Genomic DNA, 72,089 nt, shown 5'->3' with positions numbered 1-72,089 from the left:
AGTATTGCTCATTGTTAGCTCCTTATACCCAGTGATATTTACTAATGTTAACAAATTCAATCTTACTGCCATTGTATTTGTGAGAGTTTGTTATTTAAACACTGTTTTGTTGAAAGAATCTGATTTTGCAAAAATTATGGCTTACATTTTAGGGCCGTCAATATGTTGAAATAATCAGTCAGGAATAATGATTTTTGTCAGTTTCTTTTTAAGGAAATAAAACGAGTATAATATAATGAGTAAGCTTAGTCAGTTTGTGTGGATCTGAGTCGTATATGAACTGTGGGTGATATTTCATACTTGTTTAGCTTTGATGATAATTAAATTCCACCAGACCAAGACTGCAAATGACTCTTGTTAAACGTCCCATCTGGATTTAATTTATAAATAAATTAGCCGTTGGGCTAGAGAATGTTTCAGTAATATTGTCCCCTGAACTGTCAAAACTTTTCATTAGAGAAGCTCATGACGCTACTCGGTAAGCCAGTTTTTCACCCACAGTACTGACTGTTTTAATCAAAAGTGAATAATTGTAATACTTATGCCTTTAATAAAATTAATGATAACGCTAAGTGATACTATTATATGAGTCAAAATGGAAATCATCTCTGGTTGGCATCGATAAAGCAAATAATACAAAAAGTTGAGGGACTAAACTCACTGATAAAACCACAACAAGAAGTACAATGTAAATCACAGTTGCTTTGCCCATCCAAAAAAAAAAAAGGTGTTGAGATGAAGAAGTGCAGGTAGCATGATAAGTTATGTACTGAAAAACAAAGCCAAATATATTTTGAAATGAATTTTGGGCCAAATCTCGTCATTCTCTGTGTAGTAATTTTCCACCGCATTGTTAATCTAAATGGTCATTGTTTATATCATTCCATAACATGGAACAGATTTCATAACAGGTGATTGATTTCATCTAAGAACTATGCTAAAGCTGATTTTCTACTGGCTTGACGGGAATGTTATTGAGGTATATTTGCTTTATCCGCTTGGGGAAAAATATTTGAATCGAGAATGTAACTTTGCTCGACTCTTCGTCCTTTGGTGACTTCGGAGGCCGTAACCTCTCCTTGTCCTCCAGTATTTCCCTCGATTCAAGAAAATCACTGATGGCATCGCTACTCGCAGATGAGGTTAAAACAGTTAGCCAGCTATCTGCCTGGCTCATTGAAGAAAGCATACTAACCTTGTACGCTGAATTAGCAAAGGGTTTCTGCATCGATAATCATCAATCTTCCATGGCAGCGGGTGCCTTCGGTGCAGGTCAGAGGCTGCCATGTGCAATCAAGAATGAGCTGGAAGTCTTCAGGGTGCTTGGAGAGACTCTTACCAATCCCAGATGAGAGCTTTACTTTGCCTCGAATTAGCTCATGAGTGCGTTTCCAGCGCACGGCACGCACCTGCAGGCACAAAGGATAAACCAAGAGTGCGTTTCAAAGCTTTAGTATGAAACAGAGCAGAACTCGTTGGTCTGAAAGCAACTATTTTTTCACAAAGCCTTTTTTAAACACATTTTCTCAACACCTTGAAGGTGACACAATGCTTAATCACCATCGCTGACATGCTCTTGTCTAAACTCTGTGGTAAAGATAAAATACAAGCCATTTAGCTTCAAAAAGCTGCACAGGGAGGTAATTATATATAATGTAACTAATGAGGTGGTAACATTTTCAAAACAATATTGTACCTCACCTTTAAAAAAAAATGAAGCTACTTATTTTAGCAAAGAAAGATACTAGCAAAAAATAAAAAAATGGATCTTGACCTTAACTGGTCTAAAAATGCTATGGAAAGGTTGTAGAAACTTCAGTCACGGTAAATTAAGCATTCTGACAATCACAAAAGGCTTCATGTCTTAACTTTAAACATCTGCATGCTCCTCAGCTCAAGTTTTCTCACGTGTTTGAAAAGATAAATAAGTCAGAACATGTTAGATGTTAAGAGAAAATGAACAAAAAAAATAAACTAATTATGTTGTTGTCATACCTTCAGCACAGCAGATAATATGTCGTTGTCTAGCCCTAATTGGTTATTTTCTTTTGATGTCATGTTATCAATGTAGTGTGGCAGTAAGGCTTGATTTGATTTTGTTTTGGCAGCTAAACGCGTTCCAGACCACAGCATGTTGACCTGATGGAACGGTTGCATTTTCCACTTAATTTTTCAATTATTATTTATTAATAATAAAAAGATTTAAATTGTTTAATATTTGTTTCAAATAGTTCTACTACACTTAAAAAAGTATATGATCAATAAGACAACATAATGTTTTTACATTGTTTTAACTCATTAAAATAAAGTTATACAAGATTCAACTCATTTTTTAAAGTCGGTTTAATGTAATTTAAGTTGAAATGACTTAAACATCAAGTTGATTGCACTTAAAAATGTGAGGCAGCAACTTTTTTTTTAGTTCATAGTTTAAGAAAAATTCCAAATACGAATATATATTTAAACAGTGCTGTCCATGAAATAAAATAGGATAAAAAATTGTGTATGTTCTCCTTTGTGTTTTATCGCCCTCTTTTTGAGCATCACTGAAGTGACCTGCAGAAATGAATAGTTTAAAAAACACCTCTTTTGGGTTCTGTTTCTACACGTCAAGACCAACAGAAATGGATCTGTGACCCCCTAAACTCAATAACATTGTACAATAAAGTCATTTTGGTAGGAAATATGTAGCAGAAATGCAATTAGATCCTTATACATCATCTCCAGAGTAGGTTTATCTAAGGGGAGGACAAGGCTTTTGAAACTGCACTCTTGCTGTGGAAATGTCTTCCAAAGGCTGACACCGTGCAGTCAAATGAAGAAAGATGGTGCTTGTGTGGAGCAAATGGCCCATGACCAAGCTTAAACACCAACTGTGGCATAAAACGAGTTGATAAATGTATCATAAATCTCTCCGACAGAAAACCCAGCGACGTTTCGTTCATATTTCACACTACTTCTTTTTTTTTAACCTCTAACACCAAATAGCCGGTTATTAGCAGACATGCGCGCCAATTAAAGTAGTTATTGGACGTGTTTACAAAAGTTTTTGTGTGCAGCGGTTCCTTCGGAAAGAGTAATTACTCCAGTTCAAGTGTGATCTGGAAAGCATTTGATTAACAAGCATGATCCCATCCGCTGGAATGAGAGTTACCTTCTGATGCCATGTTCTTCTTGTCGTTCAAAAGCTTTTCTATGGTGTGGAGCATGGGGTAACCCAAAGGGAATGAAACGCAAACATGCAATTAGAGGGAGAGCGAAGGAATGAACAACACAGAATAAAACAACCCACATTAAAAAAATTATTGTATGTAGCAATGCCAGAGGTTATGGTTTTCCCAGGCAATACATCTTGCTATTTTGATAAATCGACAAACGTTGACATTGATTTTCAGTGGAAAAGGTTTTTGTTGTGGTTGCTTACACGGTTTTATCAGAGCTACTATGGATTGTACTGAATTAATCAGCAAGATCAGAGCACTTATGATGCCAACGAAAAGGAAAACGCTTCATTATCATGTGAGGTTGAGCTAAAAGTCCAATCACATTCACAGAAACTTAAAGTGAGTCACAGCATACAGACATGCCAAGTTGGACTTTCTTAGTGGGTGGTCTTTCCTTTGCTTGATGTGGAAACTGAATTAGCACAGAGCCAATTTCGCCCTCGATCTGGAAACATTTTCTACCTTCCAGAACACGCTTAATATAGAGACGTAATAAAACACCTTCGGCCTCTGGCGTGTTGTTTTACCAAATAACATCTAACTGGCCATTACTCCCCATTAAGGCTAATGGTTAGACTAATTATGATAATTCCATAAAAGGTGCTGTGTTTAGCCCAAACTGTGGACGAACATTAACTTAATGACTACGGCTGACCTCTCTCGAATGCTGCTGGGGTGCATGTCTCTGATAGGCTATTAGTCACTAGCATTTTGCATTATCCTGTTTATGTAAAAGCCCCCAAAGAGCTATACAGTCATACTCGTCTAGAGGGTTATCAGATCGTTGCCAATATCGGTTTCAAAATACAAATGAGGTGGATTTGCTCTTTAAGCCGCAGATCTAGCAATTTCAAGAAGAAAAAAAAGAAAGGAATATTTACCATGTGTCAACTTGTGTCATTGTAAACGGCAGACTAAATAGGTGTTAGATAAGACTTTCCAAAGACTTACCTCTTTCACTGGATTATGGCGGAAATCCCCTCCACACCCTCTGAGTGGAATCAATACTGGAATGTCAAACACTAAGAAAGCCTAGTCGTGGATACCTTCATGTGAAATAACTTGCTTTTCAAAGAGACAACCGGTAGATTCTGCAGGGTATATGTTTTGTCTTATTGCCGAGGTAATGGACACACCGCAGCTCATGAAAGAATGCATTAGGGCCGCTTAAATATTTTTCTTTGCCACTTTCCCTGCGAATTCTTTGAGATCCTTTCAGCAATCAGGAAGATTTCCGTAAAAATGTTGTCATTCTGCCTCGGCTAAACGCTGGAGTCGTGGCACTCTGCGGTATTCTGTTTTCATAAGAGCAGCGGTATCGGCTGTTAAAAGTCAGGGCACAGTATTAATTGTATATACGAGCCGCTGGCAGGCATGCATTGCTGCTGATTAACACTGGGTCTGGAACCAAAGCTGTTGTCCCAGGTGCGCTGTGTTTAGAAAGGGACTGTATCCAAAATGAAATACTTTGCAGAGGAAGTCCATCACAGCCCGTGCGCTGGCGAGCCAGACCACATTTAACCACTTTTGGTGCGCCTCCGCTTCCTCAATTGCATTGTTAAAAGAAGATTTTTGAGAGAATGATCAAGGCCAAGAAAAGATTAAGCCAGATATTCAACGAGGGGTTTTCCTGCCCTGATACAGTCCTATTCTACAGGCCAACACATTCAGAATGGTTTTAAGAATTTATAAGGATTATTAGTTAGTTTCAGTCCTCTAATCTTATATGTTTAGTACAACCGGAGACGCTTTACTGTTTGTAGCACTTTGCTTTACTCTGTTTGCAGCAGGCCAGAGACCAGAATATGTGAAAGCTGTGTGATTTCAATGGTTACATCCGAAAGCTGAAAAATACTGCCTTTGGAGGATGAATTCCAAGGCAGGAAGGTATCAAGGCATGTCCGAATCCAATGTTAGCTTCACTTCCTGTCTCCTGAGACTTCATTTGATTGATTTTTGAAGGCACCATAGATGTATCCTTTTCTGCCTTTGATATCCCACAATCCTGTGCTTTCCATTCCATGGAAGTTACTAATAAATAAAGATGGCGTCTGAAAGTTGCAGTTGGGGGTCAGTTTCTGTGTAAATGTACATCTTTGACCAACATTTTCCACTTTTGACATCAAAGTATAGAGCGTTTCGAAAGCATGCGTAGCCGTCTGCTCTCGCGGTACTTTGAGGACACACACCGATCGCTCTGCACAGCGCAGCTTCAAGTCGAACACACCCTTTCTCTCGTTTCTCTCACCAGCGAGCAATGAATGGGAAATGGAAAACCATTTTAAGAATTTTATTATTACTTTAAATAGAAAAAAAAAAACTTGTAAAGCTTGATGCTTTGGCTTAACTTATTTAAATATTGTTTAAATGCAATCTCTCACTCTTAACCATAATCAGTTCCACAGCACAATTGCTTGTGTGAAATTGCTTTAATATACATCTCAGCATGGCTCTTTGGTTAATTAAAGGATACATAAAACTTTTAACGTAGCTGGCGACCAACCAGGAACACTAACATAAGCATTATTGCTAATGACTGTCTAAGAATTGGGGGCCACGCCACCGTTCGGTTGCACCATGTGCTGTCTCTGCCTTCAACAGAGCTGCCAGGATCATGGTAAACGGTGTTGATTAGAGCAACACTGGTACTCTGAGCCAAAGCAGCTGCTTTGATTCTGACTGATTGCTGGACGTAGGGAATTAAATAAAATTTTCACTTGTCAGGGAGTGTTTGGCTGACTACATGTGTACTACATTATTACTTTTTTAAAGCTTTACATCATATCCTTACGGATGTCTAAAGTAATTCTGGCTGTCCAACGTGTGGGAGTCCTGATGTCGCTCGCTTTCTTGATAAGGCATTATACTTTGCTGGAAACCACAAAGCCAGATTATCTGGCAGTCTGGTGGGTTTTGGAAAAGTTTCTATGTGGGAAAATAATTGAATATAATAACAATAATAATAATAGTAGTAAAAAATGCAGACTATTATATATAGGCTATATGTGCGTTCACCCCACGTCATAATTACCATAATTATGAGATTTCAACGTGCAAAAAGCATTCACGTCCTTGTAGAGCTCGTAAATTGAAAGCTGGGAATATTCTGAGAGCTCCTACTTGTACATGACCGCTGTATCTCCTGACCATTGCAGATTAATTTAGAACGTCATGTGTTGTCATCTCGAAATTACAGCAATTACAAAATGGCGTGAATGCAACATTTATACTACAGGGCTGTTGAATGCTTGAATCTGATTGGTTGACGAACGTTCTAAGGTTGTGCAGTTTGTTTCACGGCTTTCCAAAGCACGGCTAAAGTAGTTCCAGGCAGGTCTTGACCGCATTACTTCGCCAAACGTTTTCAGTTATTTCAAAGGTCCCTTAAAGCCTTCAGCAGCAAAAGAACCAAAACCCACAATGACACTGACCAAGAAAATAAATATAGTAAACAATAGGATAAAAATTACATTATTTCCGTGATTTTGCCACAAAAGAACCTATTAGGATTCAAGCACATGCTCTCTTTCTCTCTCCCCCTCAAACACATACACACACAGTCGCACAGAAACGTGTTATCAGCGCTGATCTGATGATTTTATCAGTAAAATAGTTTAACAACTTAAAAGCTACATGACATTTCTCACTAGCAATGTAATAACGGCGCTGTTCTTGAAGCAGAGAAACTTAGTTTGGCTATTAGTAGACGCTGCTGTCGAACACTTAAGAAACGCACAGACCGAGGTAATTCATACACGCTAAACCTCACTCTCTCTCTAATAACTGCATTAATAACTGCATTAGTCTGCTATCAATGGATCAAGCCCGTTACTAGCTCTAAAATGACGTTTTGGAATTAGCAATTGGGTTAGATGCCTAAGAAATTAGTCCCACACCCAAGAGCGTTTTAAGGACAAAAACATGACAAATGTCTTGAAATACAAGATATTGCTTAAACTGAAATTATGAGTTTGTTTGAGAGCATATGACCGTGACAACCACAACCTGCAGTCAATGAATTTACATGCCTATATCTGACTTCATTAGTCCATAAAGGAGGGCATCTGCAGCTCTTTACAATCAAATGGACTGTATACTCAGTGTCAGGTTGCTTGATGAAGTGGCAGGGAGTTCTGGCTGTCAGTCTAGGAACTGCAGCACATTATTACTTCAGCAGTACCGCACATAGAGTAATTAATGTCCATACATGCTCCTGTTTCCTCCCGTCTCCTGGCCCCACGCTCCACTGTTGAAACATGAATGACTCTCTAAGGGGTCACAGAGCGTGTTTTTACAAACTACCCTTCCTCTCTTGGCACAGTTTAATTTACATGTCATCTGCAGAGATGAACACCACCGACACTATGAATGTCCATTTAGGTCCAAGAGTCCACTGATGAGCCAGTGACTAATACATTTGGAACAAAAGGATAAGAGAAAATCGGGCATAGAGCAGGGCATATATGCATATATGTATGTGCATATATGTTCATACACAAGAGTATAATAATCAGGTTCTGTAAACAGGAATATTAGTTGTATTGGGTTTTGTTTCTTTATAATGATACACCAAGGAATGTGTAAAGTTGACAAATATCTTTGACATAATAGCAGTCATTGCATGTAAATTGAATGTATAACTTAAGTCAGATACAATTAAGCTGGACGTACACAAAGGTCAATATTACACCTGGGCTGTACAATTGTCATTGAAACTGCTCTGAAAAAACTGAAAACTGCCTATAATATGAATTCATATTTTGTATTCATATTATTGTTAATAAAAAAAAAACATCCTCAAATGGAAGTCATGTCATATCAGATTTTAAAGCTAAGATTAATAGTGACATCAGACCATTTAAATACATATTTTAATAAACCTGAAAAAGATGATTAAAGTGAAATGCAATTAAATTTTTTATAAATGTAATAATAATAGTTATGGCAAAGCAGAGTTGCCCTCTGTGCATTTCTGAATGTCATTTTCAGCAGATAATACACTGAAGAAACATTTCTGATGACCTAAAGGAAGCAATAACATTCATAAAAACAGGGCAATGGGTGAAATTATGCAATATTGCTAATAAATCAAGCCCAAAAACAATATAAAACCATGTGTAATTTCTGAAGGAGAGAAGACTGCTTAAAATTATGCATGATTTAGTAAATAAAATTGATAACACAAACTGAAAAATGAAATTTTTCCTGCTGTGCTCACAACAGATTTTTAAAAATAAATATCCACATTTAAATATTCACAAATCGTCACTGAAACTGTAATTTTGGAGGTACATGACTGAGTTCGGCTATACATTCATTTGACAAATGTGTAACAATATGTTATGCATGATAAATCTGTACAATAAACTGCATATCCAGCAAACAAAAATATTTTCTAAGAACATTTCGCTAACATTCTTATTAAGTTATAAAAACTTTACTTCTGAATGTTCTCTGAACATTCAAAATGTCAAGTTTTAAAAATGTTATTTCTTGGTTATGCGGACGTTAAGGGAACATTCCACTTGGGAATAGTAGTAACATTTAAAAAATGTTTCAGAACATTCCATGAACGATGTATAAAAAACGTTTTTGTGATAACATTTAAGAACATTATTAAAGACCAAATAACTTTGAACAGACATTCTATTAATGTTACTGGAAGAAAGTTTGTTCATAACTTTAAGAGAACCTTGGGTAACACTTTACAATAAGGTTTCATTAGTTAACATGAACTAATAATGAACTGCACTTCTACAGCATTTATTAATCTTTGTTAATGATAATTTCAACATTACTAATACATTATTAAATTCAAAAGTTGTATTTGTTACCATTTGTTAATGCACTGTGAAGAAACATGAACAAACAATGCATTTTTATTAACTAACGTTAACAAAGATGAACAAAGACACTAACAAATGTATTGCTCATGGTTAGTTCATGTTTGTTAATACAGTACATTACCTAATATTAACAAATGAAACCATATTGTAAAGTGTTACCGAAACTTGCAGGAACGTTCTGAAAATGTTCCCTTTTAGCTGGCAAGTTACTGCGCTAAAGATTTCTGTCATGGCTTACAATTGTAAGGAAAGATCTTCTGAACATGTTCTCTATTAGTGAAAACATAAAGGATGAGGTTTTAAACTATGTGTGTGTTGGGAGAAAAAGGGTGCCATGTGCAGTAACCTGAGCATAGATGTGTATTGCGTGTGTGTGTGTGTGTGTGTGTGTGTATGTGTGTGTACGCTTGGGGGAAGGAGCACATCTGAGAGCAATCCCCTCATGTGACAAAATGCAGACATAACAGTCTGCATCGACACTTGTTACCAGCACATAAACACTTGCCTTAGAGAGAGTGGGTCGAGAGAGGGCCTGCAGCAGCTGAATGGGGCTAGAGCAGATCTGCTATTTATCAAACCCTAATTAACTGTTAATTTGCCAACCTTTAGGTTCAAGCATGTGACCAATTTATCACACCCAACAAACAGGCTATACAGCTCTCCCAAGGGGTGGTCGACAAGACAGTCAGCGCTAACGCCCTGAGATCCAAGCCCATTAAGTCTTCCTATACAAAAGAAGAGTTTAAAAGCTACCACAAAATAAATAAATAAATATAAATAAAGGATACTGGTTGGATTCTAGATTTGACACAAATCTAAAGCACAAAATATGGCTTGGCAGATCCAGTAAAAATACTTCTATGTACTATATCAATGAAAATTCACCGCCAACATGCAAATTGTCTCTCAAATCTGTACTTGTCTGTTATTTTCTACAGTGGAACACAAAAGTAGAATTTTTTTCTAAATGTCATGTAGCTGTAAAAAAATAAAAAAAATAAAATAAAAAAAACACCAAGAAAGAAGTTTATATTGTAGTAGTGTATGCAATAAACATAAATAGTTATGTCTTAGGAACCAAGAGAACTTTAAGTCGTTATTCATGATAATTAATGATATTCAATATAATATTTACTTCCACCAAAGCTTGCATCTAGAATAAAATAAAAAAAGGCAAACGGCACAATTATTTTTGATATGTGATAAGCAAACAAGACAAATCCAAGATGTGGATTAGACATGAGGATGAGTAAATAATGACAGCAGTTTCTTTTGTGGGTGAATGATTCCTTTAAGTATTTATTTGTCTTGTTTCCAGACGCTGTGAATTATCGAACATTAAAACAGTCTCATACAAATCTGATTGTTTACGACAAAGACAACTGACAGCAAAATATTTACGCCAGTACTCAGCTATAAAACACATTAACCAATGTGCCTGGGACATTATTGGCATAAATAAACATTAAAACATTATTGTTAGGGCAATTATCATATTGACGGTAATCCGAGGATTTTCACGCCATTAAATAGATGTGACTTTGCAGTAGTGTTGCCAACATTTAGGTTCAGTTTATCACACCCAACAAATGCACTCTCCACCTTTCCCTAAGGACAGTCGAGGTGAACGCTCATGTGTTCAAATGTGTTAAAGAAGACATCACAGGCTGTACACAAGCATATGGAGTTCTTTATAACACACTGGTGACAGCAGCTGTCAATGGAAAGGTGGAAGTGCACGCAAAAAAACATCTTTGTTGAGAGATGTGTTATTCTATCCTTGTGTTTGAGTGGGTCGTGTCTATTAAGGAGGACATCACTAACACCTCACAGACAAATCACGCTATTAGCATGTCACATCGAGCGGAATTACAGATGAAAAGCACTGATGGGAATTCATTTGTCAAGCCTTGAATGAAATCACCGAGTTTTCATCAAGCAGTGTTTGTGCACATAAACCATTCTGGCAAGGCTAATGAGGGAGAACTCATACTGTGGATTTCTCTAAATGTAATGTGAAGACAAAAGTTTTTTTGTTTCAGCACATTTACAGATCTAATCAAATAGTAGGGGTAATATGTTCCCCCCAACTTAAATTTTCCAGTTGATGTTACTTAGCACATTTATTGAAACACAATTTTGACATTTCATCAGAACATCAGCAGTTGAACATCGAAACGGCATAACTGATCTTTTTTTTTTTATAACAGATAATCTGTATCTATATCTGTATGTATTATCCAGATGTATATTAATACATTTTTAAAGTGGAAAACGCAAAAATGGTGCAAATATTATTAATAATAATAAACAATGGAAGCATTATTTAATACTCTCATTAATACATTTAAATTTCAACCATGTTTATTATTAATCCTTGTTGAATAGAATAGAATCTGAATTATAGTCATTGTTGCTTTTTCATGTCATCCCTTGTTTAAAAATACATAATTATTTAAAGGAATATTTCCGATGTATTATTTTAGGTTATTATAGATTATTGAGCTCATAGTTTATTCAGCCTGAGTGAACCAAACTGATGCAAAGTTTTGAACAGAATATGTGATTTTGGAGATTATTCAAGAATATAAATGATTGAAAACAATATCTGATGTAGCCTATTTTGTCTGGAAGTTAACAAAATGGAAATAATTTTTTTTTGCACAATTACATTATCTTTTAGTTTTTTACTACAAACACACCTAAACAACACCTTGCAACATGTTTCTACCAGTAAGTTTACAGCTTAAAAAAAAAACCCCCATATAATGTGATTTAGATTTGCCTGAAGTTGTTGGCCGTATTGGGGGAGCGTGTGACTACAGATAAAGAAATAATAAATGCACAGTCCCACAACAATTAGGATCACTCAAACACACAGCTAGAAGCTAAATGCCGAATTGGGTATAATTCTGCTGCAATTGCACTTCCTAGACCAAGAGCAATTATCATAGGCACTTTTGAGAAATGACAGACTGTTTACAAACACTCAAGGCTTAGTATGTGGGGTACACCAGCATTCCGTTTACACACACACACACACACTCTTACCAGTGGATGTAAGATTGGGCTTGGCAATTTAAGTAAAGTATAACAAGTTAGAAGCCAAAATGATGTGACTCATTTTTCTTTCTTGCATGTTTCCAGTAGGCTACATAAAAATGGGACTCATTTTATTAAGCCAGCGAAAACTGCCTTGTGTAAGTGAACTTGACTGCAGTCGTCCTAGACAGCAATTAACAGAAAACCTGTAAACACAAATATGCTACTGACCGCTCGTTCTCGGTGTGGCCTGCATACGTTGGGATTAAAGGCGAGTATTTAATGTTGATGAAATACTGCTGCAGTGTGTTCTCCGGGCAGCTGCGTTTCCCCCAGGCTGCTCTCGGTCAGTCTAATGCGCTCTGAAGGTCCCACTAGAGTATTTCCTTACACACTCGCCCGGCTGGCCAGCTCTTGATCAGAAGCAGAGCTCGTTGTGGGCCATTCATCCACCCCCCCCAGCCCGGCGCACGTGCGTCCGTGTGTGGGGCTCAGCGTGTGAGAGCTTTAGCGTAATGACATCCCGCTGAGAAGAAACCTGCGGCCGAAGCGGATCACCGCTTGCAATCAAGCGCTCGAGACCGTGACATTGCTCTGCACAGACTGTTGGGAAACAACTTTTATACAATTCTCCCCAACTTTCGATGAGACCGCGTTGTTCGCTTAAAACAGTGCAGTTCCATTTGGTGCCAGTAGTGGCGCTGATTCGCTAAAAGTTTTTTGGCTTTTGGTATGAATATGTTAGTCTTACTGATATCTATAAGCTAGTGTGCTCCAAAACAATGACAACATTTGCATTTAGAAGATATAAGCATTCAAAACTTAAGTTTCTCACTTCCTCAAATGGATCAGTCATTTTGATGACATCACCCTGCACTAGCTTCTCATCAGATGTTCTGTCCAATCAAATACTCTCTAGAATCTACAGCTTCCTGACACCAAATAGACGCTGAAGCTGCGGCTAAAATCTGTCACTTGTTCACACATTTACTATTTTCTACATGGCGAATGGCACTACAGGGGATAGGAAAAGGTTCAGACGGTGTAAATATGCTTTCCATTGGGGTGAATTAAGTCTGGATTCACGTTAGTGTCACGCGAACCGCCGCTGCGTGCACAGTCTGCTTCGGTCCAGAGACACAATAACACAGAGCGCATCATTTGTGAAAGTTGGCACAGACCACAAAATGTAATGGACCCATTTGAATTCTGCAGAGAATTCTATATTTTAAAGCAATATGGAGGAGATTAGGAGGAGAAACGGTTAGAGATTAGGAGGAAACTGCGGCTTTACAGAGTTCAATGGCTCTGGCTGAGCTGTGATATAAACTAAACACTATTGGCTAAAGGGGAGGAGCTGTTCAATATGCCCCGCCCTGTCTTCCTGTTTCAGTGGAAATTAGTCAACATGTTGAATAATGCTGTGTGTTTCTTATACTGTCTATGGTGTTTCAAGGCACTTCAGTGGACCTTTAAATCAGGTGCTGTGTTTGATGGAATTCTTGATTGTTTTTTTAGTCACATTTAGTAATAATTTTTTATGTGTATAATGACTACATATTAGCTATGTTGACATCGTCATGTGATCTTTAGTCAAATTGCGAGTGGGATTTTTCTGAGTTGAGGGCCTGTCAAAATATGGTGGATGCAGTGTTTTTTTTAAAAAGGTATAACCTAGCTAAGATGTATGTTCAAAATACAATATATTGTACAATTCCAATAGAATGTAGGCCATAGGCTAACGATTGTGTTTACATTTAAATTGAATAGAAAAATAAAAAACGCAAAAACACACCAGATGTAGATTTTTATTACTCATTTTGTAGTGTAGGGTTAAAAATGTTGCTGTATTTTTATAGAAAAAGTACATCATCTTACTTTGACCAAAGCGATGTGAACACACCAGCTTGTAAATACAAACTTCACAAGAGGACTTAAACGCACCATCATCTCAAGTTGGGTGTACTTCAACTTTTTTGAACTCATAAGTTTTGTATCATATTACTGATATATTCAACATTATAATAATAAATGTATTGTATCAACACTATATTAATTGCAATTGACAAAAGATGGTCCGTTATGGCTGAATAGAGTGAAACGCTTGTTTGCATCACTCAGACTTACAGAAATACGTAGCGCACAGATACTGAAAGCCAATGATGTGCTGACTTCATATGTCACACATGACAATGTTCTTCACATTAAGAAAAAAAATGGTTCTTTTAGGAACTGTTCCAAAATGGTTCTTCTATGGTATCGCTGCGAAATCGTTATTTTTAAGAGCATAGTATTCACATTCGGACAACGTTCATGATTTGCAACTAGCTAATGCTAGTCAGTATAGCAGGTGGTAAAAGGGAGAGCAGATTCTATTTACTTGTTACAAAACATTGTATAAGCCCATGAGTGCAAGACAAGTCATCAATATCTTTTTTTTTATCTGCTAAAAGTTAATTTTGTCAACATTATACACTATAGCATCAAAGCTAACAGACAGTCTAAATGTCACAAAAAAAAGGAAGCTTTGCTGAACCCTGAGCCAGTACGATGATTTTACATATGAATGAGTGAAAACATAAGCTTTATCAGAGATATCTGTACTAGTATTTTTTTTTTTAAACTGAAATAGTCTGACACATCATTGGACATTCAAAGAGACCAGAAGGCCTATTGTCACAGCAAAAGCTAAAACTTAAATGCTTTGTGCCAGATGCATGAAAAACACTCTTCAATCAATGCACTTTAATTAGGCAGATTCTGGTTTCCTCTACAGTCTGGAACACACACTTTGAAACCAAAGAAACAGAACAAAAACATGCTTCCCAGGTAGAAAAACATGGCACTGAGTTTTTCCCTCTTTGTCTTCCTGACACCCCCCACCCACTCGCACACACAAACACGTATACACGCACATTAATGGCCATGTGCTCTGCGAGGTGTTGTGTTATGAACCAGACCACTGGGTTGTGTGAGCGTAGCGAGGATCTGGGTTCTAGTCTGGACACTGTGCAGGCTTCTAGACTGGGCGCTATTATCACAGCTGCGAGTTTGCCAGGGAAATTTGTCTGTAATTCACCTGAATTAGAATCACTCAGGCGGCTTGCACTAGTTCCTCTCAGAACACAGCCTAATGGTTTGTTTATTTTAAAGGTTTTGCTTCTAGCAAATCATTCCTTATCTGTCATTGCCTTATTGTCCCACTGGGTCACCCAAAGGAAGAGAGAAGGAAAAGGGGAGGGGGGGAGAGACGGAGAGATACCTGTTGCTTCATTTCACACTGTTCATTGTTCACTGTTTGTTTCTGAATTTAGTCATATAGGCGTTTTAACTGAGGAATTGGAAATCTCAAATAGGCCTTATGGTAAATGGTCAAAATAAGATAAATGTCCATAAACTAAATTATGATGCGTATAGCCTTATACATTTTTTTTATCTTCCCCTTGTTAGAGACATTTGATTTTTCCAGTGTCATGGCATTCCCATAAACAATTCTAAACAATGCAATAGAGTTAAACACAGTGGGTATTTACAGACACAATGATTTAGTGATAACAGTGGGCTACAAAATAGTATATTTTGAAAGTGACTCGTCTATACAACAGCATAGCAAATGGTCCTTGACATCATAATTGTGGGGCGTAATGGCCTCTGCAGATGTCTGTCAACTCACTCTCTGGTGTAAAATGGTAAGGTATTCGAGTGGAGTGGCTGTTTTGTTCTCTGCCAATGTTCCTAAGAGCCATGACCACGCGAAAAGAGCCGAAAGACCACTCCAAATCTGTCTGTCACGGCCGGCTGCTTCTGTGTCCTATCTGCTACCACTTACTCAAACATGCAACAAATTTGCTTTTAATTGCAGGGATTCTGCTCTGCTTGTAAATAGTTTTGCTTTGACAGTTCATTTATTTTGTGTGATTGCTGCCATCTATTTATAGTTTTAATTCGGGGGAATGCATTGCATATGAATTCCTTGTGTCATCTGCGCCCTGCTCAAAGACAAAAATGCATGAATTATTATTGCCCGGTGGAAGTGTTTATTTATTCATAGACCCCAAAATTGTTCTTCATCCACGCTTGGCAAAGCAGATGGCATTTCCTAAGGACTCCACGGGTCTAACAACTGAAATGGTGGAGTATAATTACTGCGAATTACTGCAAACCCAGACTCTCTTTCAGAATAATAATTAATAAAAATTAGTATTTTTATTATAGTTGATTAACTATTGTATATTATTATATACCCATTTAATCAACTATATCAACTAGGCTTATATAGAAAAAATTAAATATTTTTTTTATTAGATTTTAAACAAAAAGTTTAAATTATACTCGAGATTTCATTATGGCATTTTTGGCCAAGCAGTTGTCTTTAAAAGTAGTAGCTAATTTTATACAAATCTATTACTTCTGGTGACCACAACATTATTTTATTTTTTTCGTGTTAGCCTTACTTAACTTTTAAATTGTTGCTGTTCCTCATAAATTGTTTCGAAGTTTTGCTGAAAACTTTAAAATAGCAAATTAGCTATTTTTTCGTGGGCTACATCGGAAGGAATGTGGCTATACAGAAACTATTCAAAAATAAACCTACCTTGGTGAATATTTACTGGAGTAAAACGTGTGACAACTAGCCAAAGAGTCCCCTATCATGGCCACAGCATCGCGGTAACAGCAGCATGTTTACTCGGCACTAGAGGGCAGATGTTCCGCGGATCTACAGGTGTTGCTGTCATCGAGTGTTTGGCCACCGCAGACGGTAATTATCGGCTCACCTCTTCACGCTGGCAGCGATAACATCAATGGTTGAAGATGAGACCTTATCCATCTTCCCGCCATCAGCGGTCACGGTCCATTTCCGCTGCACAAACGCTCGCGGATGTTTTCCTGATTAAAGCGGCAGATAGAGCGCGTGTGGGCGGGATGAGCGAGTCAAGTGCAGCCTGTCACTGGTGATGCGGGGTAAGTGTTGAAATATTTACCCTGCAAAACAGAATGGATTTAGGAATATTCACGAGATACTGCGGGAATTAGCTGTTCTGGTTTGCCAGGACCAAATGCTTTATTTAAAAAATGCTCACAATGTCATAGTAGCCTAAGGTTTTCCCCTCAAGACTATGTATTAAAATAAAAGAGATGACGGAGGGTTAAATCGTGTTTAAATGTCTGTTACTTAGAGAGCTTTCTTACGTTTGCCTAGTTGCCTATGTTTCTCAAACTATCATATTTTCATTTTTATTTATCTTACTCAAATTACAATCTTTTTGACATACCTAAACGATGTAAATTATTGTAAAGTAGCCTACTACAATAATGTCGTTGTTACAACCTACCTCTAGAATGAATTGTAAAACTAAAGGAAATTATTTTAAAGCTAATATTCTAATCAAATTTCTTTTATCTAGATTTTATTCCACCCCATCACCACAGCTACCATCATAAGATTTAAATTCAGAATGCATGGTACATATATGGCACATTTGAATTCAAAACAGCAAATGCAGCTGGAATAAATGTAGAATACATAAAACAGTCTAATAAGGCTGTTGTTATAAATGGTATTATATATTAAATCAAACAAGAGAACCTGCTTATTCAAATGATACCAGTTGTCATTTAACATCCATGAACATGATCACAAATCAAATCCATAGGTGAAATTTTACATTAATTTTACTGCACATTTAGATGACACATCTCAATATCAACATTGTGTTGCTTATTTATAATTATGGCTGAATGAATCAAAGTATAGGCTACTGGACTGAAGAAATGTTGTTATACACTCTTTATTTAATTCTCACCACAGAACTAGCCCTTTGAGAAGCACCTACATTTTCGGTGTAGTTTTATTTACTAATTTATTTTTATACATGAATATTCATATAAATATGATGACGACGACTAATAAACATGAACTAAAAATGTTCTCCTAAATATGCATGTCACTCCAAATCAAGCTGTTCAAATACAGATACATATGTCCAACCTCTATTGAATATTTAACCAAATACACTGAACCAAATCTTTTAGTAAAGAACGATAGGTGTGATAATGTTGGCTTTGTATTACTATGTGAAAGCACCTGAGCCAGACACAAGAGGCTAAACCAGCTGCTGTTTCCGCTAGCTCTCCAATTTTGTTTAAAGAAAAAAACTCAACAATTATTTACACTCCAGAGAGCCAAAGGTCAGGCAACAGAGTTTGGAGAATGAGCACCTTGCATCTGCTGCATGCTCCAAGGTGGAGAATGAGACATGAGTGATTTTTGCCATACACCCTTTTGGTGTTAAATGAGATCTGACCTGGGCAAGGGTTCACTATAGCTGCAAATTGTGCAAAATCAGACTTCTTCCAGAGCTTGGTTGTTTGGATTGGCAACATTTTCATTTCATATTAATACATGTTAAGGTTTTTAATTGTTGTCATCCAGCATTGTAAATAGCACTGATTCATAAAAATCTGATCTCTCAGGCAGAATCGAATCCCTCCAAAAACAGATGCCTGTCTTCTTTTAAGAACTTCAAAACTCATCTGAAACAGAACGGCTGTCAGAGCTCTGATAATTATTTAGATCTGCCGCATACTTGTGGTAAAGCAGGCTGAAATGCTCCCTTTTAAATGCTCCACTTTAAACTGACCAAAATTGAGCGAAGAATAATCCCTGTCAGTTGTAGTGGTCTGCCTCACATCAGCCTGGAGAAGCTTTAATACAACTGTGCCACATTCGTTTCTGTAACATAAACTAACTCGATTCATTCTCCCATAGCCCGAAAGTGCAACTTAGCCGAATTGAACTGAGGCATTACAGCCGGCGGGCATGTGACCACATAATTTCTCCCCAAAATGCCCCACACTTCCTCTCTGTGTTATCATTATGCCTCTCAATGAGACACTTGAAAGCCTCTGCCGTTCTGAGGCCGAAGTGCTGAACTCTGGAGCTGTTCGCACTGATTGGGCTTTTTCCAAATGAGGCCATGGTCTATATCAGGCCCGTTTGACGACATAACAAGCCTGTTAATATTCGGAGGAAATGCTGGGGGTCACAGAGCTCGCAGCCATTTGACCTTCAGGGTTCAGAGGGCAGAGAACCGAGGGGTGGCACATGGCAGAAAGAAAGCCCTAATGATTTAGATATCTGTTACACACTCAGCAGAAAGCCAATCTCCTCTTATTAAGCGTCTGCCCTGAGAGAGTCCAGCGTCTGTCCGCTAAATAATAAACCAAACTTTGTGGAGAGCGGGGGCCAATTTTAAAGTGCATTTGAATCGGCATCACCAAAATGTCCTCTCAAATGACAGATAATGAAAGACAGTTGACCACCATCGGTGTGTGGTACGATGACGATTCGTATTCTTTCCCTTTAAAGGCCTATAGTTGGTATACAGTAGGTGGTGGAGGGAATGTCAAATATTATGGAAGATTATAGAGACTTTTGGACGCGTTTGTTTATTTGCCTTGCGCTCAAAGCACTCTTGCACTTCAGAGTTAAGGAGGGCGCTCAGCCTTTGTGGCTTCTGACAATGAGGGCTGTCACAGAAGTGGGATCAAGTGAGCATTTGCTAAAGTTCGGCTGAAAACGGCCCATCTTACTTGCCGATGCATGGAGTGGTGCTCAATTTCATCTAAATAATTTTGTACACATGAGTCTTACAAAACCGTGTCCTTGGAAAAGACTTTCAAAAGCAATTTCCGTCTTGTACTACTGCATGTAAACAGAGTAATTGTATTTGGGAAACTCCCTGTGCCAGCTGAACACAATCCTTGCACAACCGTTTTTTCTTTCTTCTTTTTTTACTGGGGCAGAATGGGATTACGGTTTTAATTTCATGTATGATTATGATATTGAAAATGATAAGCAGAATGTGTGTATTGTTAGATCTGGGGACAGATGATACAGATGAGTATCACTCATCGCATTGAAAATTGAAACATGATACTATGGACTTTTTTGGGAAATGTACAATATACTAAATACTAGTTTTTTAAATTAACTTGTGGGTCAAACCGTTGTTATTTGGGGACACTGACTCTACTCTTAAGTTACAGCCCAAGTGTTTCCTTATGGTCATTGGGGTTGCTTACATAGAAAATGGCTGGTTTCATATGTATGGTAAAAGACCAGATGTTTGCATTTGCAAGCCTCAACCCTAAATTTGTTGCATCTGGCGCTGGGCTTCTCTGTTTATGCCGAACTGAAAGGTTGCGATTATAGATGTTTATTCACGTCACAAGGATTTGATCACACTACAGTGTGAAACACTTCACAACTGCTCATGTGAATGGGGGTCACGGAGAGTTTAGAGGCCTGATGGGAAAAGCTTATTGGCTAATGGAGGCATAGATATGCCCATTCATAAAGTTCTGGCAAAAAGTCTACAACATTTTTCACTTTTTTTCAAGTATCTTTTGCAGGTGGAATATTCCACTTCACGTGACCCACTTATTTAATCAGCTCTGGTACCCACACTTATGACCTCATAGCTAGACAACAGCTTTAAAACATCTCAGTATGTCAGATCATTTAGTTTTAACCTATTTGTCATCAGTGGTTATTGTATAGCAGGGGTCTTCAACCTTTTTCAGGCCAAGGCTTCTTATCCACTTGTTAAATACGGAGATGGAGCCGAGTAACATATTGCATAAAACTGAGTATTGCAATTTAACCCTGACCTATAAAAACAGGCATTTAGTCCCATATTAATTTAAATACTGTATATCGCCAAGCATGTATTTTTTTCTTCCTATATAAGTATATATAACCCAAAGGTTTCGGGTCAGAAAGATTCTTATTTTTTCTTTCTTCTACAATACAATAAGTATCTTAAGCTCCCCAAGGCTGCAAAAACAGTAATATAGTAAAATATTATTACAATATAAATAGTTTATATATATATATATATATATATATATATATATATATATATATATATTTTAAAAAGTTTTTAATTCCTGTGATGGCAAAGCTGAATTTTCAGCATTTTTACTCCACTCTTCAGTGTCACATGATCCTTCAGAAATCATTATAATATGCTGATTTGGTGCTCAAAAAACCTTTTTTATTAATATTTAATGCTGAAAACAGTGGTAAAGCTTTACAATAAGGTTCCATTTGTTAACATTAACTACATTAGTTAACATGAACGAACATTAAAAAAATACTTAAGTATTTATTAATCTTAGTGATTTTTCATTTAAACATTTACTAATGCACTACATCAAAAGTTGTATATGTTTTATTTAACAAATATTATTTAACAGATCTGAGCTTAGATGAACTAACAATGAATAGATGTATTTTTATGGACCAACGCTAACAAAGATAAATAAACACTAACAAATGTATTACTCATTGATAGTTAATTTTAGTTAAAGCATTAACAAACGTTAACTAATGGGACATCACTGTAAAGCGTTACCAGAACAATTATGCTGCTTTAATTATTGTGGAAACCACAATTATTTGAAATATAAATATATATTTTCTAACATCTTAAAATGTCTTTACTGTCAAAAACAGAAAAGAAAGAAGAACAAATTCTTACTGAACACAAACCTTTGAACTGAATATAGACACATGCACATAAAACAGAAAGTCCCTAAAGGATTACTTCAGGGGCATCACTGGGACCTTGCTCCCCTCTGCAAAAATCTTCTTGAACCATGAGGAATGTAACTTGTAAGACCCTATACTGCGAGACTGAAGACCACCAATAACACGCAGCGATGCCTGCATCACTGCTAGGCCACACAAAGACATGACTTACTCAAACATTCCAATGCAATTAAAGCATCTTCTGCATGGCACGTTTCACTGAACCACTGGGGGCTTGTTAATAAGACCGCAGGGCTTTTACTAAAATCACAGTGAAAGGCGGGCGGTCCGTTCACATCTGTGACCGCTACACTGCATATGATCACCATGAGATAAGCTCTAATATGACACTCAGCAGATCCACCTGGACTCCCCTGACACCGCAATTATAAAATCACTTGCCCTCCTAAAGACACCTAGAATTAATTCCTGTTGGACTCAGAAAAGATTTTAAACCCAGTGACAGTGCTGTAAACATGTATAGAGCTGAAGGGAAAAGGCTAAATAAAAATTGGCAAAAAGAATCTCTTCTAAACACCAGAAATTCTGTAGACATTGTCCTTTAAAAAAAAGAAGCATAAAAACATAAATAAAATACTGTAAAAAAAAGTGTTTGATTACATCACCTGTACTGTTTCATCAGAACCAGTGTTGGAAGTAATACATTACAAGTAATCGTTTTTAAATTAACGAGTTTAGTCATGCTTTTAAATTTCTGAATTAAAATCACTTCGCTTTTGGTGTGAAAGGGCCTTGACACTTGGCAAAAAAAAACTTTTTTTTATTAAAAAACAAACAACCAAGTCCAGCCCAGGTGAGAAAAGGTAATGCAAAAAGTTAAGCAACTAATACAATTAGTTAAATTTTTAAAGAAATAATGCGATATTGTAACACATTACTTTAAAAGTCACTTTCCCCAACACTGATCAGAGCACTTTTAAAATATTAAACACGAATTTAAAAGTCACAATCCGTATCCACGGCAAAACTGATCCCCTTTAATTGATTTGTTTTTTTCAATGTAGCCGACGTGCCTGTTTTTTTCTCTAGGATTTTTTGGCGAGGAGAATGACCAGCATTGCTTTAGCCATCTGCCGTCCACAAGCTGAACAATAACACACACTAAGGACATCGGACAGATGTCCCTGTGGATGAAGAGTACATTTTAAATGTAAGTATTGTCTTATTCATATCTGCAAATCTATTTAACTGTGCATTTGGAAATACTACCAGTCAAAAGTTTGGACACGATTAATTCATGTTTCTTATGCTCTTAAAAACTCCTTTTCCCCAAAATAATTGAAATGATTTTGAATAATTAAAAAATATATTTTAGTAAAAATATATTTAATATAAACAATAAAAAACAGTTAAATAATAATTTTTTACTAATAATTACATACATTTTTGGGTATACTTTGTAATTAATTAAATACAAAGTATACCCCAAAATAAAATTTTGTAGAAATAAAATACGAAGTATACCCAAAAATGTATTTTTTTTTTGTTGTAAAAATGTATTCTTTTAATTGTTTTTTATTTAAGTTGGATCAAATATTGAAGGAAAAATGCTGTAATTATGCAAAGTTTCATGTTACATTAATTTACTTGTATTAAAAAATATGGATAATAATAAAAAAGTAGATGTGTCCAAACTTTTGACTGTAAATGAAAGTTTTACAACTAAATAATTAAAATACATGATAAATAAATCACCCAACTTGAAATAGTCCATTATATTAATAGATTGGTTTAAGCATAGCATTAAAAGATATTTGGCCTCAGAACCCATGAATAGAGATGTTGTTAATGTCCTATTTTACATACATTTTATTGTTTTTTGGGTAGCACTTTATTTTACAGTCCCCATGTACATACTATGTAGTACTTATAGTAATTGCAATAGCCGGGTAATAACCCTGAACATAACCCATGTAGTTACCTTATATTACCCAGTACTTTCTTAGGTAAGTACACTGTAAGTACACATAAGTGCACTTACTGTAAAATAAAGTGAAACCATTTTTTAAAAAGGGCTTAACCACCCGATTACTTCCAAATCAGTCATACTCCATCTTTCTGAAATGGCACTGCTTTTTCTGATGTTAACTAACTGCTAAAACAATGTTTGCTAAACACTGCTGTGCACAGACAAACAAACTGGTGGCAGGAACAAGTTAGGCCTGATATACGAGCCTCTTCTGCAATTCCTCTCAGAGATAAACATCATTAATACGCTACAAAGTACTTAGGGGGGACATTGGGTGCTACTTTGCTTGGGGGGGGTGGGGGTTGGTTTACCGGGAGGCAATGAGCTGTGGCGTTCTCTGCGCCGTGTGGGATACATGGCAGATGTTGATGACAAAATCTGCATTTTCATGTTGAGAGTGGAACCCTTCCACATACTCCAACAATAACAAATACCTACTTCAAATATGGTTTTACCCTAAATTATTTGAAATGTTTGTCATGCCGTTAAGATTTATGCGGTATCGTGAGTAACGTTAAAGACCAAAGGGAAGAAAGTAAACATAAAAAATGTGAAATTGGTTGAGGCCACATTTTTACAGTAATTGTTTGCTTATGGACAATTGTTTTTGAACTATAGGCTATATCTGTCTATATTTCCTCTCCAAATTAGTTCCAAAAAAGACCCTGCATTTTGTTAGTAGCAGCTATTGTGATGTACATTCTTTTTTGATAGCAAAAAAAACTGATGTCATAAGTGGAGCAGATGTACCTGCCAGCCCTTTCCACTGAGAAGCAAGCAACAGACGCATTTTCTGGGATTTCTATCTCCACCTGGTGGCTCTCTGCATGTTCACCTCCAATCCTCGTAAATCAGGTCAAGACAAGAGACGTTGAAAACGAGTCCTTGCTCTTAAAATCTATTGGAAGCCACTAGGAAGTAAAGAAAAAACACAAAGATAATTTACACAGAGCAAAGATATCATAAGGTCAGTAGTATACTACACACGTCCCCTTACACATACACCGTTTCAAATAACGCTCAGACTATATTTGAACTATACGTCAGAGTCCGGCAACACGAATAGATATTAACAGTGTTGACCTTGGCTTGGTTCATGAAAATGATTTGGTCGGAGCCGCCGGCTGGACTCGCTGGTGTTTTGGCTTTAGCTGTGTATTAAAGAACAAAAGCAAAAAGTGCAGCTCGGCTCCCAGTGGACAATGTGGTTCTAAATGGGGGGATTGTGTGCGAGTGGAGAGTTTCTCCAGGGCATCAGACCTGAATGGTACAGTAGCATGAGCCCATTTAAAAGTAATTACCACAGCATGTTCCAGGGAACGTGTGTAGCCCTGCCATTCCATATGAATGGTGGAAGAACATGTTACCAAAACTGACTTTTGTGTGCCATTATGGCATGGGAACAGACTTCATATACATAATGAGCAATTCATTGCATATAGAAAAACAAAATATGCATGGGGCAATAAATCCTAATACAAAAGGTTAAATATAAACGGCAAGAAAATAAGGCATTTCTGCAAACACATGACATGGATGTTAATTCAAAACATCTTTTGTGAGTCAGAAAACAGAGTGCACTACTACAAAAGTATCATTCACTGCCATGAAACAGTGGATGCATTTAATTGTTTGAACATATAAAAATAAACCACAACAAAGCAACACACATTTTGTACAAATAAAAACCTGAAATAGTTCCATTGTTTCGATTCGGAAAGGTGGATACAAGATTTACATTGGTAACTAAAACACTGCAATTTATGAGCACAGTAAACCTGGTTAAGAATGTACATACTCTATTACCAAAATAAAACTCATGGCATGATGGTATGGATTTTTAAAATAGCTGCTTAATAATAATAATAATAACAGTAATAATGTAACATTTCGTATTGATGAGAGCAGTTGCACTTGATTTGATGAAAACAATGAAGACAAATTTTGCTAAGACAAAAAAAAAAAAAAAAAAAAGGAACTATTGCCCAATGTTAATGATAGAAGTGTCCTAAGGGGCTCACAGACTGATAAACGATTTAAAACAAAACCTCTTAAGAATTATACAAGTATAAAAGGCTACAAACATTAATAAATTACATCACTGACACAGAAAACACTTCACAAGGTGCTAGTAAAATAACTTTTAAAATCCATCAGGGGTATTTTAGCTCAAATGTCAGGCTGGTCGTAGAAACGTTGATTTTTTTTTCCTTATCCCCCATCATAAATGAATCATAATACACATGGTTTTCTGCATGTAAGGCCATATGAGAATAAATGTTACACTGTGTATTTTGTTCTCCAGGCAACACCTTTTGTCTAATGTAACAAAATGAAATGAAAACAAAACAATGGTTAAAAAAGTACAGCTATTGTGTATCTAACAAAAAAAATGAAAAAGGTAATGACTATTTCTATATCTTTATATATATTTTTGTTTGTAATTAGCAAAAACTAGTAAAAATGTATAATGAAGTATTAAGGAAAAAAGGATACAAAAAGTAGTAATTTAAAAAGCTATATACAGGCTACATTCTACATACTGTACTGTGAAGCAATATAAATGCATATTTCATTCTAGGGTAATTGGTGCTGCCTGTGAAACAAAAAGAAGAGAGAAAGTATCCCCATGTAGTGAAATGTCATGGATGAGGCTTATCATCAGTGCTAGAGATCCCATTTATGTAGTGTTTCGTTGCTTTTGGCAAGTGTTTTGTAACGTATAATGGAACCGTAATAAGAGCTACATTGTCAAACAATAAAATAATGCAAAAAACAGGATGATGTAAATCTGATTGTAGTATCAATGTCTAGAAATGACAAAACAAAATATAAATAAAAATGTCAAAGATGTGGTAACAATTCAGTAAAAGTTTAGTTGTGATATTGTATTTCATGTGATACACTGAATTGTTAGAACAAGGGGAAATAATATATTTTAACCATGTAATTAAGTGGAAATATGGTTTGTTATCGATATGCATGTTTAATGTTTTTCCCCACAAAAACAAAAATTTCCTATATTTGTAATAAAATAAAAAAACTACAGTTGTCATTTTATAGTAGCTGTTGAGACAACATTACTAACAATATGAGTTCATATTTGTGCTTCACTGATGTTTTGTAAGTGCCTTCTGGCTTTTCTCAAGCTACCTATGACATGTACAATTATATTAGATCAATAAATATTATCTGTGATAGTGCTTAGCAAACAGAAAAGTACTTTTTCAGCTGTCCCGTGTAGGTAATGCATATAAAAATGTTTTTTTAAAGAAAGTAAATTCCAAATGGGGGATTTTAAAATCACCCAGGCAGTTAGTAAAAATCATCTCTTTAGTAATACTTGTAAAAAAAAAACAATACAAAAGAAAGAAAAAAATATTAATAATAATGATAAGCCACATCCAAAAAGCAGTAATGACCTTCTTGTTTGCAACCTTCCACTAACCCTTTCCCTCCCAAAACAATGCATGCAACTGGAATACATGCAAGGGATACTTTCTTTGTCTTGGAATGACTGCTATGTACTGTATCTTATAATATATTAGCAACCCCTGATAAACTGATAGCCATAGTAAAACAAGACAAATTCTTCTTACAAAATATTAATAGCAGGTATTCTGTACATTTTTAGTATCTGAAAGTTATAAAGTAAAAGAAGAGGCAAAAACCTATCTGAGCTATGTTCTTCTTAGAAATTGAAAACTTGTGGGATCCTGTTCGCTTTCCCGTCCGTTTCAGTCCTTGCTGCTCTCATCCCGGCTCATCGAGGGGGGGGAGGGAGGGATCAGTCCACGGGTCCATAAACATCAGGAGAAAGTCTGAGTCACCCATTGTCCATGTTACAGCAGGAGCTTGCCGTTACGATGAATCTTTAAGATTTTTCCGAGTCTCTGTTTGGCCGTTGCCATTCCTTTCTTTAGCCGCTTGGCTGTGGGCGAGACAAAGCGAAATGGTTAGCATATGCGACAACAACATCCTTTCGCATCAATACATTATTAAGCCACAGCTGTGTCAATAAATGATTAATGGTGCTGAAATTGCGACTCTCAGATTGGCCAGTGCAACATAAACAAACCTTTAAACATGAATTAATACTCATCACAAGATCATCCTATTTATGTTTTGGCCAAAATCACCTTTGGCGTCCGTCGAGTTCCCACGTTCGACTTTTGCTGGCGGGACAGATGAGGTGTTCTGAGATGATGACGATGATGAAGGCCGCCTCTGACTGAGGAAGACTCCGGGGGCCATGGGTTGCGAGCCGCCGGGGGTTTTGCCCGTTCCAGTGCTGTACTCGTGGTCGGCCAGGTTGGTCTCAGAGTCTGGGGTGGGTTCTGGAGAGCTGCTGTCCTGAGAGAGTTTGTGAGGCTCCTCTACAGCCACGGGCTTCTTTTTGGTACTCTTTTTCTTCTTTTTAATCTTCTGCTCCTCCTGTAGCAAGAACTAGTTAGTGGGATCATTTAGCTAAATCAGTCTTACAGATGTTTCTATGAAAATGGAAGCTATTAGAGAGGATTCAGAATTTCTTTAACTGTAATGACACTCGAACTGCATGAACTCCCACAAGTTTGGGAAAAACCTGATGATCATGTTCTCCAGCATGATTTGAAAATGATTCAAAGAGCATATTGTGCTTCAAAACACAAAGGAGTTCACATGGACAACGCCATCAATGTGCGACCTTAAATAGTGCAGGACCTAAATATTTATTAATTTGACATAAAAATCCTTGCAAATGCAAATGAGACATCCAAAACATTTTTATTAAATAGTTTTCCTCAGTATTTACTGGGGCTACACTTTTTGGGAAAATCTAATTGCGATTTTTCTGAAAAAAATGTATTTGGTTTGCCTGCGCTAGTTTGTAAGGCTACAAAATTTGACAAATCGTGAGCTTAGAATTATAAGGTTCTATCTCCGTTTAGGGTAGTTCTGAGATATTGAGCATCAAAGTTTTTACATCCCAGCTGGCAAAACTGTTATGTAGTATAATCTACTATTATAGCTCAACAAGACCATCACCCTACAGGTACTTTGAGGATAGAATATCAAAATCCTGGCACATTTGGAAATGGGATTTTTTAAGATGGCCCAAATGGAGATAGAACCTTATAATTCTGAGAGCTCTGATTCTGTTTGGAATTATAAGGTTCTATCTCCACTTTTACAAATAAAACCCCACATTTCAAAGAATAAATGTATATAACCATTGATTTTAATCAATTTATATATTTATAATACAAACACACAGCTTGATTGGATTTTTGATTTTGATTGGATATTGAATCTACTGGAGATAGAACCTTATAATCCCAACTCGGTTTATGTTTTTGTGAGATAGAACCTTTTTATTTGATTAATTATTAATAACTACAATTTTTTTTTTTTTTTTTACAAAAATAACACCACACAGGCATTAATAAAGACCTAATGGATCAGATTATGTCAAAAACTCAATTTCGACCAAAAGTGGAGATAGAACCTTATAATTCTAAGCTCACGAAATTGTATTTTATTTGAGTATAAAATGATAAAATATATTATTATTTTTAATTATTACTTTTATAACTAATTAAAAAATATTAAACAAAATTCAAAATGATACTATTGTGACATATATATACTGAACGGAACTGAACTGGCTGTCTTAATTTCTTTATTTTCAAATGTTAAACCAATTGAGGTTTTATTTTGGCAGAAAACCACAGCTTCTCTTTTGTTGACAATAGCTGGTTTATAAGCGCTTCTCATTACAAGTTCGGGAAGATGGTTTGTGCATGTTATGTTCCCTAATGCACATTATAAGTGACCCAAACTCAGAACAGATGCAGAGATGCGTTTCACTCTGCATGTATTTAATTCATTTCAAGCCTCTGCGACTTGATAATCACACTAAGCTGATTTCAGCTTTATTTAAATTAATTGTGCATCCCTAGAATATGCTTAATTTAGAAGTATTTTAATATTATTGTAATGTTTTTAAATTGATATGTAAACATTTGGGCATTGCATTGAATGAACCGCTTCATTATGAGCTTAAAGCGTTAACCTGATGAGACAATTTAGCTGCCGCAGCTGCCAGTCCTGTCTCTATGGACGCCACGCGTGCCCCCTCCCGAGCTGGTCTCTCCTGTCGTGGTACAGTGGGCCCAACTCGTGCTGCAACAGTATGAATATCATCCCATGTGATTACATTTACATTATAGTCCGACTCCCACCTGAAATTGTAGACTTCGACACTACCTGTTGGACTATAAGGAGTGTCATCTGTATTTTTCCTTTTTTTCGATCTCGATTTGAAAATTGGGTTGTCCTCTTCAGATTCCAGAGATGGATAAACTGAAAAACAAAAAAAGAAGATTAAAGGAGGCAAAAGTTAGCTAATTCTACAGATTCCACCATTTTAGTTTCCACTGGAACTTCTCTTTGTCTTGGAGTGCTATATGTTTGGTCTAAAGTCATTAAAGAAAGCAATGTAAATATGTCGAAGCACATTACTTTTAAACAGCTTATACATGAGAAACCACCCTATTTTTGCACTCCATAAACTACAGTGCTAAGTATTTTCTCATTGGACAGGATGTTAGCGTGACACAGATGCATGGCAGCTGTTCCTTGCCCTGCCTCATCCTGCATGCACCTAGCTTCTTTGAACTCAACCACTCAGGAACACGCAATTTCCAACAATTAAATTATCAAGAAAAAGAAAAAAGAAATGTTTACAGAAAGGAGGAATGCTTGTGTGCCTGATAAAACGCTCTCTTAGTGTGAGTCCAAACGGGAATGTGCGTGCTAGTAATGACTAATTAGGGTATCAGATCAAAAAGCATTTAAAACAACAGTTTAAAACTCATGCTAATGGATTATTAACAGGCTTCTAATGGTCTTGCTGTTCTTGGAAGGGGTTCACAAAAGCTATAAAAGAGACCATTCAAAAAGGGGGATTGAAAAGTTCTAGCTGAGAGTAAACACGCCTGTCAACTGTGCCGTGAATGAGAACCCTTAAGTCAAAATCAAACTCTAATCAGAACGTTGATAGAGCAGATTTACACTGTTTTGCTTTGCTCTAAGGACACCTGGGCAATTCCAAGTCATCACGAAACATCCTTGACAAATCGTCTCAGAGGAACTAATTGGTCTAGATAATAGTGCAAACAAGCTATCCAAGATGAAGGTACGAGAGGACTACAATCTGTTCTCCAAATGGGTTCTTAAAGGGATAGCTCACCCACAAATGAAAACTGTCATCATTTCCTCACCCTCATGTCATTCAAACTAGGGCTGCACGATATATCTAAATTATCGAAATATCGGGGATGTACAAATCGCTATGCATATCGCAATGGCATGCGATAACTGAATGACTTTAATACTTCAAAAAGTTAAGAAAAGCCCAGATAGGTCGACACAGATAGCAGAAAATAGTGTCCAATGTCAAAAAGAGTTATTATTAAGCACAAAAAGCAACGGAAAAGAACATAATGCCGTACTCTTATGCACACAAAGCCGCCTCTCGGACAGCGTGCAATCCCGAATTCAGTTCTCTTCTGCAGCTTATGGCCAAATACACATACAATTATGTCAAAATGCATGTTTTGGTGAGTATTCAAGTAAAAACACTATCAGTTTGTCTTAAGTGAACATAAGCAGTTGAGATAGAAAACACATTTGTAACAGTAAACTGGATCTGTGCGACTAATATAAACGCTGCTGTCTGTGCCATTAATGTTAATTAGGGGTGGAACGGATTGCAGTTGATCCGTACGGATCAGGCCCCACGGTTCGGCACGCATGTGATTCACGGATTAACTGCTAAAAGGGCTGCACAATATATCGAAATTACCGAAATATCTCAAATGTATATATCGCTATAGCTTGCAATAACTGGGGTCAGGAACAAAAGACAAAGAGAAAATCACTCACTGCTCTTGGCTGAATAACTTTTGTAGCTTTAATAAGAATCAGTATATATTTGATTCATACAGTAAAGACTAAGCAGTGTTTTATTTTTACATTTGATTATTCAATTTCTGTTTTATACTTAAAGCATTGTATCGCATATCACATTATTTTACGGGTTATCGCATATCAAAATCTTTTTCAGCATCATGCAGCCCTGATTCAAACCTGTATGACTAAACTACTTCTGCATTTTGGGGTTCAAACAACATTAAACCCCTTTCATGGAGTATGAATTTTTTTTGACAAATGACATTTTTCTAAATATCTTTTGTGTTCCCCAGAAGATATTACTTATTTTTGGGGGTGAACGATCGCTTTAAGCACAGTAAAAGAATCCGTTTGAAGAACTTACCATAATCAGAATCCTTAAAGCATGCATCCATGTGGTCCTGGTCATCATCGAACATGTCCGAACTGTCCACGCTGCTGCTCTTTTGCGTCTTTTTGGGCAAGCGTTTGGCTGGTCGCTTGCTGTTCCCTCCTGCTCCGGCTGCGCCGCTCGGCTTCTTGCTGGCTGAGCTGCTGTGAGAGTTGTTCTTAGCTTGGCTATTGCTCCAGGATGGTTGCAGACAAGAGTCTGATGACTGCAGGTTAGCCATGGACAACATGCCCTGGATGGCCTCCTGTGTGCTGGGGGATGCAGGTGGCTGACTGTAAGTCCATCAATGAGAAATACACAACACACACGCACATTACTCCAAGTGTCAGTGGGAATGAGAAGCGATTCGAAATTTTAGGAAGTGAGTCGGGTGATGGGGAGCAATGAGAATGGAGATGGACACTTAAAGGTGAAGTGTGTAATTTTTGCACCACTAGTGTAGCAGAAAGATTTCCCAGATGAACAGTCCCAAGCAGACGCCACTGGTCAGGTTAATGATGATAGATATACATTTCCAAGCTGCAAATCTAATTTATACTAAAACTCTGAATATCATGAAAAGCTATTAGCAAATAAAGCAGTATTTCCAGGCCAAATTATTCAGTCACATGACTTGAGGCACATTTATCAATTTAATATTAAGTAAATGTTTTTCAATTGCAACTAATTCTCATGTTTACTTGCTGAATTAAAAAAATGCATGCAAATATGTACATTTTAGTTGCATGATTAAATTTTTATTTGCATCTTAGTGTTTCAATCCAAAAAATTTTGCAATATCCACTCAAAAATGTTGGGTTGTTATTAACTAAACATTTTTTTTTTATTAATTGAAATAATGATGAAAAAAATCAAATATAAATATTAAAAAAATATTAGGAAATTAGAATTGTTTTCTTGGCAAGTCACTGAAATAAAATAAGTTTAAGTTAAAGTAGTAGAATAACTAAAACTGAATCTAATTTAAATTAAAACTAAATATAAATATAAAAAAAGCACATAAAAAATGACTGGAAACTAAACTAAAATTTCTAATAAAAACTGAAAATATAAAAATAAAAAGGAATTTAAAATGTTGATAAATACTATAACAGTATAAATTAATTCTAAAAGAACACTGGATATCCCAAAATCTGCATAAAAATAGGATGGAAACAGTTTTCAAGGAAATACTAATAGTTTACTTATAGTCGACTGTGCATATTAAAAATAGTAAATTAAAAAAAGAGTTTTATACAATATTGAAATATTTTACTTATTACAGTATTACATTTTAATATTCAAAACATTACACATCACCTTTAACCCACCATAGAAATGGTTGATGTCAATCATGGCCAAAGAGCTTTTCCACTGCAGCTGATGTATGGCAATGTCATGAGGACTTGTTTACATCTCCGGCATATTTAATCAACTGAACATGTAAAGCTAATGGGTGGGCCTGGAAAACGAACTTGAAAATCCTAGTCAAGATTCAATCCAAGGTGTGTAATCAAAAGGCAAACCAAATTACCTGCATTAACATCTCTGCTTTCATTCACACTGAACCTTCATTCAACCAAAACTGAACCTGTTCTGTCTTATAATCACATCTGCTCATTCAATAAACCACCAATCTGCACATCTCCCTCTTGCCTTTCTAACTTACCTGTCACTAAACATTCATTCCCCATAAAAAGTGAATTTCCTCATCATATAAATCTCTTTCATGTCACAAGAAGATTCTACCGTGTAAACTAAGACCATTGTGTCCACATCTGCTTCCAAGCTTGAGGTAACAAGCAGAAAAATACAGATTTAGCCCGTGCAGATTACCACCTATTAAGTGATTAACCAGTGAGGTGGAACAATGAGTCAAGAGCTTGTTTAATGTGGTCGCAACTGACTGGAGGCATTTCCTCCCCACAATCCTGCAGTCATATGTCAGGTTTAAAAGCACAAAAAAATAATTTGAGAAATTAACATATTTTAACCATGTTTTCCTTCTCATTTTGTGTTTGAGCTGATTTGCAGCTTTCAGCGCAGTGGAAATAGACCATCAAAAATGTGCCCAAAACAGCAAACAGTAAAATGAAGAGGAATGGCCTAAAGCTTTTGCTGTATTTGACAAATTAATAGTGTAGAGGGATTAAACAAATAATGGCAGCACATGTAAACTGCTTATAAAGAACCGTGCAAACTATTACTTTAGCCATTGTTCAACAGATGAAGAAACGCCTGCGCTCGATGTGTTTACAGTGTGAAATTTGAGAACTAACAGTTAAGCTAGAAATATGACGTGTTTTAATTCTTTAAGGGTCAGGAACATGCTTCATCATATAAATTGTATGTATGGCCCTCAGCCAAACACAAAACATATCCATAATACATACTCTGCCACATTAGCGTGTGTAATGTACAAAACATACCACATGAATCATGAAAATGTATGAACTAGGGATGTGCACAAATGACCAGTCGATGGATTGTCTAAACAACTAGTTGCTTAAGGAAGCCTTGTATAATTACACTAGTTTAGGGTCATGTACACCAGATACTAGTCACGATTTTTCCCACAAGACACATTATTGCATTCAAAAACAGACGGACGGAGTAAAACAGTATTGAACAGAATGTGAGGTAGGTCTCAAGCCATGTATTTTAAAACTGTTTTAACCAAAGATGTTCATCTACATGTATATACGCATTTAAAAAATCGAATATTCAAATCAACAAAAATATAGAATAAATATCTAGGATTTTTTATTTTTATTTCACAAAACTATCAAAGTCTGCTCAAAAACAAAAGGCTATGGATTATGTTATGAAATTTTATATTAAAGTCGATGCTGCCCTAGACTAGAGAGGATGTTTCTCGGAAACCGTTTACCATCCTGATAGTCTCAGCATTCCAAAGTATTCTTTAGGAGAAGTTGCATCTCAAAATTATTATTTTTTTAAATATTAAAGCGAAAACTAAAATAAAAGTAAATAACCTATTCAGCCTTATTAATTGACTTGGCTAACTCATGCCTTTCAGACACCAGGATATGGATAACAATGTGCATACCTGTTGTTACTGTAGTCAATGCCGCCCACTTGTTTGCTGGCCTGTAGGAGATCCAGAATCCCGGCTGAACTGCCCCCTTTCTTCTTAGAGACCTTGGAGTTACGACCTTTGACCTCTGTCTTGGCCTCCGTGTCTATGTGGAGCGATTCTTCATCTGATGAATCTGGATTCTGAAATAACAATGGGGGGGGAAAAAACTGACATGAAGTACATAATGTAAATGTATCAAAATACACACAAGAAGCTGAACGAATTGCATGAGCAATATTCATTCTATAGACAGGATTTTTCTTAGGTTTGTGAGTTTTTTATTTGGTATATCCTGTAGCCTTTTGTAACCCCTCACATAGTTCGCCTGCGGGCCTCTGTCATGATTAACTTTCTTGCTCTCATTTGATTCAGTCCACAGCTATTTCCTTCATCAGTTTTGAGGTGATATTTGGCTCCGTCTTGCAGCTCGCTCTCTTTGATTTGTGCCGTATGTTGGTTTAAGTCGGAACATTATGGGTGAATTATCGCAAGCCGGGAACATCAGCGCTGCTATGTTTTAAATGCATCCAGAAGGAATTAATCAGCTACTTCATGAAAAAATTTGAATTTTGTCCTAATTTCTTCCTGTTTACTGACAAAATCAGTCTTTTAATGTTTTTACCACTGTCTGATTAAAGAGAAATACTATGGATGTTCTGTTAAATAACACTGGACCAGCACTATAAATGGAGTTGACGCTTACCTTCGTGTCCGACGGTAGTAGCTTTGGCTTTTTCGATGGCAGAATGGGCTCTTTGATGTTTGATAAAACTGTAAATAACATCAGATGTTCAAGATTATTCTCACATAGCATGAAATGAAAGATTTATTGTTAATCAGTTAAAAGACCAGTGTGTCTAATATAGGCAGGCTCACATGGAATCAGTGGCCACGGATTTCAACATAATCTGAATGCCTGTCACTCACACATTTCTACATATGCGCCACCCAGGGACCAAACAAACACTGCCAAATACAAGCAAAACTCATTAAATTAAATGCATGGTGGCCAGTAACTATTAGGAAATGCAACTGCAACTTTACTATCAGAGGTTTATCTAGGATTTGATGTGGTGACACATGTGAAATATTCCTTGTGTCTGTATATCTGTAACACTTTGACCTGAGCTGTTTGCTACTAATTCAATATTCATAAATCATAAAAAAGCTAAACAATTCTACTGTTATTTGGACAAAAATTTTAACTATTACAATTATTAAAATAATAATGAAAAACAGTTTCATGGCCAATAAGGAATATCTAAAGTAAATATCTTAAGTAAAAATCATTGGCAGATATTGCAAAATCTTAATTTTGGACCCCACCCCCTGTGTGTTTGTTTATTATAGAGTTTGACTAATTTTATCATACTTTCAAATACTAGTTTAAATCATTTTGTCGCCCAAAATCAGTATAATAAATTTAACAGAAGTCTACTGATTCCATCTGGGTCTGATTATAAAGTATATAATAATTTTTGCTTTCAAATTATGTTTTATTTAATCAGAAAATCACCCTGGCCCAGATCGCATATCATGAAGCCTTACAGGAAAAGTCTCTCTTGACTGCGTTCTTTTTCCTCCTGATTGGGAATTCGTCGATCTTAAGCTCCCCCTCATCAGAGACGTACTCATACTCGTCTCTCACAGGCTTGGGCTTTTCTTCCTTAATATTCTGTATTGAGCCAAAAACACTTGAATTGGTCTGGGTCTTGAGCATCTTTGATCTGAGGGAACCAGATGAAAAGAACATTAGTTGGATTGACAGAAGAGACAACACAGACATAAAATTGCTCAAAATTAGGGCTGTCGATCATATCAAAATATGTATTAACATAGGCCTATTTAATAATGCATGTCTGAAATTTTAACTTTAATACTGTACTTACCCCAGCAACTTCTTATTCGACAATGAAAATGCAAATTTATTGTCTTTATGGCTGAGTAGACTTTTGTCAAACTTGTGCTCTTCTTCCATTTTCAATAACGAATCAGGTTTGCTGTTCTGCAAGATGAAAAGAAACACCAAACAACCGTCAGTACTTTGAAACTCTTCCCATCTCATTCACTTCTCGGGTCTTCGCTGTCAGCCGCGTCCACTGTGATCAGACGTCAAAGACTGAAGCCATTGCGGCTGATGACCTTGAAGACTATCTAGAAGAGACTTCTCTCCATCTGCAAATGTTTGCCGAGCGGCAAAGGAGCACTCGGATCAGGAGACTTGGAGCAACTACAAACATTCCTGGGCTGTTTGGCATTGAATTTTCCCCCTTGAACGTAAGCCCTGTAATGCCTTCCGTTCACCAGAATTAAGCTTTTCCTACAAAAGCCATCCCATGTTATCCAACAATAACGACACAACACACTCATTTTGATAGTAGAAATGAAGGCATATGTAAATACTTAGCTGGCATGTCTGGGATATGACATAGCATTATAGCATTTGGTAAACTCTGAGGCTGGGTAAAGGGGTTCTGCTGCTTTGATGATCCCAGAACAGAGAGAGTGACTGAGCCGCAGAGTTATTTCTGCTGATTGCTTTGATCTAAAACGTGTAAATCACTTTCTGGATGATCCCAAAGCCCTGCTTGCTACTTTTCAACTTGTCGGGGTTTGATATTATTTGCGTGGATTTTCAAAGCCTCTCTCTAGCACTGATCTATGTTGCTATGGAGGAAATCATTACGTTTGCATTACACAAGGTTATTCATTACAATTGTGTCCTTACATTGTAAACTTAACAAACGTACCTTATATTTCCATTTGGCCTCCGTCTTGTTCTTATTATGCTCTCGAATCATCTCAAACTTTGCAACGTCATTCGGTTTACTCGTCTCTTTCTCCATAATACTCATCCCAGTCTTTAACAGCTGTGTAATGTGAGAGACAATAAAATGTTTTGTTTTTTTTATGGATAGAAGTGCATACTGACAGTTCTAGAGCAGGGTGATATATTTACAGTGATTTTATTCACAATGATTTTGCACATGCAGTATCATATTTCGTTTATGTTCAGATCATTTTAATTAATAGATAAAAAAATAATTCATAAATGTTCCTGGAAGTCTCTATGTGGCATTTTCCATTTATTAAAAATGCTTTAGTAAAAAATATTTGAGGTAAGTAAGATTCAATTTTTTAAAGAAATAAATACATTTATTAAGCAAGGATGCATTAAATGCTGCTCTTTTAAACTTTCTATTCATCAAATGAAAAAAAGATCATTGTTTCCATTAAAATATTAAACTGTTTTCAACATTGATGATAATAAGAAATGTTTACAGAGCACCCAATCATTATATTACAATGATTTCTGAAGGATCATATGACACTGAAGACGGATGCTGAAAATTCAGCTTTGCCATATTATTTTAAAATATATAAAAAAATAAAATTACAAATATATAAATTATTATAAAAAAGTATTAAATAAATTAAAATAAATGTATTACATAAAAAAATTATAAAAAAAAGTATTTTGAACAAATAAATGCAGCCTTCTTTCAAAATCGTAAAAAAATTTACCAATCCCAGACTTTTAAACGGTAGTGTATGTAGGAAAATATGGCTGTTTATGTGCATATTTTTTAATCAAGATTTCTTATTGCATTTTACTTCTTGTATTAAACATTTTGATGGATGTTCAGTGGAAATTATAATCCACCCTTTTAAGTAATTTCATACACATAAACATAATATATATTGAATATTATATGAATGAAAAAAACTTTACTTTTTTGGGCTGGTCCATCTTGTTCAGGATGTCCTTTGCATGGGATTCAAGAGCTGCCAGACTCGAGGGCTTTTTCTCAGGTAAAATACCTTCTTTTGCTTTCTTCCCTTTTTTTTTGCCACCTTCTTTTATTTTGGGTTCTTTCGGTGGTTTGGGTGCCTTGGGCATTTTGGGTGGTTTGGGTGGCTTTGTGGCTTTCTTCCTAGCTGGCTTATCTCGTGGCGGAGAGGAGATGTGTGCGGGGGACGTGGGCTCTTCTGGTTCTGATGGAGCAGACGGGGGTTCCTCGGCTGGGGGCTTTGAGTTGCTGGGTTCGCTCTTTATGGCTTTTGTTGCATTCTGAGTTAAAGACACAGTGAAGAAGTTGTCAACCATTACCGATTCTGGCAATAGCTGATTGAACATGTGCAGAAACATTCTACATAATAAAAATCAAGATCATATCTGAATAGATGAGAGTAAAGACATCCAACAAAAGTCTCCAACAACTTCGCAGTGTGTCACCTCAGAAATCCGAATCTCTTTGGCAAGGTCTTTAATGAGCTGTGCTGGCTTCATGTTTTCTGGAAGCTCGTCCTCATGCTCTAAAAGAGCCTTTGGAAAAAGACAAAAGACGAGAGTCACGGTCGACATACCTATAATTTAAATCAGTGAAACTACAGAATATCGAAAATGTCGAATCAAATATTTACCTGTTTTTTAGTCCACGATCTGAATGCTCCATTGACAATTTTGGCACCATGTACCAAGTAAGGAGGTGGCTGCTTGTTCGCCTTATGTAAACCTGCAAAATGTTTAGGAAATTTTGCATCAGAGTCCATTATTCCCATCTGGATCCAAACACTCAACTAGTGCCCTATTAGTAACATAAGATCCTCTCTAGAAAGGGCTGTTTTCTAAATAGGCAAATTGATGAAAGGCCTAACTTTCCTTAAATCATTAACAGCAATGCCTAAGACCGTGGTCGGCCTGTCAGAAATGCTCAGAGCATGAAACTCACCGAAAGAAGTGGGGGGTGGGGGGGCACTGGCAGATAAAAATGGACTACATTTTCAACCTGACCCATTACTGTTCAATAACAAAGGCCATTCATATATCAAACTGATTACTTCAATCCAGAGGGGCCTAAAAACAGTCATGTGCAGTCATGGGCGGTTTTTTGGAGCGCCAGTTTCAACATTGATTACATTGGACTGGATACACAGCCACTACAGGAAATATATTCCACACTGCATTTAAATGAATAACATGAACATAAAGTGAAAGCTGAAACAGTGAAACGAGAAGGGAAGCAATAGAGCTGGCGGTGGCCCAGTCGGCCTGCTGGGCCTGGAGCCAAGGTCTTTTTTTCCTCTACCTGAAGTCACACACGAGAGTTGAACCCTTGAAAAGATGACCTTGAAAGCTGATTCCCCCATCTGAACATCAGATAGCTTGGAGACCAACAGCGGTCCTTTTTGCAATGTGCGCGCTACAGCAATCTGGCAAAATTAAGTAACGTGACGGGGGGAAAATGGTGGAAATATAAACACGCAGTCCAAGGCCAGATGAGGGGAGTTTAAACACCAGGTTGTAATGGAGCAAGTGATTCTGCCTTTTGAAGCTAATCATCTGTGAACTCCGCGATGCACCGATGTAATGACTGCAATAATACGCCGGGCATCCAGACCCTCCTCATCTGCTCAGCAGGCCTCTTCCAGGATCACGCACGAAGCGAGCGAGAAGGAAGTCATTTGAGTCTACCTTACGACATTAGATCTTTTTATTTCCAGTCCCAAAGTTCACTATTACGGATAAATCTCCATCTAGCAGGATGGAGAGGCAATTTTCGAAAGCAAAACCTTTGAAGCCATTTCAGGGGAGTCACACAGGGGAATTTTGCTGCGAATGATTTATGTTTGCAAACGTAAATGGTTGCAGTGAAACGGACACTTTGCTCTTTTTCACTTGTGAGTTTTGTGAAACTACAATACCTACAAACAAGCCACGTAAAAACACACTTTTTTAACAGATTATATTTATTTATATTATTCGCTCACCTTTAAACCGCTCCAGGTAGTACTTCCCCACATACCAACATGCTGTTTCGAAGTTTGGAAAAGGAGTGAGGCTGGCAACTTTGAGTCTTTTTTCCACCTCATATGCTCTGAGTGGAGAAGCAAAGGGAGGATTACTGAAAAGTGTGCCTTGAGAGGAAATCGTGGTCTCACAGATGTGAGAAATGCACTTCAGAAGGCAAAAGCATATGCTCTTGACTTCCCTTCTTTCTTTTCATTGCTACAGAGGCTTGTAAGTGCCAAGAATAGAACAGCGAAGGTTTAACGCTTGAATGCTTCAATTGCATCACCATCCTCCAGTTGTCACTGCATGGCAAACAGCATGTAATAACATTTAAAATGGCAACAGCCAAAGACATTAGGCCTTTATAATCCCACATAATAGTCCTACAGTATGCACCAAACCCTCTGTACCAATTGTATTATATATATATATATTTTTTTTATATATATATATATATATATATTTTTTTTATATATATATATATATATATATATATATATATATATATAAAACATTTTAAATGGCATGCTTCAGTACACTACAGTTCTGTTACAAAACCTAATGAGATGTTGCTAATCCTACAGTATGCACCAAACCCTCTGTACCTATTGTATTATATATACAGTATATACACACAGTATATATATATATATATATATATATATACTTTTTTTAAATAGCATGCTTCAGTACACTACAGTTCTGTTCCAAAACCTAATGAGATGTTGCTAATCGAACAATGCATCAGAATACAGGGAATACACAAACATTTTTAATTATATGTAACTATATTTTATGGATACATTTGAGCATTGACTACATTTTTTGAAAAAATTCTAACTTTGTGCACCATCTTGGATGGATTTTTTATCACTGAGATCACACTGCATTATGGGAACCTATAGAAATGCACATACAAAGCTTGTCTTAAAGGAAAAAGAAGCAGATCACTGACCTCATTTGCATCTCTACGCTCAGACTGTGGACAAAATGCCCGGAGAAGGCTAAGCAGTCCACAGGAGTCAGTATTGCATTAATCCATCCTGCCGTTAAATAAAAACAAAGAAACGTTAGAGCTTAGAGCTTCATTTTTTATTTAATTCTGGCACCCTAATGTCTCACCTGATGGAATGAAAAGAGTTTGCCCTTGTTTAAGTGTGCACTTGTAACACTTGTCCACTTGGTCAGCAAAAAACATCTCGCTGTGGTTGGATGAGGAACTCCAGCGCTCATACAGAGAAAGGTTGGCAGAGGTGGGCTTGATCAGAAAGAAGATTTTCTCTCCCTATACAATACACAGGTCAAATATACAGTTCAACATCCACTATACAACAATATATGACCACAGAATGCGATGACTGGAGTATTCTAGAGAATCATATAACACAAATGAATATTATGTACTTTGTTCTTTGTTGTTGATTGCTATATACATTTGTTACTCAAAAAATTACTACGTTTGTTTTACTTCACACCATATAAAAAAAAAAAAATATATATATATATATATATATATATATATATATATATTATTTTAAAATACAACACTTTTTCTGTACAAAAAATATGGTAAGCTTAAAATACTTTGAAATGTTTTATTGTCATAGAAATAAGTAGCATTGAGATATAAATAGATATGAAGGAGTCACCTTAAGTACGTGATACCACACAGAGGCACCTCCACACTCAATGTGGAAGTCTGTGTAGCTGTCTTTCACACAGATGAGACAATATTTGGACACTTGGGGCTTCCCCAACAATGCATCATCAGGCCAGTAGTTGTCAACCCAGGACAACTTCCGAACTATCTGCGGACTCTCAACAATAGTGGCCATTCTATAGAAATAAAGGGAACAATAGTAAATATTCTCCAAATGACACACTTATAAAAAAAACACCCATGACACATTATTATACAGACATTTTTATTTAATTGAGAAAAACTTGAGGCTATATGCCATGTTTACATTCAATTTGCTGATATTTATGTCAATAAGTGCTTTAGTGTATTAGGTTTTGCAGTATCAAGTTTTGCTATATCCCTATGCAACTTTTTATAGGACTGCTTACCTTGTGTCTGAAAACTCCAAGTTGATTACATTTAATACTTTCTTTCTGTTTGTGCTGTAGTAAAAATCAACAAACTCTTTTAACTTCATCTTGCTGTTAGTTTGTTTGGTTACATCAACAACATCCACAAGAACATCAGGCCCTTTGAATGAAAAAAGTAGACAATTACATTCCTGAGAGGGAAAATGGAGGAACACTTAGTTTTGTTATACTTTCACTATCAGCAAATTGCATTAATATTAATAGATTCTAATCAACAACATATATTACCTAAATTCACTTACCAACATAGTTTTCCACGTCACTGACGTAGAATGTGGGTGCAGGCATGGCCATCCCCAGCCCATCTTTCTTCTGGATGAGAATTGGCTCATTGAAACCATTCTCCTCAAGGTAGTCCAATGTCAACTGACTTCCAGACAGCTTGACCACTACATCTTCTGAACTGCGGTGGAAAATACACAGTAAGCATGTTACCTACAGTCACCAACACAATCTCTCCAAGACATCATACTGGAATCTTTTTCACATGTCTGGTGGAAAAGTTCAGAGCATTAGCAAAGCTGATCATGGGGCGCCATCTTCTGGACACTGGATAAACTGAAAGACTTGGGCATTATCAGGAGCACTGGCCCTTTAAATTCTTCACACTGGACTGGGATGATCTCCACAAAGGTGCATAAATACATGTGTACTATACCTGGGGAAAGTCCTGCTGCGCAGCTCTTTTATGAACACCTGACTGCCGTTCTGAACCGGTCTGACGTCTCCGCTTTGCCCCGTGTCGTGCTTATTCCAGCTCTTTTTCTTTTTCACTGTTAAAATTATAAACAGAAGAAAACAACCAAATCAAATTCACACATAGTGAGCATAAATCACAATACTCTTTCTTGATGCTACTAGTTTCTTAATACAGAAAAAAAATTGCTAACTGCAGAAACAAAAGCATAGATGCATAAGAATACTTGAACATAAACATGATGGTTTGGTTTGGAACCAAAACTATGTAGTTCTCTTTCATTTTAAATTACATTATTTTCATGAATATTATATGGTATTTAGTTGGTAATCTTGGTAATGGGACAAGACTACTTTGGTTGCAAAGAAATTATCACGTATCTAAAACTTGTTTTCATTCATTATAGGGTTGGACTGATACAAAATTGATGTAGAACCGATTTTAACTCAGAAAATGTTAGTAAACTGGATAATTAATTGCAAAGAAATGGCAAGTAACACATTGAACGAAACATGAAATTTTGAAGTAGAAAGACTAAAATAGTATATTTTCTTGTACAACATACTCTACTAATCTTTGTTTTATTTACAACTTATATGCATATTATGTACCATGTTTTTGATAGTAATCTCAAAGTCTGTACAAAAATGATACTGAAAATTATGAAATCGAATAATTAAATATGAAAATTTAAATGTATTTAATTAACTTTATAATTAATAAAGCTAATTAACTTTTTTAATTATTTCCCGGGATTCTTTGATGAATAGAAAGTTCTAAAGAATAGCATTTATTTGAAAAAATAATATTTTGTAACATGATAAATGTCATTACTGTCACTTTTGTTCAATTTATTACATCCTTACTAATTAAAGTACTATTTTTTTATCTTACTGACCCCAACTTTTAAAGGATAGTTTATACAATGCATTACTGTATTTGTCAAATATGATATAAAATAAAAATACTACTTATGAATTAATATATAACAAGACAATTTAGTACAACCCTAATTCGACACTTCACAGTATGAAGGAAAGATACTCACAGGTGGATTTGCCGTGGGTTTTTTCACAGTTAGGACAGTGATAGATGTCAATATCTGGTGCTTCATCTTCATCCACTCCCACGCAGCTGTAACATACGGTAAACAAATAATGTGCATCTATTTTTTTTCTATAGATCCATTGCAATATTATTAAAATAGCACAGCTGCAATCAGCATTGAGTTACAGCAAATTAAACCTGGTTAATCACGGTTCTGTAAAACTAATTTGCAATACACAGTGCCTATATACGTATTCAAATTCTAATAGAATTACTCTCCACTGACGACCATTCAAAACAAGTCGTGAATTCTGATGAAATATTCGGAATTGGAAAGTTAACAGATGACATTTTTCCAAATATTACAGACTTGGTGTAGACAAGTCTCTGTCAGCTTTGCACATCTGGCACCTTTCCTGCCCATGGCTGCCCCTTATTGAAGCCCTAGTGGTTAGACAGCTTTGTTTCGCAGTCTCGGGCCACACGTCCTGAGGTTTCGGTGGCCCCTGGCAGTCCAATGCCTCAGGGAACCGGCCCGGTCCATAATCCAGTCCTGCATGGTGGAAATGGTGCATTTTTGATGATGCACAATGTTCAGCGTAAGCCAAATATGGCGTGTAGTCTGATGGCCAACAAGCTCAACCTCAGTCCAGCTGGCTTCAGAGTCGACCACATGCCTTCTGGCAAAGCTACAGCCAAGATGTCATGTGACATTTTTAATAGTGGCTTTCTCTTTACCACTGTCCCATAAAGCTGTTGAAGCACTGCTGTAATCACAGTCTCTTCAATTTGTAACTCCTTTAGAGTTGTCAGTGGTCACTTGTTGACACCCAAGTGATCTCCAGTCATTTAACTATGTATATGTCTTATGAACCCAATTGAGTGCACTAGCGTGTCATATTAAAGAGGATGAATATAAAATCAAAAATCTTTTTTAGAAATTGAAATGACAATGAGTCATTGACAATGAGTCTGATCAGTGGCACAAATACAACAACAAACTTAATTCAGCGCTGTAAATGAACCATAAATGAAAAACCTCTAAGAACCTGAATACTCTTTATAGGCACTGTATGCATTTTTGTCACCCCATCTGCAGTGCAAATGTTCTTCCTATAATAATATAAACCCGATGCATCTAGAACACATTCCAGCCATTAGGAGGAGCTGCTCACGGGTCATGAGGAAATATTGAATTGGGAGTGTCCATTATGGGCTCTCCTCCAGCGTGGTATAACTACTACGTGCAGCCTTATGAATATCACACATGCTGTCCACTCAGATGGTGGGTGGTGTCAGCACCCTTGAATCAACGCAAAAGTGAAAGGAGCCAAGTCTCACTGAGCCTCAGGACAACAAAGAGAGCATGTGGGTGTGAAGGGTCAAACCGCCCACTCGTGCATCAGGATTAGCAGTGAAATACACCCTTCCATGTTCTTCATCTCTCCTCGGCTAATCCTTATCATGAGTATCTGCACACTGCCAAAAAGGGGCCAATCCCTTGTTGATTTAAAGGAGCAGTTTACACAACAAAATACATTTGTTTGTAGTTATTAATTCACCGTCATGTCATTCCAAAACCCATCTGCCATTTTTACTATCAAAGAACACAAAAGGAGAATATTTGACGAATTGTCATGCAACAATTTAAAGAGACCACAGCGGTCAAGATACAAAAAGCACCAAAAATACTGTAGCCTAAATAGTTCGTACAGCATGCGCTACATTACTTGGAAAAGGTGAAGAGTGCTTTTTAAAAAAATCCTTTTGTGTTCCATCGAAAAAAACAATCATTTAATGTGCATACACAACATGTTTTTGATGGAACTCAATGTTGATAAAAAAATATATATATTAATTAATCGTGCCAGTTAAAACAGCAATATTGTGAAAAATAATGGTTTTCAATTTGAAGATATTTTAAAATATGATGCAAAACTGAATTTGCTATTTTTCTTTAAAAAACAACAACAAAAAGATAGCATTTGAAGAATGTTCATGCAACAATAATTTACAGAGACAACAGTGGTCAAAATCCAAAAAACAACACCAACAACAAAACTGTAAAATAAAACATATGTCCTATATTACTTGGAAAAGAGTGTGAAATGTCTTTGTGTGTTCCACAGAAATGAAAAGAAGCATTTCGGTTTGAACCGCATGACGGTGAGTAAACACTTTTTGTGTGAACTGTTCCTTTAAGACAGAATACACACAGCTTGTCTCTCTGTGAAATTACATTCAATACAACATGTCTTGTTGTGCTGGCACAATAGACCCTAAATCGTTGAACAACCGCCTGCAAAGGATACGCTGCATGATGATAATGTTTATTTACGGGGCCATTTTGTATGTTAAGCGTTGACCGTCCTGAAAAGAAAGTCTCAAAACCACTTTCCGGATATAGCCACTTCTAGAAAAGCCTCTTGTTAAAAGCAACAACAACACCTTAAGTACCTTTAATGCAGTCATATTCTATTTAGTGTCTGAATAACAAGAAAGTAACATGATCAACAGCGTAATGATAACTAGTCTTTAAATACTGCTCGAGTCACACCGCTCAAAGTCAAGAAAATGTCCTTGAGGTGGGAAGAATTAACTGGATTTTCACTCTGGGACAATGTAATTACACACTGTCATGACAGATTAAATCAATAAATACAACAACAACAAAAGCATGAAGGAATATACAACATTATGGCAGCTCTAAATGATTCTTTCTAAAGAAAGAATTAACCTGCAGGTGCAATAAGAGAGTATTATTATAACATATTTAATAAACTTGTGCAATATGCCAAAGCTGCTCTGTCACAGACTAGATATCATCATTAATGGGACAAATCTCTATCAGGATCTGATGCGCCACTTGTAGCTGGCATCCTGCCCTGTGAAAGAAGGGAATGATGTCATTCATTACCACCTGAAGAGTGGAGAGCACACGCCCACACCACAAAGAGCGGCATGTGGTCAGGAGGTGAGTTGCACACAGCAGTGTTAAAAAATGTCTTCATTTCTGTTCACAGGCCAGTATGCTTCAGTATGCTTGCAGAAATCACTATATCAACATGTTTACCTTTGATGGAAATGCATGCTGATCATAGAGGCACTTTTTGGAACGGATTAAACATTTATAAAACATATATAAATGTAGAATGATCAATTCAGGAAACAAAAGGAAGTTATAATAATAGTGTGGAAGTGGAACTTATTAAAATCTTTGGTGGTGATGCTCGTGATCGGATTACAAAAGCGGTTTCTAAAATCAAAAGAATGACTTAAAAATAGCCTTGTGGTTAAAAATTCCAAAAGCAGGATTTTGGTTTAGATCCCATGGCTGCTACGGGGGGGAAAGTGAGGTAAAAAGCGAGGTTACAGAGTTCACATGCACTTTAACAGGCAGTGTAACCTTACAGTGTTCCCAAACTTTTTGACCTACAAATTTCTGTGAATTCAATTTTCTATTAGTTTCCAGTCCTTCAAAAATCATAAAAAAAAAAAAAATGAATCATTTTATAATAAATGATCATTATGCCTTGTGAGCAAGTTTACTCTACATATGCTTCTACACACAACAAGCAGTATTTAGCCAATGAAATATAGTGCACAGAAAACTAGAAGCATGTGTATTCATATATTAATTCTCATGACTTTTACAGGCCTGGAAAACACAAGTTCCAGGTTTTGATATTGGGAACCCTGATACTTGTTCCTTACAAAGAGTTATTCCTACAAATGGCCAGCTGGAAGTCACTTTATGGCTAATATTTTTTAATCGTCAGGTCATTTTGATAAAAACCTGTTAAAACAAAATTCTGCTTATCAGCAGAATTCCGTGGAACGGATTTAAATGCAGTCAAACATGTCAAATGGAGCTGCACTCTTATCAGTAGCTGAAAGCATCATCAAATTAACCAAAATATTTAATAAACAAACATGCAAAGGGCGGGGGATGTGTGTAACCAAATGACAGGCGTTCCAGTTCTACGAAAATCTGCTGAGCTTTCTGTGAAGTTCTGTGGGAGCAGATTCTGCATATTACCCAGTGCTGATAAACATCAGAATGCATTTTGTAAGACAAAATATATCAATGATAATTCTAGGAATGCTGCAATTTAAACTTGTCATGGTTAATTGCAGCAGTCAAAGTTGTAATATTGATTTATAATAATAATATTATCAATTTGAATAGTGACCAGTTTAAATGTAAGATGCATGGAACTTAAGGTTCATTTTTATAAATATCATTATTCCATTGCTGGTCTACAGTTAACATTAGTTAACTACTTTAGTTAACATGAATTAAAGGGATAGTTCACCCAAAAATGAATTTGTATGAAAAAACAAATACTATGGAAGTCAATGGTGGACCAGAAACTGTTTGGTTAAAAACATTCTTCAAAATTTCTTCTTTTGTGTTCAGCAGATTAAGTGAACTCATTCAGGTTTGGGACAACTTGAGGGTGAGTAAATGATGACAGAACTTTTATTTTAGTGTGAACTATCTCTTTAAGAATGTACAAGACTTAATCTAGAGCATTTATTAATCTAAATGAATGTTAATGTCAACATTTATTAATACATTATTAAAATCAAAAGTTGTGTTTGGTAACATTAGTTAATGCACTGTGAACAACTAACATGAACAATGAACGACTATTTTTAACTAACATTAACAAAGATGAATAAATACTGTAACAAATGTTTTGTTCATTAGTTATTACATTAACTAATGAAATCTTATTGTATAGTGTTACAGATAAACTATTGTAAACCACCTTAAGTAAGCTAAATAACTGTAATAGATAACTTTTTTTTTTATTCTAAAGTTGTGTGATCATCAGTGTTTTAGAACTAGCAAGCATAAAAAAGCAGAACTAACTACGGATATAAGATCAGAATAATCAGATTCTGCACACACATTTTGTATTGGTAAATGCTTAAAGACAATCAACTATCAGTTAGCAACTGCTACAATATTGTAATGTCACTCAACGACTGAAAATATTTTTCAGACAAGTTAACACTGCCATAAACAGCTTAATACAGAATTATCAGTGTTAACATCAGTGTACACACTTTAAAGCCATAACTGGTTTCCCTTCATCGGATGTCACAGTCGCCCTACCCTCTCTTTATAGAGGTCACACAGACGTTTAAAATCACCGAGGGCGGTAAAATCTCATTCACTCCAACAGAAACATTGCAAACAAACACATTATAGTGTCAATTCAAACAATCCCTTATACATTTGAATATGCAGTAACCGCATACTCAGCCTGAAAACGAGACACATGATTACAACGCGTTGTATGTTAAACGGTCACTCTGTTTAGATCGTTAAACGATAACAGTCGTCGTGTAGCTAATTATCATATTCTTGACCGCATAAATTGAACGTTGGAACTGAAACAATCACTGGGCTCATTAAAGGGTTAAAATTAAACGCGCGTAAATGTATCAGTCAGTGAACTGGAACGCTTGTTCTTTGTTTACATTTACAAAATAGAATTTTAAACCTTTGTTCACGCAAGTTTCACTCACGCTAACAATACAAAATGATTAGCGGGGGAAATTTAAGATGAAATCGAATAATAACAGACTACAGATAGACTCCCATTATTGGATCGAGTTGAACTCATTTGCTACGACTACATGCTGCTGTCAGTGATGCTTCACGGAACCTATACGGCGAATAAATCTGAACTTACTGGTTTTGATCATGATGAATACAGTCTGTGATAATGGCTAGATGTCATACATGTTAAAATGTGCAGAGCAGCTCTAAATCTGCAATGTCTGGCTCATATGAAGCCTATTATTCTTCCAGCAGACACCAGAAAGGACAGGGACAGTTTTCACACAATTCAAAGCCAGTTAAAGCACTGATATAGGAGCAAATCTGGACGAATACGGCGCATAAAGGACCGTAAAAAATGTGTAAAAGAAAAGCCATTCGTGTTCGCAGACACCCACGGCTCACTACTACGACAACGTCCAGTCTGAGACGCAACCAAAGCGTGCGATGCACGCAGATCGAGCTCACATCGTAGAAAATACATCGAAATGGCTTTACGATTAAGCTAATCTTTTTGTACAGTTCACAAAAATGTGTCAACCGAGCCAGCTAAATATAACTCCGCCTTCTTCTTCAAGCGGCCCTCGCTCTTCAGAGCAATACAAAATGTGCGCACGGGAGCAAAACGCTTCCATCCAAATCCACACTTAAATAGTTGAACGAAATATTGCGGTTACCTGCCATGAAACCAGTCTTTGCAGGCGTCGCATTCGATCATAAACTGGGTTACGTCGTAAGGTAATCTGCAGATGCAATACACGGGTACAGTCGCCATGTTAGATCAATTCACAACAACAGCCGGAGAGATGGATGGGGGCAGCAGGAACCTCCCGTAACACAAACTACAGCGATATGAAGATCCGCGGAGCTGCTCCTACGTCCATTCGAACGTTCCCCCGATCCGACGTTACAATGTTACGATGTTAAAATGTTTCCCGCGCTGCATTGACGTGTGCATGCCCCCTGGTGACTATACGAGCGCGGAGACTTTCATAAAGCCCAAGAAAATGCATCCTTTCATTGTAATATTGTTACGTCAGTCTGCAAGACGGGAAAAATCGCCTCGGTCATGCTGGTCCAGATGAATGGAGCTCATTAAACGCTGCGGCTGCTTCTCCGGGTTTCCCGGGACGATAGAAAGACGAAAATCCACCTTCAGGGATCTCCAGCCAACCGTCGAACCAGCTGCAGCAGAGTCTGTGACACGTTAATAAGGTCTCATGCAGTTATGGCACAGACGAGAGAAGATTAAAAGAACAGAGTTAGTTCAAATTTTTTGACAAGGTTCATATTTTGAGCTATAGATAGATAAACGGCGTAGTGCAAACTAAAACAAGTGAGTACATGACTAATTAAGTTGTGAAACGTAATGCATAATTTTTTTTTTTTTTTTTGAAGAATACGATATATATATGAATTTTTTTAATATAAGTTAAAGTGAGAAGTAAATTAAAGTAAATTATGATATGTATAATATATATATGATATGTATTATATATATATGATCATAATTTACTTAAAATAATTTACTTTTATGTAAATATAAAATGTGTATGTATGTATGTATGTATGTACGTACGTACGTACATACATACACACATGCATTTTGCTTCTATAAAAAAATGCATGAAGTTTTATAATTGCAACTAATATATACATTGAGGAATTGTGCCAATTACATATACAAGGTAAGTTTTTTTTATTATTATTATTTTAAATATAGCCAAACATTACAAAGCTATAACTGAGATATATCCTGTTCACTCACTATGTAATTATCAGTGTGCTACAAGCAAATCATTTGGAATATTTAAAATTTCTGCTTTATACTGGCGATGTTTAAAAAAAGAATTAAGAATTAAAGAACATAAAATTGTCCACCAGGCAATATGGCCAACAAAGGGATCCAAAGAGACTCAAGGCAAATTAATCAAATGTCATAAGAATATTTAAACATTTTGCTCAGGTACACTCAGAGCATGGTCACAGTGATGCATGTTTCATCTAAATACACTAAAGTGTTGGTAAAATACATTTACATTTTTAATTTTTTTTATTCTATTTGGCAGACTGGCAATATGACTGACCACCAAAATTGGTGTCATTCTACTTTGCATTACCCAATAAATCTAAAACAAAACAGACCAGTGACTATAATTGCAAAATATATATATTTTTTTTTCTGACCAAATAAGTGCCGTCCCAAACTGCTTTGGGGAAAATTCAGGGAAGATCTGATGAATGGCTCTAGGATAAATTTTAAAACCTATAAATACATTTAGTTGGCTAAAAGTATAGCCAAATTGAGTCAGCTGTGTTCACAGTTCACTCAGTTCAGTTGCAACCTAAAATGTAAGTGCACATTTGACCTCTTGGTGGCGCTAGGGTGGGCTGAGATAAAGATTAGCCACCAGTAGTGTTCAGACTTCTGCCAATCAGTGCTCTAAATGTCACATCTTTTTATGGTTGTCGGGTGTGCCATAAAGTCAAAGCCACAAAAAGAGGAAGATAAAACTAACAGTTAAAATAAGTGTTTGGCTCCTAGAATGCAAAAATAGGTCAATCATTTGTAAACCAATATCTAGAAAAATATTCTACAAAATGTTCTCAATTTATAAAACATTGCTGTTTTCATGCAGCAAAAACTAAAGTCTATTACTGAAGACCATGACTTGACAGTTTATTCTCCAGCAGGGGGCTGAAAACCTCCACATGCTGTTGCAAAGCTTGACTAGAATACTGTAAAATCATGAAAAAAGGTTTGAGATCACGAGTCGTCAACTCTTAAAAACACACGCGCACACACAAAGAGAATTATTCTAAAAGAATAAAGACTTTTATTAAGCATTGTAAGTTGCATTCAATTTCCTTCAAATACATCACACCACAATCCATCAACAATCACTCAAACCCAACAGTAGTTCATTCTTTTACAACCCATGAGTTAGGGAGAAACTCCGATCAACTTACATCAAGGTAACCTACTTAGACTTGCGACAGGGGACTGAGGGGAATACACCATATTTCTGATCACTAATGTGCAATGAAAAGCATCAGGAGGATTAGATGGAGAAGTAATGATTCTCGTTTTAAAGTACGTTTAGAAGTTCTGAAAACACTAAAGTAAACATCAAAATGATTACAAGTGTACTTGCTTAGGCTAAACTCTCAAATGGGAGGGTCGAATGTTTCGCATAACTTGTTCTGAGCTAAGAAAAGGGGGAAGAATTTAAGATCAAAGCCATTTTTTTCCCAAAGATTGGTATGCTAGTGTGAATGCGGAAAACAGCAACAGAGAACAATAATGTATACAGTGATGAGTACACCAGGATTAACAATATTTAAAGTGGCTAGATAATGTTGGAGTAAATACAACAGAGGTCAATAAATCACAAAAATAATAAACTTAATGTTAGCGCAAATCAGTTACTGACTAACAGTTAACACCTTTTATAGGACTATTACTGATTATCAGCCTTTTCAAATTTTGCAGATGGGCACGGTATTTGTAATGAAGGAAGAAATAGGACAACATGCATTAGAACTACACACCTTTTTTTCTTTTTCTTTTTTATCGTGAGCCATGCAGAAAGTTTAGCTGAGACAGTTGTACTAATGTGCTACGTTTGATTCAAGAAACCACGTTGATCGTTGATCACTGATGCATGGAAAGAGACATTGGTGTTTTTTCCAAGAGCTCATTTGCAACTCGTGAGATTTTTCGAACCATTTCTTGACATATTACCTATAACCGCTAATGTATGACATATTGAAATCATCAGAACTTAAGATGCAGTTGTAATACTAGTTACTCAATGTCAAAACAACCGCACATTTGAAACAGGAGTAAACTCTCAGTGATGACACGGGAGAAACGCGTTCTTGGGTTTCTCTTTTTCAAATCGCGAGTTTTAGGTTCTCAAACAATAAAAAAAAGCATTTACTGTGACAATACGAACTCAATTACAATGGCAAATATATATATATATGGTACTTGAATCTCAACTTGCTAAAAACTAAAAGACTGGCAAATGAAAATTAGTATTTCGGTATCTGCATTTCATCGAGAAAGTAAAATAATTTCATGTAACCAGTTTTAAAACGTGTAATATCATTGATGAGGGAGAACACCGTCTTTCATCATTGAACTGGTAAGATTCTCTATTTATTGACTTGTATATATATGCTTTACCGAGAGGTATCCTCATCATTACTTGTGGCTTTAACTCGCTGACATCGAAGAGGGATTTCAAAAATTCGTAAGTCCTCATTTATCGCTTTCGGAGAGGAAAAAATGTACACCGACTGTAGGCCTTCCAGATATTCCTTAACACTTAACCTTCCATCAACCTTCACCCTCTCTATAAAAATAGGTTTACTCTTCTGCTTGTAAGACAGCGGCGCCCAGGACTTCATCTCTGCAGCCCTCGCCGTCTTCATTTAGTGCATTTAAATGAGGATTAGTATTGCACATTTTAGATTCGTTGCTAAAGGCACTTTCAGGTTGGTTTGGAGCCCTGCTTTCCCCTTCATTCCCACTGAGCTGGTCTGCCTCTTCACCCTCCACCAAGCCGTTCTCCGCCGCATCTTCTGAGGACAGATGTGGTGTTTTGGTCGCCAACTTGGGCTTCTTTCTGTCTTTTATCTCTTCATTGTTTGAGGCAGCATATGCAGGCTTGCTCTGTTAAAAATTAATTTTGCACCATGTCCATCAATCCAATCAGTGTAAAAATTAAGAATGAAAATGATGCCATCACTGATTTCTGAAGAATAACCACACACTACATTTAAATAATTGAATGATATGTCCCAGGACATGTGACCTCTGGAATTGATACACTACCATTTCGAATTTTGAGGTTGACTGGTATCATAGGCTACGTTCACACTGCAGGGCTTAATGCTCAATTCCGATTTTTTGAAAAAATTCGATTTTTTTGCAAGGCCGTTCACATTTCCAATTAAATGCGACCTTTCGTGATCTCCTGTGTGAACGTGAAATGACCCAGAAGTGACCCGCATGCGCAGAAGAGTACTCAACGGTCAACGACGTCACTTGTTGTTTGCGGAAGTAGCTAAACTTTAACTGTGATTCTCTCACACACACACACACAAGCGCGCGCAGCGACCGTTACACAAGAGCCAGACAGCAGCCGCTGACCTATCTAATATCAGATTCAGCACAAATAAGTTAACATAACGTATATATAATGGCCGTGGGCTTTTTTATTTATTTTTTATTAACGGGCTCGTCGAGGTCGACCCGTTCGGCAGATTTACCTCAGCTCGACGAATATGCAGTCCGTTTTCAGTTTCAAACCGACGACTACTTCAACGCAGAATTATGACGTTTTTCGCGTATCAATGACGTGCGGGTCGGATACATGCGACCTGGCCGTTCAGACTGAAGTCGCATTTCAAAAGATCGGATATGTATCGGATTTGGGACCACATACCCAAGTGGCCTGGGTCGCATTTGAAAAGATCGGATCTGTGTCGTTCAGACTGTCATGAAAAGATCAGATACGGGTCGCATAGGGGCAAAAAAAATCGGAATTGGGTCGTTTCAGCCTGCAGTGTGAACGTAGCCATAGTTATCTTATGCTCACCGAGGCTGAATTCATTTGATCAAAAATAAAGTAATATTGTGAAATATTACAATTTAAAAGAATTTTTTTTCTATTTTAATATATTTTAGAACGTAATTTATTCCTGTGATGTCAAAGCTGAATTTTCAGCATCATTACTCCAGTCTTCAGTGTCACATGAATGATGAGAAAACATTCTAATATGCAGATTTGGTTCTCAAGAAACATTTATTGTTATTAATTTGTATTCCTATAATATTTTGTTATTTTTATTAATTATAATTATTCATGATGTATTTTTTCCTCAGCATTATTTGATGAGTAGAAAGTTCAAAAGAACAGTATTTATTTGAAAGAGAAATCTTTTGTAACATTAAAAATGTCTGTCCCTTTATTTTATTCAGCAAGGATGCATTAAATTGATAATTTCTTTAAAAACATTTTTTACTGATCCTACACTTTTGAACTGCAGTGTATATACTCAAACAATATGAATATAACATTCACCTGGTATGATCCCTGACTCTTGAACCCTCTACTGTAGTATTTGGTTCCTCGACCAAAGGTCCTTATAACAGGAGTAGAAATCACACCTCTTGGATGACTGTTCAAAGAAAGGAATTACATTTAAAGAAATATTATACAGGGCTTGACATTAACTTTTTTTGCCCACTGGCCACTGTGGCTAGTGGTTTTCCAAAGTTACTAGTCACTCAGAATTTTCAATGACCACGATTTTGACATCAATACAATGGGGAGAAACTCCCATATAGATATTTTTAATATTATCTCATAATTTGGCAGCATGTATATTAAGCTGCTGTCACTTTAAGACCTGACGCATGGACCCATTATACTGATAAACATGCATTTGGCGGGTGTAAATGTCGGGCCCTGTATACAACATTTAAACGCAGATATTTCTGCAACAGAGACAAATACAAACAGCGAGTAAGCAAGTCAATTAAAAATAAACTGTACTGCCCAGAAAAGTAAATATAAATGTATTTTTGGAATAAGATGATAAAAATATAAACATTAATTTTATTTATAAACTAGCATTAATAAAGAAAAATGACTGGATGCTTACCCTCTGGTTGGTCCACCAACTGACACTACCTGTATGGGAAACGCGGCTCTTCCTCTTCCACGACGACTACCGGCCCACTGACCCACCACTGTGCCTGCAATCTCAAGCTTACCACCCTGTGAAGGGATAGCTTGAAGGCCTACTTGAGAGGAATGAAATGAACAACGTAACTTTAATAACTCTGAAGAAGCTGCATACTTAAAGCTGCAGTTTGTACATTTTTTTGTGTTCAAAATGTACAAAATGTATATAATGAGCAAGTACATCATGCATCCATTTTCCAAACCGCGTTTTTATCTTATCCTGAATCACTACGGTACACCTATAATACGTTTTTATGTTCTGACTATTTTACACTGGTTCGGGTTGTGCCACTGCGGAGTAGCCCAGTAACTGCGTGACTCGTCATATACATAAACAGAGAGAAGTAACTCCGCCTACAATGTTCTTCCGCAAGACGCATGCAGTTCTGTTTATTAACCGCTAGAGCGCAAAATGTTACAGACTACAGCTTAGAATCGGTTGACCAAGTTCACAAAACCACTATTTTCAGACTATTAATGGTAAGAGTGAAACGGTCTCTTCTTCACTCGTCTGCATTTGACATTTTTCCCATCAAACGCTGACGCTACTTTTTATACAATGTGATGCGTTTCCGTAACTGTCCAAAGCATGTGATCATTGAAAAAAATAATTATTTTATAGTATTATATGCAGTGAGAAAGGCTATGTCATTTGGCATTGCATTATAAATATACCTTATCCTTATGAAAATACCAGAGATGGCTTAAAGTACACAGATAAACCATCATACGTAAATTCTCATCATGTTTAATCAGGCAAAATGTCTCTATCTGCGTTTTATACAGCTACAATTATTGCCGGATGTCTTTGTCCATTTTAGGGATTTCCTGGAACTTATTACTCATGAGTCACACTTGTCGGCTTTCTTTCCGAGGGCGAGTATGAAAACAAATTACATGTCAGAGTTTAGCGCTCCATAATGCTCACATTGTCCTATTTTTGGTCAAAATAGAAAAAAAAATATCCTGCTCTCTAAAGAACACGGGTTCAGCGGGGTTTTAAAGCCGGGTTAAAACGATGATAAACCAGGGTTAAGCGCAGTGTGAAAAGCCCTTCATTGATTCATTCCTCACTTTTACTACCTAGTAATAAACATGACTTACATGGTATTAGCATGCTACTTTTAAAAGAACATTATTGTGTTCAAACATTTCACATCTAAGCTACTAAAACAATTACTAATGAAAAGGTGTTTGTGAATGTGTACTACCAACCAGTCTAGCAATCATTCTTACCAGGCATGCCCCTGCCTCGAGCCTGCAGTGGGGGCAGAGGAGGTGGTGGAGGGTAGAAGCTGTTGTTGTGGTGGTAGAAAGGCATTGCGTGTGGAGGTGGAGGGGGGAATGCGATGGGCTGGAGTGGCCGAGAGAAGTTCAGACCCTCCAGGATACTCTGACGCATTTTCTCCACCTTGGCAACTAGCTCTGTCTGGAGACAACAAGAGGACACATTTTAGATCGGCTATAACTCTGGATTGCAATCGCAGACTTACAATTTCGTCCTTACATTATAGAAAAAACTTAATGTGAAATGAGATTTCACATTAAAAGATTACTTAAACCGTACATCAGTTTACACCTTCGATTCTGTGGATTAAAGATTAACAATTAAGTCAATATTACAGTATATATTGTGCAAACAATGAATTACAGTGAGCTTCAGAACCATAAATTCAAGTGCGCTACAGACTGCAAGCTCAAAAACATCTTTGTTAAACATTTAAAAGTAGAGAAAGGTATAGTTGTGATATAATTTATATATTATTATAGGTTTTGTTTGGGTTCAGTGTTTGCAAATATAGAATATGTGAGCACCTCTGGTTGATGTCTTAATATTTAATATAATTTTAATGCATTTTATATATACACTACCATTCAAAAGTTTGGGGTCAGTAAGAAATCTCTTATGCTCATAACGGCTGCATTTATTTAATATAAATACAGTTAACTGTAATATTGTGAAATCTTTGTGAATATTGTGATCTATTGTGAAAATTTTAAATAATTGATCATTTCAATATACTTTAAAGTGTGATTTGTTTTCAGGATTCCTTGATGAATAGAAAGTTAATTTTAAATAGATCAATTTAATGTGCCCTTGCTGAATAAAAGAAAGGAAAAAAATATTTTTTTTATATTTATATTTATATTTATATTTATATATATATATATATATATTATATATATATATATATCTTACTGACCTCAAATGTTTGAACAATAATAATAAATAAACACTTTTGCTTTTTTCCCCCCTAAACTAAAATGCATTAACTACAAACACACCCCAAATTATTTACATGGAATTACAAAATGCTAGTTTAATTTCTTCAGTCACCCAAGATTGTTTATTTGCAGCCTCAGGTGTCAATTTAGTATCAAAAAGTTTTGTTGGTTCTGGTTTTGTACTGAACAATTTGTTTCAAGAAAAATTTGTTTCAATCCATCCCTAGCACAGTTCTATCATCAATCTTTTCTGCTGTAATACTTCAATCTGGTGTGTCAGTTTAAGGTCAGTTAAGTCGTTCTGTCTGTTAATCATGTGACAAACTTTTATGCATGGAAAAAAAACAGTGTTGCCATGCCAATTATACCTGACCGTCGCAGAGGTCAATGAGTGGGGCCTTGTCTCTGTTGGCCCGGATGAGTTTACTCTGTAGCAGCTTGCCGTCAAAGTACATCCATGGACAGCAGTGTTCCCAGGGAATGGGCTGCCCGCACACGTCATTGGCAAACAACGCCATATCCACTCCACTCATAAAAAGAGCAGCCACCTGAACGCCGCGTGGATCCAGGTTATCAATCTGGAGGCGACAGATGCAGTGACAGTTAAACAAAGCTCTTAAGGTTAAATAAGCAACATGCTAAACCACCCGGCAGATTACAACCCCCTCCTCCCTCAGCCAAAAGCACAAAGCAAGCATGAACAAATCATAGTCTATCCATACATGTAGACTAATGCACAAACCACACCAGCCAATTCACGAACAGCCAGCGAGAGCAACCAGCAAAGGCAGCAGCGAAGCAAAAAGCGCGTATAGATCGACAGAGCTGACAGACATGGACAAACACGACACAGCACAGCAGGTGTGGATGGTTCACGTGTTTTTATGAGCTCACAGCAACAGACTGAAATGAGCAGGGGGAAAAAGCAGCTCAGCCAGGCAAGTAAACCATCTACACAAAAAGACCACATTCCTAGCACTCAAGTTGCTCAAATGCCATGTCTTTTCCCGCAAAACCGACTATCAGATGAAAACATGCTTTCACAAAAGCATCAAGGCCAATCAGCCTGGCAAGCGTTCTTACAAAATAAGAAGTGTCCAGAAAAATACTTAAAACCTCACTTTTTGAAACGCAACTGGCTATTTGCTTGAAATACATTACCATGTAAACATATCAGATTATTCATTAAACTGGATAAGCCGGTTCAAACCAAATCTAAATGTGAAACACATACACAAGCTTTAAAATAAATGTATTAATTTATCCATGAACTCCTTCACAGAGTATTTACTTATTTTAACACTTTAATGAGAACACTTAGTTCGGATGCCAAAAAATGTGTACAGGTATCCATACTTAAAACAAATCATAAAAAGTCATTGTCATAATGATGAAAAGTTTTGTGGGCAAACAATTATTTTTGAATATTTTGCCCTTTCTTTTTTGGATGCCAAACAATTCATTCAAGAAATCCAAATGTGTTCTCATACTCAGCACAAACAGCTTTGCATACAAACAATTATCTGCGGATATTTAAACTTTTGCTTCTCACGTTTGTATGACAAAATTTATCCAAACTTTTCTTTTAGAGATAACATTTGTCGTCAGGCTCTGTGCAAATAATTTGCTCACAGCATTTTTTTGTGAATATTTTCCTTTCATGTCGTTCTGTTGCATATGCCTTGATGTGAACAGGCCTTTAATGTGGGTTTATGGGTATTCTCTGGACGCTCCTCGTGCAACATTCTCCACATAAATCACCTTCAGGTCCTGCAGCTGGTCAGGCTCATAAAGTTTAGGAGAAAGTGCTTGAGCTAGGAAAGCGTCAAGTTCGTTACGACGCAAAATTCTTACTCCTGGCCATTGTAACATAAACCTGAATTAAAACACAAAGGAGTGAAATATTACAAATTAACAAGAGCTGACACTGAAGGCCCTTACTGCAATGGTTTAAGCCATTTGTAATCTGTGGGAAAGCATTTAACTACCATGTTTTTTTTTATTTGACTTTAGAAATAGAAACGGTGTTTAGATGCTTACCGTAGTACGCAACAGAGCACCATGAGTGGTGTGGGGACATTGGCAGGGTTCAGCATAGCTGGAGTGTCCGACCTCATGCAGGCCAAAAAAGCCCTCATCCTCCGGTTCTTGTCCTCCACTGCCTTGCCCAGCCAGAGTTTCTTCAGGTTTGGACAGGTCCACTCCCGAAAGGGAAGTGCTTCTACTAGTTCAGGGGTGTGTGGAGATTTGCCTTTGTAAGCAGCCCATTCTTTTATTATCACTGTTGGATCTACAATGTCACAAAACAAAAACACTGTTTAGTCTGCAGATGTGACTAAACATCAAGAACTAATTAGCTTAACATGACGTTTGACAACATATAGCATGAAATCGAACATTTAAAAAAACTTGGCAAAGACATTTAAAAAATATTGAGTGTAAACAAACAAATGTAATATTTGAATATATATATATATATATATATATATATATGAAAATAGCCAAATATTTTCTTATTGGTGGATCATGGGTAATGCCGTTTTTTTCACTAAGAATGTAGCCATTTATTTTCCCCGAGTTCTATGGAGACATACATTGTTAATCCCAGAGCTCTTAGTAGATCTGCTTTGACAGGATTTTCTCTAATTGAATAAATGAATGGAATGTTTACTTTTGAATAATGGAGAGTTCCTGTTCTATTTTCACATCTTGTATTCTATTTTCCACTGAGGGAAAAAAGACGTCAGCATTAAAAGAGCTAATGTTAGTTCTTGAATGATGCTAATTATTGAAAAAAATTATTTGCCTGCATGAGACCAAGAATAACAAGCTAATGTCAACACTCAAGTGCACTACTCTGTGAGTAATTATATCAGCCATCAACAGTCCTCTGGAGAGAGTTCAGGCAATAACAGCAGGGTTGGGAACTAACAATTTCAAGTACTCTCTGAATACTGGAACGTTGGACCAACCGATCTGATCAAATACACATTTTTCAATATTCAATTAACAATTCAGGAACATGTATCAGTATTGAACAACATCAGCAGAATTATAAACTGATTTAGATAAAAATGTGAAATTTAGAAATTTCTATATTATGACTTTATAAATTAATGCAAATTCACCCCAAGTTTGAGTATTTATTTTAGTTGAAAAGTCAATTTATTTATTTTTAACTTCAACATTCCAATAAGTATATAAAATCTTTTAGTTTGGAATTCTACATTTTTGCCTTTTTATAAACATCTATTAATGGAACTTCTGAATAATACCGTTAGGGAAGATGACAGAAGTTATGATAGATTTATTTTGAATTATTTCCAAAATGTAGCCTTTTTTGGAATAATTGGTAAAGGTCTAGCTTATGAATATTAATTACATTAATTACTGTTTGTTCCAAAAAGGTTGGCTAATAATGTTAGCAATACAATATTAATATTCGTGAACAAAGTTTTCTCCGTAATCTGTCATTTGTATTTGCCAAATTGCTAATAGCTTATACAATTTTGATGGTACTTCAAAAACGCATAAAACTGGTGTTGTTACATATTTCGATTTTTTTTTTTTTTTTTAAATACTCTGGAACCATAGACAAATTATTTCCTGACTGTTGCAAATGAGATGTTTAGTTCTGTTACTCACAATCCGGGAGGCGATTTCTCCTCATGGCGAGTCTCTCTGCCTTCTTTTTGGCCTCGGCCAGGCTGAAGAGCACCCCGTAAACATATTGACGGATTGGCCGGTACAGCTGCACCGCAGAGGGCAGGTCTTTGTTAGCTTCATCCTCAATGGTGACAGATAACTTTAGCTCACCCTGCAAAAAAACCCATCAAACACCGTCAATCATAACAGTTTAATAAGGAATAGTTACAGTTGAGATGCTAGTAACTAAAGGTTGACCTTGGTAAGAACATGGTAGATGTACGGGTACATGAGGCCCTTTTTGTGTCTGTGCTCAGCGACTCGTAGCACCTCTGGTGCCACCATTGGTAAAGGGGGAGTAGTAATATCCATGTGATTTCTTGTTGGCATAGAGAGGAGGGATGGAATCTGGGCATTGACCCCTACGTGACCTCTGACCACCAGGCCTTGGTTTACAGGGGAGGTCACAGATGGATCAGACTGAAAGAGAAATCAAAGAATTCACTAAATGGATATAAAATTATTGCATCAAGATTATCTATTATCTTTAAACAATCTTTAAATTTTGACATATAAAGCTAAAAAGTAGACCTACTTTATTTTGGTCCCCATGGTCTCCTTCTGGGATATTGTCCATTTGGTTTCTCTGTTTGTCCCATCCCTTATGGTCACTTACATGGCTACATTTGAGAATGAAAGGATGCAATGATATTAATTTCGTCAGGTACCAATAAGCTGATATATATGCCTGCTAACAAATTAATGGCCAATATTAAAATTCTACACTATTTTGTCTAAACAAATTTGTAAAAAAATTTAAATAAATATCACTAAACATTTGAATCAATAGTTTAAATACTACAAGTGAATTTAGGCATCACAACATTATAATGTATGGTACAAAAATTTGACATTCATTTTGTAATTTACTAAAGATAACATTTATCTTTTTTTTTTTTATGGGGGGAAATTAACATACTTTTGTCCCTTTACTGGTAAAATATCCAATATCAACAGTGCATATATATAAATAATAAACCATACAAAATGTTTATATCAGCTGATACAGTTTCCGTAGCAGAAATAATAGTAGTAAGCATCAAAACAGTAACTCCCACAAAACTGTCTTTTGAAAAGACACATTTCCCACATACATTCCCTTGTTCTCAGTTACTCACTTGGCAGTGGAGCCTGTGTTTTCCTCGTTTTCTGAGGACGAGGATGTGGATGACATGGTGAAGAAGGCCGGGTCTGTGTGGTTGTGAGCAGGGTTAATAGGGGACAACCTCTCGTAGAGCGGCGTGTGCTCCTTCCCGTCACTAGGAATGTTGCTGTAGCTGTTCTGTTCTATGAGCCCTTTACCCGACAGGTCCGCCTCATGGACAGGCTCGGCCAACGGAGGGCCGGAATAGCCATGCTGGACCTAGGGGAATGAACGAAAACATGTATTTGTCAGTGTGATGAGTGAGCGCGAGTCATTCAGGATGGACCATAATGGTGAAATGGTACTCACCCCAGGTTTGCCTGGAATGTTAAGCATCTGCGGTGCTGCTGGCACTCCCATCTGATTTGGTCTGACTGCAGGCATATACAAGTGTAACAAAAAAAAATCTGGTTCAATCTCTGAGGCAAAAACAGGGGGGGAAAAAACGTAGAGGAACTTGGAAAGAAAAACAGCAATACTGAGAAATGACTAAAAATCCCTTACTGAGATTCTTGTTATACCGCACATCCACCCACCCTAGAAACTGACCTTGATGCATTCAAAATGTGTGTAGGCACAGACATGTATTGAAGTTTATGAAATGCAGCTCTTGCAGTCCTGCCCATACCATTCTATGCAAGCTAGTTTCCACCAGGGAAAAAAAGGTAATTGCAACTTTTTTTTTTTTTAAATCACACAATTCTGACATTTTTAGTCAAGTTATAAACTCATAATTGCAAGTTTACATCTCGCAAATCGATATTTTACCTCCGAACTTGCAATTTAGATTTATTTCCCTCAGAATTCTGAGTTTATATCTTAAAATTCAGAATCCAAATTGTAAGATATAAAAGGGTAACTGCGACTTTTTATCATACAATTATGACTTGAATTCCTAAATAACATCTTGCAATTGAAAGTTATAAACATGTAATTGCGAGTTTACATCTTGCAATTCTGACTTCTGTGTTAACATCTCGCAATCTTTTTTCCCTTGGAATTTCACGTTTATATCTCTGTTGAGTCAGTTCTAAACTATTTCTCAATTCAGAGCATTGCGAGAAACAAGTCTGAATAGTGAGATAAAACTCTCTATGGGTATAATCTCTATTGATGGGGGAGTCAGAAATGCAAGGTAAAAGTCACAATTACCTTTTTTTTCTTTATTATTCCATGGCAGAAATAAGCTTCCATAACATTCTGACAGCATCAGAACATTAAAAATCATGCATAAAGTTGACCTGTCTAAATTCGGAAAAGACTGTATTATAATTCTACAAGACAATCCCTCTAATTTGTCAAACATGCTCTAACTAATTGGAAGATGTCGAATCGAATTCTCCTCTCGTCTCATAACTGTTCAATTGACACCGTTTCAATGGAGCTGTTGAAAGTTTTCAGGCGAGCGGAGGAGAGTTTCTCCAGACTAGCAGCTCTCTGTGCAAGAGTCCTTTCTAAAGAACCCTATTTGTATGCACAGGGCACAGCAGCCATTCCAAGTGCACACAAGGTCCGGGGCAAGTGGGAAAATTTCTCACATTACTGTGAGGGCTGAGACCGAGAGAGGTGGTTAAGAAAGAGACAGAGCGTGCCTCTAAAACCTGGCCTCAAACACAGACAGGAAAACATAACACCAAGCAAGCAAGCATTAGTAGACATGTCCTGCTCCAAGAATTTAACAAGCACGAACCAACAGGAACAAATGACGTTCAGTGGAAGATGGAAAATCAAAAATATAGATAATCTTACCTAAATAGGGGGGGAAGTAAGGGGGCTTGCTGGCGTTGGCGTAATACTCCACTGCTTTTTTGAAACGGATAACTTTGTCATCGGTTCTGGACTAGAATGCAAAACCACAGAATTAACACACATGGTCCATAATTCTTTGTATTAAAGGCATAACATTTAATCGTTTACTTTCCCCCATGTTGTTCTCATCCCTGGTTAACTTTATTCTGAGGCACACAAAATATATTTTGAAAAAATATAAACAATTTGTTGTTTTGGACCCCATTGACTTTCATTGCATGGACAAAAATAGCCAAAATGTTCTTCAAATGTCTTCTTTTGTGTTCTGTATAAGAAAGTCATGACAACAACATGAAGGTAGGGCTGCGTAATTTCTGGGGAAATATAACTGAGAATTTTCTGATAAACAATTTATTTGTGATTTCAAATGTGTTTTTAAAGCTTGATTGTATAGTTGCCTTTATTCTAAATCAATTGTGCAGCCCTACATCATTTTCATTTTTGGGTGAACTATCATTTTAAAGGTGCTACAATGGTGCCTTAGCTTACCTGAGAGTGCTTAAATATGTCTTTAGTGATTGTGTCCAGATCATGGACATCCTGTAAGTTGCGGACATAGTCTGCCACGGCTCTTATGACGACATCACATGGAGGAAGAACGAGTTGGTGCGCGCGGACCTGGGTCAGAGAAAACAACCCATCACACCCCCAGCAAAAGCTCCTTCTGCTTAAAATGTGATGGGCATCATAGGAGTACATATCTGACTGGGTACAATCCGATACGTGTACAAACACACAGATATTAGGTTAATCAAGCTTAATTGACAATGGAAATCATAAACTGCTAAAAATAAATAAAGAAAGGCTTTTTTTTTTTTTTTACAATAACCACCAAGTAATTACTAAACATAGATAGACCCAAACACAGACATACACAAACATAAGTCGAGAATGACAGCGACAAAAGGTGACTAAGCACGCGTGGATCTCCAAGTTAGGTGTTAAAATCGAGTAAAGCCCACTCTATTCTAGCTCACAGCGAATCAATAAAGCCATCTGTCAAGCAACAGTAACAAGTGGAAAAGAGAAGATAGCAGAAGGTTACGCATGGAGCCATTCCTCCGCTTAACTCTTTCCTTTATAGTCGCTGTAGTTGATTTGCTTGGGCGAGATTCAAAGACTGAGTATTTAAACCAAAAGAGTTCACGTTGAGGACAATGCTGAAGTGATTTTGCATGGTCCTTATAAGTTATTTTCCAGACTTCATATCAATCTCGTTGTCAAGGAAACTGATGACAGTGGCTTGTAACTGAGGAAATCTAATGAGAACTGAAGTCTTATTTTTTGCAACATGTAGGCCTGGTTTCACAGACAGGGCTTAGATTAAGCCAGGATTAGGTATAGTTCAATTAAGACATTTAAGTAGCTTTTATAAATGTGCATTGAAAAAAAAAACATTACTGGTGTGCATCTAGAGACAAAACAATGGCACTGATATATTTTAAGATATGTCAGTGCAAGATACTTTCAGTTAAAACAGCTCAAACATGCATTTTAGTCTGGGACTAGGCTTGAGCCTTGTCTGTGAACCCAGGGGCTAAACATTTACTGGTCAAAATAGAAAAACTGAAGTATTTAAATTGTTAGACACAACACATTAACTTCTATTACATAACGTATTTGTGAGTAAAACAGGATATTCAACGAGCATACCAGAATGGAGCCAGACTGAATGCATGTTTGCTAAAAATGTTAGCTATTTGGCCATTAAGTGCTAAGTATTAATGAACACAGCTAAATGATAAGTGAATATATGCAGACCAAGACAAAATCAATAAAATAAAAATGTAATAAGTGGCTTTACCTTCAAGGATGCTAAAGGGTGCTCAGGACCAAGTAAACTCCAGTGAAAGGCAGCCAAGTCTTCATCAGGCAGTATGTGATTACCTTCAAAAACAGCATCAAGTTTTATATGATCATGTATCGCAGAAGTACTAACTTTTTACACTTTTTTTTTTATTGCAGCTGTAAAACATTTTTCAGCCATGAAATTGAATGATTTGTGACAATATTGATAACATTTGAGCAATTATTTTATTAAATTATTCGACATGTTTTTTTCTTTGGAAAATAGAAAGCTCAAAAGAGCATTTATTTGAAAAAGTAATCTTTTGCAATTATGTATTTACTGTCACTTTTGATCAATTATTTATTTTATTTTTTTAAGTGCCCCTATTATGCCATTTTAAAGATCCCTAATTTTATTTTGGAGATCTCCTACAATAGGTTTACATGCATTCAACGTAAAAAACAACAACAAAAAAACACTTTAATCTTCTCATTATATACATTACCTAATTTCTCAGAGTCTAAAAATAGTTCATTCGAAGATTCGGTCTCTCTAAACCCCTCCTTCTCCAAGAGCTTACTCTTCTCTGATTGGTCTATTGTTGTTGGTCAACCACTTACACAGCATGTGTATGGGAAACAAAACGCCTATAGAACTTATTCAGAGCAGCGCCATGACAGGTTTTAAAGTGAGGGATAGACTTAGTGTTTTCAATGGCATCCACTGTAAAAAAAAAAAAAAAAAGTGTGTATAAAGCGCCCAGATCACTTATAATTTTCCACAGCTCGTATTGTCGGGAGTTTTTTTGGTCAACTGAATTTTCTTGGAAACCTATTTTTGCAGTGTTTCATCAGCAGAACAATCCAAAGACTCATTAAAGAGTAGTAGAACCCACTGAAGAGATGCATGTCTATCCCTCTCAGCCTCACTATTATTCCAGTTTCAAATCAAAGATGGCGCTGCTGTGAATAAGGTCTCTTCCCATATCTTAATTTCAGCTCTGGATCTTCCTTGTTTGCACAGTGACACGGACTGTAACTATGGCGTCAGTTTTTCCGTATCAATTCGAGTGAGAGTCCTCATCCTTTTTAATTGCATGCAAAGTGGAATTGTAGAGCTGAAAACAGCCTCTTCTCGACAACAAGAACCAATCTCTTCCAGGCCTCGGCTACAACTACAGTGTTTGAAGTCGGGTCAAAGTAGAGTTTGTTCGAGGCCAGCCAATGAAGACTGGCATTAGCCATAAGCTGGCATTGTGCATATTTGTTACATTGTTAAGTATGTATGTAACAGGAAGTGAGGCCGGAATTGCTGACGGTTCATGTCGGAAGTTCAGAATCGATTCTTTCTTTTAGGAGGCAACAACTTTAATTATGCAATTTGATCTTTAAGACTTTGCAGACCTTTTACATCCAGCAAAGTTACTTTACACACTGCATGAAAGGTTATACTCAAAAAAGCATAATAGGGGGACTTAAAAAAAGAAACTAGACCCCAAACAAAGGTAATGCAGGACTTGATTAGATTAGATGGAATAAATATTATAAAGACAAAGCATTTTGTCTTTGGAAAAACATTCACAATAAGACTAAGAACATGCATTAGGGTTAGTGTAGGTGTCATGTTGTAGTGAAACTTGCTTGGCAATCCTACAAACCTACCTAAAAGTGAAGCGAAAATGACAAAACGATTTGGATTGAGATTAAGTTGCTTGGCAACTTCGTGCATCAGGTATTGGCTGGTGGTGAGGCTTTTGCCGTTGCGGCTGAGTTTGAGAGCATGGGCACTGAAGTAGTACGGGATGTTGCACAGGGCGTAATCAGAATCATAGGCAACCAGGCCATGGAACCCATTTTCTCTAAATAAGGCAATCACTTCCTGGTGATGATCCTCGATGGTCTGGACAACCTGAGTGAGGAAGCAAATTACAGAAAGGCTCATTAGAAGAACGAAAACAAATTGACTATACTGCAGGGTTTCACAGATTTCCATGAAAGGATGTGTGGCACGTTTAGTCTAGGAAATGTTACTTCTTCTAATTGCATCACATAATGGCTTCTCGGTCAAATGCTTTAATCGATTAGCACTATTTGAAAGAATCAATGATGAGATGATTCTGGGCTGTGATGTGAATTTTAAAACTATACATTGAGCAACAGGATGTTCTGTGGCCTTTACTTGACAGGAAAACAAGGCATGACTCGTGAACAAATACATTTTTAAATCCATCATATTGCACACATCCTGGCCCACATTTCCGTTTCAGAATTGATCTGAAGTTTATGAGTACAGGAGATAAGTACCGGTAGATAGAAATCCCAGGAGTATAATTATCCATGCTAACAATCCATATTACATACATTTAAAAACTTTTGCTGAAAGAATAACTAAATGCAAACAAAAGTGTTTATGGGCAAGAATCTAGTAAGTCATGTCTCTCTTCTCAGAACAGGGCCCATAAACTTAGTCTCAGCCTGTACTGCTGCTAAATCTCAGCAGAAGTGACGCAAGAGAGCGTGCAGCCAATCACAGAGCAGTGCTTACTATTTCTGTGTCACAAAAGTGTGACGCAACAACCAATCACAGAAAAGAAGAGGTGGCGCTTCCTTTTGCCAGCACGACCTACTACTAACATCGCTTCATTCCTGCATTCATACATAAATGCATGTTTTTCTTCTATTCTGAGGTTTCTCTGTGTTCACTTAATGCCTGTGGAAATGAGATCTGATCAGATACCACCAGTCCTGCAGATTTGTGTCCAAGACCCTGCACACCAAACCCATGTATTTATTTTCCAACAAGTTGGATGCTTGCTGAAAACCAGCCTTAACTGATTAGCTGGCTTGTAGGTTGGTTTTAGAGAAGTTTGGGGCAGTTTTCAGCTCTTCAAGCAGGGTGAAATATTAAACCAGTGGAAAATCTTGGTTCTAACATGTTTGTGTATATGAATTAATGCAACATGTAAACCAAGGTTGGGCTTTATTCACATTTGAAGAACACTGTTTCACTGTCAGTCTAGTTTGATTACCTCCCCTTGGTCTAATGACTGGTTTTGGAAACTTTTCAGCTTAACCTGACTCTGAGACCAGCTTAAATCAGCTAAGACAAGCAAACGATATTTTACTGTTTTTGTTAAACTGGATACACGACAACACGAATTAAGTCTAGGCCACCTGCTAGCTGCCAATCCACTGTCATGTAAGACGAGCACTTGCTTGATCACTTGATCTGGGTCTGGTTCTGCTAAGCTAATGTCAAAAACACCCCGAGCATCTGCCGCTACTCACCCCGATGTGGAACCTGAGGAGCGCCAGGCGGATGCAGTGGGCCATGCACACCGGGGGCAGGAACCAGACCTTGGGCGGTGGGGTTCCCTTGTTCTGGATATGGCTGACGATCTGCTGGGCGGTCTGCCTCTCGTTCACCTGTCGCTTGACCCACTCGTGGAGACGGCCTTTCTCCAGGGCGCCATTGAAGCACACTAGCAGCTCGATGTTGCCGTTGAAACAGGCTTTGGCGAGGGCTGCGAGGTACCCAAGCATGTGGTTCCACTGGCCTCCGCTCACCCAGTCGGTGTAGAAGCCGCCGTAGAGCCGGTGCAGGCAGTTCTCGGCGTCAACCAGCAGCCGGAGCGGAGTTTGAGGGGGTCTCTGCCGGCCGCCGCCGACCAGACTACCCCGGGCGAGCTTCTGGAGCTCCACTGGCACCACGGCATTGGGGCAATGCTTCTCAATGTATTCCTGGAAACCCTGCACACCCATGACTGTTGTTTTATAATATGATATCTACTGTTATTTCGGGTTAAGTAAGAACGTAAAATTATCTGGAGGAAATGGAGACAGAGCGAGAGAGAGTTGCAAGCAAGCAGCCTCTCCCGAATGCTGAAAACCGGATTGAAGAATATTGCGGCGGATGTGATAGTTGATCAATCGAAAATCAATCAAATCGGAGATGCATCTGTAGTTTTTGGTGAGTTGTTTTTTGGTTCATGGCTGCTTGCCGCCATGTGCACCCTTATGGAGCCATGTCTGCGGTCTGGATGTATCTGGTGAGTAGGAAAGACAGGAGAGGAGCGACGCAGGGCACGTACAGTCAGTCACCGGAGGAGGAGTCTGGAGTTCAGTGGGCGCGGTTCTCGTGGAGGAGAACTGTTGCACGTTATGATACTCTTGCTAATATAAAACGTCTCATAATGGCTAACCGTAGCCTATTACAAATATATATATTTTTTAAAAGTTCAACATTTTAGCAATAACTATTCCTACTATGTAAATAGTAGGAATAAATAACGTGTATAGCCTACTATATAG

At 36.9% G+C, this 72,089-nt stretch overlaps 2 protein-coding genes and 1 long non-coding RNA gene across 5 annotated transcripts; 1 reads left to right on the top strand and 2 right to left on the bottom strand.

The window, feature by feature from the left end:
* Positions 1-16,449: 16,449 nt before the first annotated feature.
* On the top strand, positions 16,450-22,878 carry LOC309487399. Its single transcript, XR_014201836.1, has 2 exons — positions 16,450-17,074; positions 22,758-22,878. It is a non-coding gene; the product is annotated as an uncharacterized lncRNA (long non-coding RNA).
* Positions 22,879-25,289: 2,411 nt separating this feature from the next.
* On the bottom strand, positions 25,290-51,676 carry phf2 (PHD finger protein 2). 2 transcript variants are annotated; one of them, XM_082155007.1, is made up of 22 exons: positions 51,023-51,676; positions 44,772-44,857; positions 43,685-43,799; positions 43,269-43,429; positions 42,985-43,126; positions 42,564-42,750; positions 42,037-42,199; positions 41,870-41,957; positions 40,893-40,999; positions 39,546-39,637; positions 39,358-39,447; positions 38,854-39,192; positions 37,871-37,990; positions 37,010-37,125; positions 36,669-36,847; positions 35,824-35,891; positions 35,091-35,260; positions 32,015-32,292; positions 29,944-30,039; positions 29,750-29,859; positions 27,837-28,131; positions 25,290-27,628 (listed from the first exon to the last, which is right to left on the bottom strand). In XM_082155007.1, the coding sequence occupies exons 1-22, from the start codon at positions 51,118-51,120 to the stop codon at positions 27,540-27,542; spliced, it is 3,189 nt and encodes a 1,062-aa protein (XP_082011133.1). In that variant the 5' UTR covers positions 51,121-51,676; the 3' UTR covers positions 25,290-27,539. The 2 variants fall into 2 exon arrangements, with proteins under 2 accessions (XP_082011133.1, XP_082011132.1); XM_082155006.1 differs by having other exon boundaries at positions 32,015-32,313; positions 51,023-51,675.
* A 1,478-nt stretch (positions 51,677-53,154) lies between these two features.
* Positions 53,155-71,889, bottom strand: LOC309487373 (constitutive coactivator of PPAR-gamma-like protein 1 homolog). Of its 2 annotated transcripts, none has more exons than XM_082155014.1 (17): positions 71,067-71,889; positions 69,441-69,687; positions 67,795-67,877; positions 66,480-66,608; positions 65,931-66,021; positions 64,491-64,555; positions 64,156-64,400; positions 63,573-63,657; positions 63,236-63,457; positions 62,978-63,149; positions 61,373-61,622; positions 61,094-61,208; positions 59,701-59,910; positions 58,343-58,535; positions 57,024-57,162; positions 56,441-56,537; positions 53,155-55,026 (listed from the first exon to the last, which is right to left on the bottom strand). In XM_082155014.1, exons 1-17 carry the CDS (start codon positions 71,538-71,540, stop codon positions 54,721-54,723), a joined length of 3,123 nt encoding a protein of 1,040 aa, XP_082011140.1. In that variant the 5' UTR covers positions 71,541-71,889; the 3' UTR covers positions 53,155-54,720. The 2 variants fall into 2 exon arrangements, with proteins under 2 accessions (XP_082011140.1, XP_082011139.1); XM_082155013.1 differs by having other exon boundaries at positions 57,024-57,165; positions 71,067-71,888.
* Positions 71,890-72,089: the final 200 nt, after the last annotated feature.

The sequence above is a fragment of the Leuciscus leuciscus genome, assembly GCF_965113295.1.
Source record: "Leuciscus leuciscus genome assembly, chromosome: 23".
NCBI lineage: Eukaryota > Metazoa > Chordata > Actinopteri > Cypriniformes > Leuciscidae > Leuciscus > Leuciscus leuciscus.
The sequence above is the reverse complement of the archived record's forward strand: the minus strand, read 5'-3'. Positions and strand labels throughout refer to the sequence as shown.

Excerpts from the sequence above, each read along its gene's own strand:
- phf2 (XM_082155006.1), bottom strand. The coding sequence starts at position 51,120 with ATGGCGACTGTACCCGTGTATTGCATCTGCAGATTACCTTACGACGTA. Across the intron at positions 42,751-42,984 it reads TTGGAGTTTTCAGACACAAG|AATGGCCACTATTGTTGAGA; the intron begins GTAAGCAGTCCT and ends TTATTTCTATAG. Across the intron at positions 37,991-38,853 it reads AGATGGACCAGCCCAAAAAA|CTGTTAAAGACTGGGATGAG; the intron begins GTAAAGTTTTTT and ends CACATTACACAG.
- LOC309487373 (XM_082155013.1), bottom strand. The coding sequence starts at position 71,540 with ATGGGTGTGCAGGGTTTCCAGGAATACATTGAGAAGCATTGCCCCAAT. Across the intron at positions 67,878-69,440 it reads CATTTTCGCTTCACTTTTAG|GTAATCACATACTGCCTGAT; the intron begins GTAGGTTTGTAG and ends CTGTTTTTGAAG. Across the intron at positions 61,623-62,977 it reads GAGAAATCGCCTCCCGGATT|ATCCAACAGTGATAATAAAA; the intron begins GTGAGTAACAGA and ends GTGACATTGTAG.